Raw genomic sequence first — 72,089 nt, forward strand, 5'->3', positions numbered from 1 at the left:
GACCCAACCATGCATCCACTCCAGGTCACATAGTAGGTTTCCACATTCCAAACTGCAAAGAATGTAAGGGTTTTGTTGGTGATCAATTACAACACACAAACACACACACAATTACATTACATATTTACTTATCTTTATGTGAAAATAAGTAGCAGGGCAATTATGAATTTTTACAATGTAAAAAACTCTGATTTTAAGAGCTCAAATGTTTTAGAATATTCAGTCATGATGATCATCATGATCAATTCACCTGATAATACCTGTGGGGAAATAATGTCTCATGTAGGGCTAAATATTTACATTGAGAAAAATGTAGCATAAGAGAAGACACAGGAAGCCAATTTGTAGGAAAGTAAAAGAGAACTTATAGGTACCACTTCATGACCTATCTTGACCATGAAAATGATTGCATCAGTTTTTGACAAATTACATATGTCTCAAAATGTATCTCATTAATTCATAATTAAAATAAATATGTATTCAATATATAATTATTATGGGAAAATAAAGTCAGAGATACATCATAAGTCAAAATACATCACACTCTGGAGTATATGTATGATGGAGTTATGGTAAACTAATTGTTATAAGAAGTCAAAATGCAGAAAAATCATGTTATATTCTGTCATTTGAGAAGCAGTTTGACAACATCACTGAGCATGACCTCTCTGTCTTGTAAGTTTTCAGGACCAGTTTAGCACCATGGGAACTTAAGATGATCCATAAGATCCTCTTATCACATGTGAGCTCACATTTCATAGGTCTGTTGTGCTCCTTGCTCTGTACACAAATCTGCAAAACACAGAAAGTGAACAGAACCTCTAATCTCATACATATATAACTATGAGAAAAATAATGTTTTCACAACACAAATACATAATGAAGAATCATATCCTCATTAGTATTACAAATATTGCAAAATATCTCCCAGAACATTCTACTGTGCACTCTACCTTCCCTATCTGAGGCTTCCACAATACAAGAGTCTCTGTAGCAGGGGGTTTGGCCCAGCTTGGACCCTGCAGATCTACGAGGATCCCAGCCCTGGATGCAAGGTCTACCTCCTGGGGGGCAGGGCAGGACTGAACACAGATGGTGCCATGGAGTTTTCAATGAGCTGACTTTTCCTTATTGCTGTTTTAAAAGATAATTCATGAAAAAACAATTGATACTGAGTGTGTGAGTGAACACGAATGGGATAAACAGTGGATCTCTGTGCCAGTTTCCTGAACAAGATGTCACTGTGTTCGCAGGTGTCCAATTTGAGGAGCAGCTGGTGGAGTTAGGGAGAAGCGTGGTGCAGTTTTCAGGGTCCCTGAGACTCTCCAATGTGGCGTTTCGATTCGCTTTCTGTAATGACAGAGTTATCTTAGCTCCAGGGAGGGGCTACAGAGTGTAAAAGTGGTGGTAGCACATAGTACCCCAAATGTGTGAAGAACCGATTCACAATCTTCAGAGAGATCTCCAAGAACACACTGCATATGCAAATGAGCAGCCTGAGATTTGGGGACACAGCCGTATGTTACTATGGAAGAGTTACAGTGAGGGGACATCAGAGTGAGCCCAGACACAAAGCTGCTTGCAGGGCACCCAGGACCAGCAGGCAGCACTTGGGTAACAGAGAGAGTATATGATCTACCTCAAGAGAGGATTTACAAGAAATTGAAAGGTGGTTTGCTGTCAGGATCCAGAACTTCTCTGCATAATACTTATCCACAGAAACTCCAATTTTATGTGCCTGTCCTTACCTCAGAAGTCTCTCAGTCAGACATGGTCATCTACATAGAATTTATCCTTCTTTATAGCTAAATAGTAGTCCATTATATATAACTACCATATATTCTTTATATTTTCATATGTTTATGATATATAGGCTGATTCCAAGATTTAGCTCTTATGAAGCATGTTGTACAATGATTGATATGCATATAATGCTGAAGTGTAATACTGTTAACTATTTGGTAAAGATGTACAGTGGGAATAGCTTGACCATATGGAATTTCTACCTTCAGTTTTTGAAGAATATCCATACTGATTTAAAATGTCTGAACTAGTTTCCAATCCCAGGACCAGTGTAGCAGGATTCATAGGAAGGAAAGTTAACATGAAGCAGCATGAGGATTGTCAGGAGCTGTCTGGTGATGGGATGTGAGAGTGGACCAGGGAGGGAGGGATTGCAGAGAAGTCTCAGGACACATTGAGAGTGACATGTGTGCTCTCTGCTTCTGGTGTGTGTCATTGTGCCAATGTTCCTGTATGTTAACACTTCTAAGGTGCACACTTTCTATATGGGCAGTTTTTGCCTTATATTTGGTGTAGCTTTTACAGATAAACACCAGGTGAGAACAGAAGAAGAGGGAGAGAGGTAACAACATTTAACAATGAAAGAGACCCTAACCGGCATCAACATGATCACATTCAGTTTCTTCTTAGGAAGCAGCGGAATGCAGCAAAGTCACACAAGTTCTCACTACAGGGAAAAGGGACGTGAACCTCAGCAGCTGTGTCACTCTCTGTCTATGAGCCAGATCAGGAAACTCTTCACAATTTAAGAGAGAACAGGACCAGACAGTAGACATAACCATTAGACATGGGATCTAGGGTAGATAATACAACAGTTTATGGCATTTTCAGTTTTACACGATTACAGTAAGCAATATCAATAAAAAACTATGATTCATGGACATGGACAAAAGTGAATGGAGCTCAATTGACACTCACAGAACAAGACTCTGTCACATAACTATCATAATGTTTTTCATTACTACCATTCTTACCAATCTTTCTAATGACACTCACAGCTGCTGTGTCATGTGCGTTCTGAGATATCAAGCCCAGAGCTGTCTATATAGCAAGAACTCATGCAAATATGGCCTCCATGTGCTGATGAAAAGCAGCCCAGCCCTCACGCTGCAGCTCTGTAGAGGAGCCCAGCCCTGGTGCCCAGCTGTTCCCACACGAAATCAGGACTGAGCACAGATGCTCACAATGGAGCTCAAAGTGTGCTGGGTTTTTCTTCTTGCTGTTGTGAAAGGTAAAAAAAAAAAAACAAGAGATATTGAATATGTAAGTGGACACGAAGGGGATAAACAGTGGATCTCTGTGACAGTTTCCTGAGTAGGATGTCTCTGTGTTTTCAGGGGTCCTGTGTGAGGAGCAGCTGGTGGAGTCCGGAGGAGGCTTGGTGCAGCCTGGGAGCTCCCTGAGACTCTCTTGCGTGGCTTCAGGATTCACCTTCAGTAGCTACACCATGTACTGGATCCGCCAGGCTCCGGGGAAGGGGCTGGAGTGGATCTCATACATCAGTAGCAGTAGTAGTAACATAAAATATGCAGACTCCGTGAAGGGCCGATTCACCATCTCCAGGGACAACGGCAAGAACACGGTATATCTGCAGATGAGCAGCCTGAGACCCGACGATACAGCCATGTATTACTGTGCAAGAGACACAGTGTGGGGGCATCAGTGTGAGCCCAGACAAAATCCTCCCTGTACTGGCGCTCTGGACCAGCAGGCGGCGCGCGAGACACACAGCTCACAGTATACCGCAGAGCACATCTAAAAATTGTACAAAGGAAGAAAATAACAAAGGCTGAGGAGAAGAGGACAAGGAGATGGCTCCCGTGCAGTAGGGAAGTGGTCCAGGGTTACAACAGCGAGTACTGAAGTGGGAGAGAAAGGAAAATAAGTAGAACAAAGATTTCTTGTGTAGCAGAACCAAATAACGTCAATTACTTTAAACATTACATGGCATAACAGAAGCTCACGCAGAAAAGAGGAAACTTCAGGATCTCCCACAAAGGCAAGAATGGCAAGAGTGTAGAACAGGAGCTTGTACAGAGCAGCCCGTGAGCATGTTGCCTTGCATCTGTGTGGTCTCTTTTGCTGCAAGACCCTGGCCTGAAAGCCATCCACATAAAAAGCGGGTCTGGGACACTGTGGGCTTCAGCCCCCCTCACAATGGACCCCTTTCCCAGTTTCAGCCTCAATACCTGGGTATGGGGCTGCAGGGACCTGTAAAGTGGTGACATAATGTCACAGTGAGTGGATGCAAAGATTGTGATTCTGGGTCACTAAAGGGAAATGTGGGCCTTGCTCGGTTTGGTTGATGTTGATTTTGTTTTGCTTTCCATGCTTTTATTGGAAATGTCCACCCCATGCAAAGCCCACCACTATATTCAGGAAACACTTAAATTGTTTAATTTCAGAAATACAAACAGAAAAGTGCCATCCACAAAACGTCACCCATCATTTATGTAGAGGGTGTTTACATGTGACTTTTAATTTGATACTAGAGAGATTGAAAGCTTTAGGGACATTAGGAAAGAGAAAAATGACTTCAGTCAGAGGTAAAAGGAGTCTAGAGGAGAGGATGGAGAGCTGGGATCTGAGAACCTGGGCTCTCAGTGTTTCCACATGGGAGTTCATGCGCCCTCTGGAGGGCGTCATTACCAGGTAGAGTCTTTTTTGAGAGATTTGCCTGGAAGAGATCAGTTCCTAGAGGAAATCAGGGCTCTTGAGACCTGAGCTGATCTCTTGTCCTGCCTCCCTGCAATGGAGGGATGCAGTGTGCATCTTTTTCTACCTGAGGGTGCAGAAACTAGACAAGGGTTGGAGCACACAGCTGACTCCTGCCAGACACCAACTCTGTCACTGCCTGTTCTTGAAGGCCAGAAAGGCAAGGAAAACGTGCCTTTCATGTAAGATGCGCCTTTTGTGGTATTTTTACAGTTGCTGCCATAGACATACTCACTCCCTAAGTTTCTGTATCTGTCATGTTAACACTCTGAATACTTAAATGAGCATTAACAGATTTCCTGAGGAATTAATCTGAAGTATTTGAGCATTCATTTTCTAATTATTTTTGTCTTACTGGGGACGAGAAATCTTTAGAATCAATAGGCAAATAGCATAGCACTGAGCTGTATTCCAGGTCTATTTTTATGTATTTGTAAGTGAATTTGCATAAATGTTTGTGAATCACTTACATAGTCATATGTAGACATCTCAAAAAATATTCTATGCTAAACATGACCAATATTATAAATTGTGTGCTCAAAGTATAAATGTTGAAATAGGAAAGTTAACGTAAAGCAACCCGAGGATGATCACAAGCTGCCTGAGGATGGGATGCAGGAGAGAAGTAGGGAAGGGAGGGATTGCAGAGTAGCCTCAGGACACACTGAGGATGATGCATGAGTTCACTACTGTGATTGTGTATGTGTGGTTGTAAAAGTGTTCCTGTGTTTTAATATTTCTCAGATGCACACTTTTTCTATGGGAAGTTTATGTGTAATGTCTAATGAAGCTATCAAAGATACACAAAGTCTCAACACAGAGAAAGAGTGAGAGAGTCAATGATAGGTAAAGATAAGAGACTCAGTAGCAGGCATCCACATGGACTAAGATTCTGTTTTCTCTTAGCAGGCAGCAGAAAACAGCAAAGTCACATATGTTCTCCCTGTAGGAAGAGGAGAAGAGAGTCATCCCAGGTGTGTGTGCTCTGTTCAGGCCGTGGAACAGGAAGCAGTTTGTCCACAGCTTATGAGAACATAGGCCCAGACAGTGGAGAGGACATTTACAGCACATCAACTCTCCTGTAGTAAAGGAAAATGTTCCTGACAATTTGATAATTTTATGTATTTCCAAAGCATACAAAAACCAATGTGCATGTTAAGAGTACATGAAAAATAAAAATAAAGAGATCAAAATCAAGAATTTTAATCAATTAAGTTTCCCTGTTGTCTTCAGTGATATCTTTGCTACCAAATGTCATTAGCACACTAACATCAGATGTTACTCTGCCCTCTCTGAGTTTTTCATGCGCCGAGCTGTCTATATAGCAGAATTTCATGCAAATAGGGCCTCCATGTGCTCATGAAAACCAGCTTAACCCTCTCCCTGCAGCTCTGCAAAGGAGCTCAGCCCTGGTGCCTACTCGGTGATCAGCACTGAGCACAGAGGGCTCACCATGGAATTTGGGCTGAGTTGGGTTTTCCTGTTTACTCTTCTGAGAGGTAAATTATTGAGAATCAAGAAAATGGAGTGGCAAATTGGATGTGACTGCGGTAATCAGTGGACATGTGTGACAGTTTCCTGAACAAGATGTTCTTGTGTTTGCAGGTGTCCAGGCTGAGGAGCAGCTGGTGGAGTCCGGGGGAGGATTGGTGCAGCCTGGGGGCTCACTGAAACTCTCCTGCGTGGCCTCAGGATTCACCTTCAGTAGCTATGACATGAGCTGGATCCGCCAGGCTCCAGGGAAAGGGCTAGAGTGGATCTCACTCATCAGTAGCGGTGGTAGCATATACTACGCAGGCTCCGTGAAGGGCCGATTCACCATCTCCAGAGACAACGGCAAGAACACGCTGTATCTGCAGATGAACAGCCTGAGACCGGAGGACACGGCCGTGTATTACTGTGCAGGTGGCACTGTGAGGAAACATCAGTGTGAGCCCAGACAAAAACCTCCCTGTAGGGGCGCTCACGCCCAACTGAGGATGCTGTTGTCCCTGGAGAACCAGCTGGGCCCTGAGGAGCAGGTGCACAGAAAGAAGCAGAGGAGGGAGTGTTTCCTGGGGCATCTGGGTTTTCTCTTCTGTATTAACTTCTTAGGTCCTGAACCACCCCCAATGAAGTGCCCAAGTTCAAGGAAATATTCTCTGTTAAATGTAATTGCATGAGTATATACGAAGCACTGACTTTTTAAATTTTCTGTTTATGAATTTTACTTGTTGGTAAACAAAACTTGCATCCATCTCCACACAATTTGTGCATTTTGTGAAGTGAATTTTCTATTCCATGTCATATCCTTATCATCTAAATATGGATCTGCTGGTTTAGTTTGGGTGATGAGGAACTATCTCATGCAATAATAAATGCTTCAGGTTAGGAAATTAAATCTTTCCCACCCCTCTCCATGGAATCTCATTACAAAGCTTTTTCCTCCCCTTGGCCCCCTTAGAAGACCGAGTCCCCAGCCTCAGCCTCAACACCATGAGGAGCACTGAGCTCAGGGGAGGAGGAAGAAGGGCAGCCTGACTGAACTCAGGGCAGTGTCTATGGACTTAATGTGCTCTTTCCAGACAAGAGGGCAGAGCAGGACTTGGTCCTGTGCCTTCTTTTGCACCTTAAAAATTGAAAAATTTACAAAGAACAACAAAACCATTCTGTACCTTAATCTCCATTTCTGTCTCTTTCTTTCTGATTTTTCACCTCTTTCTTTTTTTGATTTTGTAATTTTTTTATTTTAAAGGAGGAAAATAGAACAGTAATGTGAACAATACAAAGCAGAGTAGGACAGCAGGAAACTTACCATCATTACTGTATTACACAATCTCATCCTCTAATTAGTTGCTCAAGCTCCCGGCCCCAGGTTTGCAAAGTCAATCAAACAGTTTAAACGTCACGTCTTCAAAAGACTAGGATTGGAGGTTCCATTCAATCCAGCCATTCCCCTGTAAAAATTTGGGTATTTCCCCAGAAAAATTGAAAAGGTCTTGTCATAGAGATATATGTTCACCCATATTCATAGCAGCACAATTTGTGAAAGCTAAATCCTGGAAACAACCCAAATGCCAAGTCAACCACAGAGTGCATGAAAAACTGGTATTTTTTTTTAATTATTTAAAGAGAAGGAAACAAAAAATACATGGAGATAAAAAAGGGTTAAAATAATAGAAAATTACAGAAAAATAAATGGTAAGAAATCACCAGCTGATACATATTGTGAAGTCTGGGGCCCTCTTTTTTCTCATGAGATTGGCTAACCCCATATGTTACCTACCTCCTTCTCCAGAATACCTATATACTTGGGGAAGAACATGAGTTAAGATGCAGAGTTCAGGGTTAGATCCAGTAATGACAACCAGACAATTGCAAGGGGTGAGGCCATTTTTACAGGAAAAGCAAGTTTCTTCCATAGAGACTAAATGTTGTTTGAAGAGGTAAGAGACATTTAGTAAATACACAGTTGAATTACAATTGATTTGAAATGGAGAGTACTTCAAAGGGAAATTTACAGATTGAATACAAAGTCCAGAGTCCTGAATATTTCCCTAAGTGAGGGATTCAGGTCCTTGTCCCCACCAGCATAAAAAAACAGAACCAAGGTTTGAGGTGTTTACCATTTGGATTTGATTGTTGGTCTCAACAGTTGCATTCGCATTAAGTCACACATAATAGGGCGTCTCGGGATTTAAGCATAGGCAACAATCTTCAGTAATGGTGGATGAGCTACTAAGTAATTTAAACATCAGTTCCAGAGATTGCAAGATAGGACTCTCAGGTTGTAACTGTGCTATGGTGTGAAGAGGTCATTCAGGGACAGATGGTGAGAGAGGGGACCTCATGGTGGAGGTAATCGCTCCAGTGAGAAACGCCTTTTGTGACAAGGTGAGCCCACTGAGGGGTCCTATATGTTTTGAACAGATTGGAGTACTTTTCTGGTTTTCCATGGATGGTAGAATGAATCAGGATCCCACTCAGTGACATAGAGGCAAATGCTCCAAATTTTTCCTCCATTTCAAAAAGAATCTCCCCATTTTGTTGGTCAAAATAAAATGAAGCCCTTATGGGAGTCATATCTTGCAGCAGATAAGACCACGGGGCTATGGTTTCACAACCCCAAGCAATTTGGTGAAAATAATAGTGGCACATGTTTGACCTAGAATTACTGAAGCATCCATCCATCTAACAGATCACTGGACGTATATAGAAAGGGTATTTGAGTCTGATGAGAAAAAACAGCCAGAATCCATGAGGCTGAGGCAAGTTCAATGCATTCAGGGTTTTTTGTGACAGCCCACCCCATGATTGAGGGGGTGACATTAAAGATGGCATTCCCAAAGCTTCTGGTAGAGGCTAAGGGTGACTCCATCTGAAGTTCTAGTCATAACCCTCATATAAGCTACAAGGCAGTGGTCTTTCATGGGAATGTGTGGAATAAGGAAAATTATACACATAAACAGACATAGGGTCCACATCTTTGGAGCTTGACCTGTAAAGGGTCAGAAGACTTTTTGATAGTCCACTTTGCTGGAGTCCCTTGTTTTGCAGGCTTGATGTGGGAATGATGAATCCAATGGCTCTTTCTGTGACCTTGACGGCCAGGGAGTACTGAAGGTTACCAGTACTATGACCTTGATGGCTGGGAGTCTTTCCTAGTGGGGGTTTAGTGATGTGGGCTGACTCCTGCTGATGACAAGTTGAATCTTGTATTATATAATCTGTTCCCATAAATAGTTTTAAAGAATCTTCTCATGTGTGAATTTCTACATGCATATCTATTCTCTCTGTATTATAGGGAAAAACAAATCATAACAAGACAACAAAACAAATTTTTAGAAAAACATGCAATGAAAAAGACACATAGGACCACAATATTATGTGATCTACCGTAGTTACTACGCTTTCTCTTGTTATTTTCAATAGACTTGTCCACATCACCAGGCTTAATATAGTTAAGCATAGTATTCATAGCTATTTTTATAAAAACACAGCTTTGAAAACATTGTAGGACTTGAGAGCTGTTAATAATCAAAATCGGTATGGTTATCTTTCACATCTTGTCAACTTCAGAGTAGTTGCCTCTACTTTTAGGGTTGATACTATCAAGCATACAAATTCAAATAAAATCAGCCAAGGCAAAAGCAAGCTCTAATGATTCAGATTCAAATAAGATCAATCATAGTAAGACAATGTAAGTAATACAGGGTTTCAGTTGAGGTTAATAGGAAATTAAGGATAGTTAGCATGGTATAACCTGCTATTTTTGGGTCAGATGTGTTTGCCCTCAAATCTGATATGAGTGGACAGAACGGAACAAGTTACATTCAACCTAAACAGGGCGATAAGACTACTGTGTGTTTTAAATCCTGATACACTATTAACAATGACCTTTTTTAAATAGTGTATCAAAGCTATCTATACTAAAGATTATACCTTAAGGTCTCTCCCTCATGTCTGCTACTCCACTTTCCTGCTGTAATTTGTCCACCTTACTCCCTCTTTCCACTGTCTGCCCCATTCATTGAGGCCTCTCTGCCACTGTTGCTGTAGTCACTGATCAGAGTGATATTAGTCTAGTCTCTTAAGTTTAATTTCAGCATATGGAAAGATAAGGGCACCTACTACGAAGAGAATGATACTATGGTAGTTATTATTGTCTTCCATAATGTCAGATCTTGAAGACCTAAAAAGCCTTCATCATTCTGTAATGATTTGCATAGTTCTACAATATGCAGTATGTACTTAATGTGCATGAAGATGGGTACAACTATTTGGAAGAAACTAGAGACAACTAGATAAACAGTGAAGATCTCCAGTGGACTTGCTTTGAAATCTGTATTTCTTTAAATTGTTTCTTTTTGAAATGTTTTTTTTTCTGTTTTGATATGTTTAATCTTACTCTCTTTAAGATAAAAAACAAGTGTGTAGGACTGATAACCGTATTACTAAGTTTTTGTTAGATCATTGAGCAGAATTGTTGGCAGTGTCACTATTTGAATGTCACTTTATGTACTTTAATGTTGTAACCTGAACAACTATTTCTAAGATGACAATATGTATCAGCTGGTGATTTCTTACCATTTATTTTTCTGTAATTTTCTATTATTTTAACCCCTTTTTTTATCTCCATGTATTTTTTGTTTCCTTCTCTTTAAATAATTAAAAAAATACCAGTTTTTCATGCACTCCGTGGTTGACTGGCATATGGGTTGTTTCCAGGATTTAGCTTTCACAAATTGTGCTGCTATGAATATGGGTGAACATATATCTCTGTGACAAGACCTTTTCAATTTTCCTGGGGAAATATCCAAATTTTTACAGGGGAATGGCTGGATTGAATGGAACCTCCAATCCTAGTCTTTTGAAGAATATCCATACTGATTTCTACAGTGGTTGCCCCAGTCCACACTCCTACCAACAGTGGAGAAGTGTTTCTTTTTGCCCACAGTCTCGCTAACATTTCTTTTCAGTTTATTTGTTGATGGCAGCTATTCTTTCCAGGCTGAGAGGAAATCTCAATGGTATTTTAATTTGCATTTCTCAAATGGTCAGTGATGGTGAACATTTCTTCATGTAGTTATTTGCCATTTGTATATCTTCATCTGAGAAATGTATGTTCATCTCTGATGTCCATTTTTGGAGAAGGTCTTTGAATTTGGGGTGCTTTCTGTAGACCTATGAGGTATGTTAATGGTATTTTGATTTGGGAGTATGGCCATTTTCACAATGTTGGTTCTTCTTAAACAAGAGCAAGGAATATCCTTCCATTTTCTAATATCCACCTCAATCTCCTTTTTAGAGTAGTGTAATTTTCAGCATATCATTCTTTTACATTCTTGGTTAGGTTGATTCCTAAGTATCTCATTTTTTAGATGCTATTTTGAAAGGTGATATTTACATAATTTCTTTCTCAGCGAGTTTTTTCTGCATTTATTGAGATGATCATGTGATTTTTATTTTTGGCTGTTGATGTGGTGTATTACATTTATTGATTTGTGTATGTTGAGCCATCCCTGCATTCCTGGAATAAATCCCAGTTGATTGTGGTGTATAATCTTCTGGATGATTTGCTGCATTGTATTTGCCAGTATTTTATTGAGAATCTTTGCATCAATGTTCATTAGTGAGATTGGCCTATAGTTCTCCTTTTTGGTTGGGTCTTTCTCTGGTTTTGGTATCAGAGTGATACTTGCTTCCAAGAATGATTTAGGGAGGACTGCTTCTCTTTCAATTTCATTGAAGAGTTTAAGGAGTACTGGCATTAAATCTCTAAATTCTTATAGAATTCAGCCATGAGTCCATCAGGACCTGGACTTTTCGTTGTTGGTAAATTTTTAATCACATTTTCAGTTTCAGTAGCTAATATTGGATTATTCAAAATTGCTATGTCTTCTTGATTGTGCTTTGGTAGTTCATAGGTTTCTAGAAATATGTCCATTTCTTCTGTGTTTTCCACTCTATGTGAGTACGGATTTTCAAGGTAAGTGTTCATGATATTTTGAATTTCCACTGGATCTGTAGTAATTTCCATCTTTTCAGTCCTTATTGCATGGATTTGCATTTTTTCTTTCTTTTTATTGATAAGAATTGCCAGAGGTTTATCAATTTTGTTTAATCTCTCAGAAAATCAGCTCTTTGATTCATTAATTCCTTGTATTGTTCTTTTGGTTTCAATTGCATTAATTTCTGCTCTAATCTTTACAATTTCCTTTCTTCTATGAGCTTTGGGTTTGACTTGCTTATCCTTTTCTAGAAGCTTGAGATGTAGCATTAGGTTATTTATTTGTGTTCATTCCATTTTTGATGTGATTACTTATTGCTATATATTTCCCTCTTAGGACTCCTTTCATTGTGTCCCATAGATTACAGTATGTTGTGTCTGCATTTTCATTGTATTGTAGGTATTGTTTCATTTCTTCGATTTCATCTGCAACTCACTGGTTATTCAGAAAGTTGTTATTTAATTTTCATGTAGTTATGATTTTTGCCATTGTTTTCCAATTTTAGTACACTATGGTCAGATATTATCCATGGGATAATTTAACTCCCTTTGCATTTACTTAAGAATGTTTTATTAGTTAATATATAGTCTATTTTGAAGAAGGTCCCATGTGCAGCTGAGAAGAAAGTATATTCTGATGTGGTTGGGTGGAATACTCTGTAAACATCCACTAAGTCCATTCGTTCACAGGTATGAGTCAATTTTGTTATTTCTTCGCAGACTTTTTGTCTGGTTGATTTACCTCTCTGAGACAGTGGCATGTTAATGACTCTTATTACAATTGTGCTCTTGTGTATTTGGCTTTTCATGTCCATTAGTGTTTGTCTTATATAGTAGGGTGCTCCTGTATTTGGTGCTTATGTATTTATAACTGTTATTTCTTTGTCTTGTAGTTTTCCACTTACAAGTATGTAGTGGACTTCTTTATCTCTTTTAGTCATTTTAGGTTTGAAGTTCACTTTGTCTGCAAACAGAATATCTATCCCTGCTTTTTTCTGGGTTCCTGTTGCATGGAATATTATTTTCCATCCTTTGAATTTTAGTCTATTAGTTTCTTTGTGAGTCAGATGTGTTTCTTGTATACAGCATATTGTGGGTCCTCTTTGCTGATGCAATCTGTCACCCTGTTTCTTTTGACAGATGAATTGAACCCATTTACATTTATGGATATCAATGGTATGTATTGGCTTGACTTTGCCAATTGTGTTTCTGTTGTTGGTTTCCCTCCTTCTTCTCTTGTTTAATTTCTTGTCCAGCCTGGTGGTTTCATTCTGTTCTTGTTCTAAAGATTGTGGTCATGTTTATCTGTTTCTAGAATGTCTTTAAATATGCTTTCTAGGGTTAGTGTGGTAGATATCAATTTCTTGAATTGTTCTTTGTCATGGAAGTATCATATTTCTCCATTACATTTGATCAATCTAGGTTGAAATCTGTTTTCTTTCAGGATATGAAATACTCACTCCAAGCTCGTCTTAACCTGAAGGTTTGTGCTGAGGAGTCTGCCTTTATTCTAATAGGCTTTCCTCAATAGGTGAGTTATGTCTTTTCTCTAACAGCTTTTAGTGTTCTGTTTTTATGCTATATGTCTGGGATCTTAATTATTATATGTTTGTATGCAGCTTTATATTGGTTATGACTGTTTGGCATTATGTATACCTCAGTTATTTGTTTATCAGTTTCTTCCCCATGTTTGGGAAATTTTATGCTATTACATTTGTGAACAGCTTAGTTATGACCTTTGCCTTGTCTCCTGCATCCTCACTGATGCCTATTAGTCTTACATTGTTTGTCTTGGCATCATCTTAAGGTTGCTGGATTGTCATTTCATGATGCTCTGTTGTGTTTATAAATTCTATCCTTTCATGTTTGCTATCTGTGATCCTGTCCTCAAGGTCTGAAATTCTATCCTTAGCTTCCTTTAAACAGTTTTGCCAGCTTTCAGTAGAATTTTTTGTTTCTTGGATATTTCTTTGAATTTTTTTCATGGATTCTGAGTGTTTTGTACATTGTTCTTTCAACATTTCAATCAATTTCCCTTGCTCCTGTTTTTTTTCTATTTCTTCCCTAGCTGTGTTGAGCAAATCCTTTACTAAGATTGTTATTTCTTGATTTTATGTAAGACATTATTTCTAATTTGGTTTCCTCTTTAGCCTTATGAATTTGCTATCTTTTCAGAGATTTCTGGTGTATAATTTTTAAATTCCTTTAATTTGCTGTCTCCTGTTCTTGCATCTGATGGAATGAATTTTTGAGATTGCATTTTGGTTTTTCTTTTTGTCATTTTAACATTCTCAGCCAATATATAGTTATTTAATCAAAATAGTCACGACTCTCAGCAGTATATCTTCCAGGTTCCTACTGTGTGGTTGATGTCTGCCCAATTGTTGGGTACATAGTGATGAGAACCTGTCGGGGTCCTCTGTATGGGCAAGGGGCCTCCAAGTCTCTCACCAAATCAGCACTGCCAGCCCACTGAAGTTCAAGGTTTCAGGAGGGAGAGTGGCAGCCAAATGTTCACAGCTGTGCTGGGCCTATAAGATCAGGAGGGTAGCCAAGATCAGTAGGCCAGGCCAGGAAGGGTCTGGAAGTCCTCTGGGTCAGCAAATGGGAGGAGCGTGCTGGGTTGAGGGTGCAGCTCAGTGGCCCCAGCTGGGATGAGTGCAGCAGTCATCCTCCAAGCCCATGCACATTGGGGGCACAAGGGTTGCAGGTGTGAATTTGTGTCGCCAGCAGGAGTGGAGCCTAGAAGTCATCCTCTGGGCTGGTGGAGGTGGACAAGAAAATTTAGTGCTTGATAAAATAAAACAAGTTATTATTATTATTATTTTGTCTTTTTCCTTTTTATTGGTACTGGGGATTGAACTCACGACTGCCTGCTTGCAAGGCAGATGCTTATGCCACTGAGCTAAATCTCCAGCCCCCAATTGTTTTTATTATAAGTATCTTCTAATTCATACAATAATATATTGTTACTATGTACAATTTCAAACAAAAGCTTCCACTTCCAAGAAAGGGTTGTTGAATATCCTAAGTATCCTTCAGCTGTAAGCAATTTTCTAGATGACCAGTGTTTTCCTTGACTTGAAAATAAATCACACAATTGAAAAATATAAATCAAATTTTCAGTGAGCTGAGAATCATGAAAATGCTGTCAGAACCTCAGTCATTGAGACCTTGGGAGTTGTTAGTAGCTTAACAAGCAGCATGAAATCTTGTGGCTGTTTACCCTTCAGTCTTCCTGGAAGCACAGGTAACTCTGCAGGAAGACAAATAGGAGCACAATTTCAACACAGTAAAGAGGTTCTGTGAGTCTCACTGCATGTGTTACCTCTGTCCTGGAGATTGCAAGGGATGACCTGGGTTCACTGGAATTCTGAAAACATTTATCAACTCTGGGTCACATTATAATCACTCACTCTCACATCTGTGAGAAATTCAACTTTTGTACAATGGAGTAAACACTTGCACCTGAATTGTATATTCTTTGAATCTGTAAAAATAAGTTAAGATTATTAATTGGAAGTGTATATCATCACAGAGTTACGTGAAATTCTTATTTTACATAACGATATGATTTTCACCAGACTTGATCTGCAGACTTACATGTAATTTGCTACTGAAATTTTTCTGCTTCCTTGCCACAGAGCTCACTATATAGCAGGAGGCCATGCAAACAGGGCTTTCCTGTGCTGATGAAAATCAGCCCAGCCCTCACCCTACAGCTCTAGAGAAGAACCTAGCCCTGGACCCCCAGGTGTTTCCTCTTGGGGATTGGGACTGAGCACAGATAGGTCACCATGGAGCTGGTGCTGATCTGGGTTTTCCTTGTTGCTGTTTTGAAAGGTAATTAATGAAAAACAAGGGATACTTGGTGGAAGAGAGTGGGATAAATTGTATTCATATGTAACAGTTTCCTGAGTAGGATGTCTCTTGTTTGCAGGTGTCCAGGCTGAGGTGCAGCTGGTGGAGTTGGGTCAAGGCTTGGTGCATCCTTGTGGATCTCTGAAACTCTCCTGCATGGCTTCTGGCTTACCTTTAGCGATTACTGGATGTACTGGATCCACCAGGCTTCAGAAAATGGCCTAGAATGAGTTGGCCTTATTAGAAACAAGGCTAATAGTCACAAAACAGAATACACTATATCCATGAAAAGCACATTCACCATCACCAAGGATGATTCCAAAAGTACCCTGTATCTGCAAATGACCAAACTGAAAAGTGAGGACACAGCCAGGTACTACTGTGCAAGACAAGCAATGAGGGGATATCAGTGTGAGCCCAGACACAAACCTCCCTGCTGTGGTGCTCAGGACCAGTACGGGGCACAAAGGACAGATGCAGGTCATCCCACCCCCCAGGACGGGAGCATAGGGTGGAGCAGAATTATTTCCTGTGGAGATGTGAAGCTTCTGGTCTGTGTGAAATATTCCATGGGAGATTCTGCATTCATGAATCTGTGCTTATTGTTCATTCTGAAGGAGAAATTGGACTCAATAGTAAGATATATTCTCACCTGAACACATCTTCAAGTTGATATTTTGAAGGCAAAAGTTACTGCTCTCTGATCACCAGGACTAAAACCTGAGGACACATAGATAATGTGTCAAAATTTTTTCCAGTGCAAAAGAAATCTTTGTGATATTCCCTTTTCACCACCAGTTTTGGTATTCAGAACACCAGCAGAAAAGAGATAGTCCAGCTTTGGTGATAAATAAAACTTTGAAAAACTTAAATCTTTCACTCCTTCCATAGCTAATGACATTAGTCAAACTCAGAACTCATCTCACTGTCTTTTAAAATAATTTATGTATTTTTCCTTATTTTTTATTCTCTTATCTGTTTTTAAAATCTGCTTTCTGGGGCTGGGGATTTAGCTCAGCTGCATAAGCGCCTGCCTTGCAAGCAGGCAGTCGTGAGTTCGATCCCTGGTACCGATAAAAAGGAAAAAGAAAAAAAAATCTGCTTTCTTAGAATGGAAGACCAGGTCTCTGGTTTAAATCCTATGATTTGGGTTCATTTCCTGGATCTCAGAAGAGGCTCAGAAATGATCCGCATACCCAGGTGTCTTAATTAGTTTTTATTCATTACTGAGACAAAATACATGTTTCCCAAAGTTGGGAAAGGAAAGGTTTATTTATTACATTTTTGGAGGTTTTGGTCCATATTCAGTTAGCTCCAAGGCAGGGTGGCATGGCAGGGCAAGCAATGCTTGGTAGCTGCAAACAGCAAGGCAGAAACCAGCAAAAGAGAGAGAGAGAGAGAGAGAGAGAGAGAGAGAGAGAGAGAGAGAGAGAGACATGCCTTCTTCCAGCCATTACATTGTATGCTGGTTCCACCTCTAGGCACATGTAGCTTTGACACCATCAATCTAAGCACTACACAGTGAACCAATCACAAATGTACAATGCAAACACATAAGGTTTGGGGGCCACCAATGTAAACAGTGACATTTCACTCCTCGCCCCCAAAGACTCATGCACATCCTTTATACAAAAGACATTTAGTCTATCTCTAAGGTTGTCAAACTTCTAACATTTTCAGCACTGCTGAGAAGCCCACTTCCCAAGTCTCCTCCAATATCTATGACAAATTCTTAACTGTAATCCCTTGTACAAATGAAATAAAGTTAAACATTTTTGAAATGCAAAGGCACAAGATAAACATTACCATTCCAAAAGTCACAAACAGGGGAATATAAAGCATTGGGAACAAAGCAAGTCCAACATCCTGCAGAGTGAATATTAAGTCCTAGAGTTCCATGCTCAGCATTTGAAGCAATCTGGTTGCAAGCTCCAAAAGGCTTGGGTGATTCCATCCCCTTGTCAATTTCAGGGATTTAAGCTTCCATAGCTTCTCTCTTAAACCCTCTCTGCTTTAAGTTTTTATAAAAATAGGTGATAGTATATTTAACTATAATAAGCCAGTGTTGTCGACAAATCTATTGAAAATAACAAGAGAAAACATAGTAGCTACGGAAGATCATTTATATTATAGTTTTGTAAGTCTTATCCATTGCATGTTTATCTAGGAAATTGTTTCGCTGTCTTGTTATGACTTGGTTTTCCCTATAATACAGAGAGGATAGGAACAAATACTCTGAGGAAGAGACCTGAAAAACCCGAGGCTTATTTTGTAGCATTATAATATAAATTCTAGCAATCTATTGCTTGCTGATTAAAATGACTCTGGACTGGTTTCTTCAGCTCAACTTCAGCATATGCAGAGATGGGGACGGCTATCACAAAGAGAATGAGAGATGCGATGGTAGTTGGAAATGTCTTCCCTAATTTGGAACTTGAGGACCTAAAAAGACTCCATCATCCTGTAATGATTTGATTAGTTCTATAATATGTAATAAGTATAGAAAGTGGGTGAAGTTAGGGACAACTATCTGTAAGAAGCTAGAGACAGTTAGATAAGGTAGATCTCCAGTGGACTTGCTTTGAAATCTGTATTTCTTTAAATTGTTTTTTATTTTTTTTTAAATGTTCTGTTCTGTTTTGATATGGTTAACCTTATCCTCTTAGAGATGTAAAACAAATAGGTGGGACTGATAATCATATTACGGAGCTTTTGTTCGGCCATAGAGCAGAATGGTTTGTAGGGTCACTTTTTTGAATGTCATTCTAAATACTTTAATTCTATAACCTAAACAGCCATTTCGAAGAAGACAATTTGTAACTTATCAACTGGCAATTTCTTACCTTTTGTTTGTCTGTAATTTAGTATTATTTTTCTACCCTTTTTTTCTTTAATCTCCATGTATTTTTTTTTTCGTTTCCTTTTCTTTAAATAAAAAAAAAAAAAGAAAAAAAAAATAAACCCTCTCTGCTTGCTTTTTGCAGCTTTCCTTGGATGATCTACGTTTGACTTTTCCAAACTTCTGGGGTCTCTACTGCACCTTTGGCCTCACCCTTACATCTTACAAATTGCCCTCTCAGGGGCACACTGTATGGCCTCAGAGGCCCTTTGCAATTGAGATGGAAGCTGTCTTATCCTTAGAATTTGTGCATTTTCCTTGTACCTAAAATCAGCACAATATGGCTGCCACCAAGGTTTGCCGCCAGCTGGAGCAGTAGCCAGGATTTTCTCTCTCTTGGATGTAAGGGTCAATTGTTGGATTGCTGGGTTCTGTGAACATGATTGTAAAAAAAAGCTTTTCTATGTTGCTGCCATACTGGAATCTCATGTGGCCTCTGCCATTTTGGAGCATGGAGCTCTGAAGCTTTATCTTCTGAGCAAACTTTCCAGCTTTTCAGTTTTGAGGCTTCAAAGGATGGAGATTCACTGTTTCCTGGGATGCCCCCTTAGCCATCTTTCTTATTTCTTTGTTCTTTCTCAGCAATTGAAAAAGCCTCAGCTCTATCTTTACAATCCAAAGCTTTACTGGAGTTTCCTTTCAGACAAACTAACAACATTTTGAATTTCCTTTTGGGCTCTTTGCTCTTGATTTGCAACGTATATCTGGCTAAAATCCCCCAACAATAGCTATGCCATAGCCTCAACATTTGACTGCCTTGAAATTTCCTTTGCAAGATTAATCAGTCCATTGCTTTTAATCTCAGCCTCAGGCAAAGTCTTTGGGCACAAGCAAAATGCAGACAAATTTTCTGCAAAACCATAACACACATCATGGGGATTCCAACAACCAATGCGGTCCTCTTCCCAGCAAAATCCTCCGAAGTGTGATATTTACCATTAAGCATTCTGTCAGCTTCTGGTCTCGTGAGCTCTGACCAGACTCTCCTCTACAGAACAGCCTAAGCTACTCCAGCTTTATGCATCCAGGTGACAGGTATGAACCTTTCCAAACTCTGTCCACAAGCCATTTCAAAAGCCTCTTGTAAAACATGATCAGGTATAGTCACAGCAACGACCCTACTACTGGTACCAAATTCTGTCTTATTTACATTTTACTTTTCGCTGAGACAAAACACCTGATGCCCAAAGTTGGGAAAGTAAAGGGTTATTTATTACAGTTTTTGGAGGTTTCAGTCCATACTCAGTTGGCTCCAAGGCAGGGTTGCGTGGCGGGGCTGCAGTTCATGACAGCTGCAAACAGCAATGTGGAAACCGGCAAGAGAGTGAGACATGCCTTCTTCCAGCTATTACATTGTATTTTGACTCCATCCTAAGCAGGTTTAGCACTGACACTATCAATCTGAGCACTAGACAATGAACCAATCACAAATGCACGATACAAACGCCTGAGGCCTGGGGGCCACTGACATAAATCACAACAGATAACATTTGAAGACTCTTTGTCACTCATTGTTTTGCACAACACTCTCTTTCCACTAAATTTACATGTATTTTAAATTATATATATTTAACTTTTATCTTCATATTATGGACAAATAAAAAGGCAAAGTAAATATGCTTTCTTCACATGGAATGTGATGTCAGAACTGATTATGCTCATCTGACTGGTGAAGAGTTCCCTCCTTCCTGAGTCTCCTAGGGAGTAACCAGTGTTTACCATTGTGCTGTGGTCTCTCAGGAAGGGAGATGGGAGGCTGTAGTATCCAAGACACACAGAGAAGACATCAGAAAGAGCAAGCAAGAAATATCTGACCACAGATAAATTGCATCCACCACAGGATTTTTCCATTTTAAATTTTGGTATTTATGTATCAAATATGTCCTCTTTGTCTGAGAAAATGATCCTGACAGCATAAACAGATGAAGATAAACTCTAACACCATGTACAAAATGCCTTCACTGTTTTACTGTAACTCAAAACATACCCATGCACACTTGTGCAAGTTATTTCTTACATTGTGAAAGACAATACTTGACAAAAGATGTTTATTTCAACAAATAATGCTGTGACATCTGTTATGACTGTTAACAACATGAATAATAGCAAGTGCTGCAAAGTATGTTGAAATAAAAGGCTAGTTTATTGTTGGAGGGAATGTAAATCATTGCAGACAAACTCTCTCTAAATTATCAGTAGGGAGTTTCTTCATGAAACTCCAGATGGAAATAGTATGGGATCCAGCAGTCTTAGCTTCTTTCCTGAAGCTATGGCTAAACATAAACCTACAAAAATGGATAAATTCCTGAACTAAATCTGCCATACATGAACCAAAAAACAAGGAAAATCTAAGCAGCGCTATGATTAGTAATAATAAAGAGTTCAAAATAAAGAGACATTCTCTCAAAACAAAACCATAATTTGGTGAAATATTGAATTTTATCAAATAAATAAATAAGAAATAATTTCAATTCTTACCCACTATTCCAAAATATTTTCTTCACTTTCGTTAATTTATTTTACTGATTCTTAAAACATTCATGTATGCAAATTGATTTGATATCATATGATGTATGTATGATTGTACATATTGTTTAGTAGGTAAATGTTTGCATTTACTTTCTTAAGTATATTTATAAGTGAACTTAAAAATATTTCTGCATTCATTTTATGAAGCTACAATCCAGCTAATAAAAGGAGAGAACAAAGGAATGCTAAGGGAAAATATCTCTGCTGAATGTAGATGCAAAATTCCTCAAAATTATTTTAGAACACAAAAATTAAAATATATTTAAATACAATTAAGCCTGATCCCCTGGTATCTCTGGGATTCTCTCACAGAATAAAAAGGATCACTTTCTTCAGCTTTCACTTTCACAAAGCTGTTATACTTTTGAGTCTTATTTAATTTTTTAGTTTCTCACACTAGAGAGAATATATCATGTGTATATATGTGACTCTGTAAAGTAAATGAAAATCAAAAAGGAGTTGTCTGTGGGTAAATATTTAAATATTTAAAAAACAGCAACATACATAACAAAAATCATAGAATCATATCAAATAATGCTGAAAAGAAACGTGGTTAAATCCAATATCTGTGAATAATAAAATCTCTCAAAGAGATTTCTGTACAAGAATATACCATTAATTATAAAGAATCAAACAACAGCTAACATGGCATTGAATGGACAAAAGGGAAACCTCTTTCTGTAAAATGAAGAACAGGAAAGGATGACCAATTCCATAACTTCTATTAAATGTTCTCCTGGAAGTTCTCATCTGAAAAGGAAAACATACAAACCATACACACTGGGAAAAATTAATTCAAGCTTTGTGTTTATGCACGACATAAATATATGTCTGGAAATTTTAAAAGATCCAACAAAAATGATAAACTCAAAGCAAATTCAGGAAAAATAAATAACACAATCAAACTACAAAAATCAACATTTCTCTATGCCGTTAGTGAAGTCTTTGAAATAAATTATAAGCGATAAACCAGGGGTGATGGTACATGCCAGTAATCCCAGCACTCAAGAGGCTGAGGCAGAAGGATTTTTGCATGTTGAAGACAGCTTATCCTACAAAGTGAGTTTTAGGCCACTCCAAACTGCAGAGTGAGCCCTTGCCTCAAAACACAGAGAAAAAATAAGAGAATTAAATTGCAACAGCTACATAAAACAAACTAGAAATCATTTTAACCAAAAACTTGAAACATTGGTGTAATGAAAAGTATAAAACATTGGTCAAATAAATGAAAAATTTCACAAAATTTAAAAGAGATGTTCTGTCAATGAATGGAAAACATAACATTGTTTTATGTGCACAACTATTACATCAGCGCGATTTGTCTTACTGAAAAAAACAGTGATAAATTCACTTTAAAAGGGGCAAGTTTCTTGTCCTAGAATTCTGTAGGTTTCATTCTATTTTCACATTGTGCTGTTTCCATGGACGTGTGTCAGCTCAGTGCATAACAGTGGCAGTAGTGGTGAAAAAGACACAGTAACCCCATGTTGTCTGTCTGTGAAGCAAATAATGAGAAATACAGTGCTGGGTCCCAAATCTCCTCATGAACACCCCTTCATAACCTAAAATCCTTCCTGTATTTAGTATATATGTCAGGTGGGGGAGCAACATGTGACCTGTGGTTGTGTCTGCTGAAGTGAAACAGAGGAACCCAAACAGAGAAGCCCACCCACGTGTGGGCAACGGTGATGGCAGTGCCAGTTGTACAGACCACGTGTGCTCATGTGTGCACGGGGCACTCGCTCTACACGTATACAAAGTCCAATAGCTATGGGCACTAACACCTCCATCTGGCTCTCAGAGCAAGATTCAGACCACCTCAAAAGCAGGCTGTGAGCCCTGAAGAAGGGAGAAAAACTGCAGAGCCTCCAGGCTACACCAGCAGGAGTGTGAGGTTGGAGCCAGTGTGGAGCAGCCTGCAAGGCTGGGTCCTCACACATCTCTGTAGTCTCCTTTGTTGCAAAACCCCAGCATGAGAGCCATCACCATAAAATGTGGGTCTGATATCCTGCAGGCTTCATTTCCCATCCATATGAACCCCTGTCACAGCTGCACTCTCAATACCTGTGGACTGGGCTGCCAAGACCCTGTCAAGTTGTTCAATAAAGTCATGATGAGCTGAAGCAAGGAGTGTGATTCTGTGTCACTAAGGGAAAATGCAGGTCTAGTTGGATTTGATTGATACTGATTTTGTTTTCCTTTGTGTGCTTTTATTGGGAATGTTGTCCCCATGCCAAGCCCACCACTGTATACAGACAACACTTATATTGCTCAGATTCAGAAGTACAAACAGAGAAGTGCCATACACAAAATGTCACCCATCATTTATTTAGAGGGTATTTACATCATACTTTTAATTTGGTACTAGAGATATTGAAAGGTTTTGGGCCATTAGGAAAGAAAAAAAATGACTTCAGCAGAGATAAAAGGAGGATGGAGAGGATGGAGAGCCTGGGCTCTCAGTGTTTCCATATGGGAGCTCATGCAATATGAATCCTGGAGGACCTCAGTACCACATGCAATATTTTTTGAGAAATTTGCTTGGAAGAGAGTGGAGTTTCTAGATGAAATCAGGACTCTTGAGACCTGAACTGATGTCTCCTTTTGCGTGCCTGAAATGGAAGGACCTAGTGTGCATCTCTTCCCTCACCTCAGGGTGTAGAAACTAGACAAGGGTTGGAGCACACAGCTGAATCCTGCCAGATACCAGCTCTATTACTGCCTGTTCTTGAACTTTAGGGGCCAGATATGCAAGGAAAACTTGTATTTCATGTATGTTAGTCCTTTTGTAGTATTTTTACAGTGGCTGTCATAGACATACTCACCCCCTAATTTTATGCTCTGTCATATTAACACTCTGATGCTGCAGCATATGCAGCCATTTGTAATTCAGGAATTGCTTCCTGGTGAATCACCTGAAAACATGGCCTAGGATGACCTCAGCCTGGCAGATAAGGTTTCATACTTTAGTATGCACAGATTCCATACTATTATAGCCTTGTAATTTCATTCCTTTTAGGTGCTTACAAATTATTAATTTACAGTTCATTCAGGTTTTCTTATGGTTGTACTGTTTATTACTTTAAGAAGCAAATTTTTTCATCTGTGTACATTTTCAAGATGATGACCAGATGTCTTTGTAATAACAAGAAGCTTGGAATACTGAAATGAGCACTAACGGATTACCTGAGGAATTAATCTGAAGTGTGTAGCCATTAATTTTATGATTATTTTTTGCCTTACTGGGGATGAAAAGTCCTCAGAATCAATAGGCAAATAGCATAGCACTGAGCTGTATCCCCAGCTTTATTTTTATAGACTTGTAAGTTAATCCACATAAATATCTTTGAATGCTGAGTTATATAACCATATATAGATAGCTCAAATAAGTATTCTGTGTTAAAGATGACCAGTATTATAGGGAGTGTACTTGTAGTATAAATGCTGAAATGGGAAAATTAATGTATAGCAATCCTAGGATGGTCAAGAGCTGCCTGGAGATGGGATGCAGGAGGGAAGCTGGCGGCGGGCAGGAATTGCAGAGGAGCCTCAGGACAAACTCAGGATGATGCATGAGTTCATTGTTGTGATTGTGTGTGTGATTGTGCAATGGTTTCTGTGTTTAAATACTTCTCAGGTGCCCACTTTTTCTATGGGAAGTTTATGTGTTACTTCTGATGAAGCTATCACAGACACACGAAGTCTCAACACAGAGAAAGAGTGAGAGAGTTCATGAGAGGGAAAGTAAGAGACGCAGTAGCAGGCATCCACATGAGAAAAGGTTCTGCTTTCTCTCAGTAGACAGCAGAATGCAGCAAAGTCACACATGTTCTCCCTGCAGAAAGAGGGGAAGAGAATCATCCCAGGTGTTTGTGCTCTGGTCAGGCCCTGGAACAGGCAGCTGTTTGTCCACAGCTTAGGAGAGCATAGGTCCAGACAGTGGGGAGGATATTTACAGCACATTAGCTCTCCTGTAGTAAAGGAAAATGTTCCTGACAATTTGATAATTTTATGTATTTCCAAAGCATACAAATACAAGTGTGCATGAATAAGAGTACAGGAAAAATAAAAATAGAGATCAACATCAAGAATTCTTCTCATAACGAGTTTTTCCTTTGTCTTCAGTGATATCTTTGCTACCAAATGTTATTAGCACAATAACATCAGATGTTACTCTACCTTCTGAGTTTTTCATGTGCAGAGCTGTCTATATAGCAGCAGGCCATGCAAATAGGGCCTCTGCGTGCTCATGAAAACCAGCTCAACCCTCACCCTGCAGCTCTGCAAAGGAGCTCAGCCCTGGTGCCTATTCAGTGATCAGCAGTGAGCACAGAAGGCTCACCATGGAGTTTGGGCTCGGTTGGGTTTTCCTGTTTACTCTTCTGAGAGGTAAATTATTGAGAATAAAGAAAATGGAATGGCGAGATGGATGTTACTGGGGTAATCAGTGGACATGTGTGACAGTTTCCTGAACAAGATGTTCTTGTGTTTGCAGGTGTCCAGGCTGAGGAGCAGCTGGTGGAGTCCGGGGGAGGCTTGGTGCAGCCTGGGGGTTCCCTGAAACTCTCCTGCATGGCCTCAGGATTCACCTTCAGTAGCTATGCGATGAGCTGGATCCGCCAGGCTCCAGGGAAGGGGCTGGAGTGGATCTCAGCTATTGGTAGCAGTGGTTCTAACACATACTACGCAGGCTCCGTGAAGGGCCGATTCACCATCTCCAGAGACAACGGCAAGAACACGCTGTATCTGCAGATGAGCAGCCTGAGACCGGAGGACACGGCTGTGTATTACTGTGCAAGAGGCACAGTGAGGAAACATCAGTGTGAGCCCAGACAAAAACCTCCCTGTAGGGGTGCTTATGTCCAAATGAGGACGCTATTGTCCCTGGAGAGCAAGCAGGGCCCTTAGGTGCAGGTGCACAGAAGGAAGCAGAGTAGGGAGGGCTTCCTGAGGCATCTGGGTTTTCTCTTCTGTATTAACTTCTTAGGTCCTGAACCACCCCCAATGAAATGCCCAAGTTCAAGGAAATATTCTCTGTTAAATGTAATTGCATGAGTATATACGAAGCACTGACTTTTTAAATTTTCTGTTTATGAATTTTACTTGTTGGTAAACAAAACTTGCACCTATCTCCACACAATTTGTACATTTTGTGAAGTGAATTTTCTATTCCATGTCATATCCTTATCATCTAAATATGAGTCTGCTGGTTTAGTTTGGGTGATGAGGAACTGTCTCATGCAATAATAAATGCTTCAGGTTAGCAAATTAAATCCTTACCATCCCTCTCCATGGAATCTCAGAATACATAGCTTAGCCACCTTAGAAGACCTTGTCCCAGCCTCAGCCTCAACACCATGAGGAGCACTGAGTTCAGGGGAGGAGGAAGAGGGGCAGCCTGACTGAACTCAGGGCAGTGTCTATGGACCTTAATGTTCTCTTTCCAGACTAGAGGGCTAAGCAGGACTTGGTCCTGTGCCTTCTTTTGCACCTTAAAAATTGAAAAATTTATAAAGAACAGCAAAACCATCCTGTATCTTAATCTCCATTTCGGTCTCCCACCTCTTTCATTTTTTGTTTTTGTAATTTTTTATTTTAAAGGAGGAAAATAGAACAGTAATGTGGACAATACAGAGTAGGACAGTAGGAAACTCACCATTGTTACTGTATTGCACAATCTCATCCTTTAATTAGTTGCTCAAGCTCCTGGCCCAGGTTTGCAAAGTCAATCAAACAGTTTAAATGTCACGTCATTACTTTACTTCAGTTAGTAACATCTTAGCCTGAGTTGTGTCCCAGTGCTTATGTGTGTCTCACTGGGGGCAAGAGGAGGAGGCTACATGTCTTCCTTGCTGCTTCTTTCAGGCAGACAGGGCCTCTGCCAGCCCATGTGGTAAAGGGACTGCACTGCTTCCTGCTGTTTTCCTCATTCCCACTAGGCCACTGTTCCCGGTTCTTTTATTCTTGCTGGGTACCAAAATTCTCTCTCTCCGTGGCTTTCAACCCACAGGTTTAACCCTGCCCATGTCCGTGGGCCCCACCCATGTCCTCCTGCTCTCATTTGTGTTGCTGTAATCCAGGGTCTGGATAGCAGATGAGGAGCGGTTCTTCCTCTGCTGCTCACTGCTCCTCTGTTATCCTGTAAGTGTTGTGTCTTTCTTACTCATCTCTCAATTTTCAGTCTATTAGGAAAACAGTGGAGAGTAGATGAGGCAAAACCCTCCATTCTCAAAGTGTGCATGGTTTTTCCTAAGTGGATTCCAGTGATTATGCCTTGATGCATTTTATTTTATCTCACTTAATTCTGTATTTAACAGTCACAGATATATTTGCAAATTTTTCTAAAACAATCAAAATATATCCCAGTGGTTGCTAATATTACACTTATTACACTTTCCTGTGTTCAAGTACGTAGTGAACAGCACAAAGGCACTGCATGCACATTCCTGGATCCTGAAGGCAGAGCAGAGCTGACATACTCACACATAGTTCCCATCTTTCAAATGTGACCAATGATCTCATGCTCACACTCATCACCAGAGGGTAACAAACCTCCTCCTCCTCATTCTACATACACTGCTTCTCACCTGGTCCAACATCCTCACTGATATGTCCTGTGGTTAAGGAGAGAAAATGCATGTTCTTGATATGATATCTCAGGGGCATCTTTTGTTTCCCACCAAGGACGCAGACATCTTTGAGAATATGCCCTTCCCTGAGATGGAGCTTGATCCTCTTTAGCACCTTCTGAATTACAGCTTCCTGCAGATCCCTGAAAATCTGAACTATTTCATGAGTTTTCTTCTGTTTCACTCTTCTCTGTTATTCTATGTTCAGTCATAATTGTTCATATATGAGTTTCAAATCGAGTCTTTAGAAACCTGGCTCAAGTAAGAGCTCAAATTTAGCATTAATTTTGTAACTTGTGTTTCAAAGAAAAATTATGAATGGAACCAGGAGGAACATGGAGCTCTTGGGTATTAGCTTCACCATGCACCTCAGCTGAGCTTTATTCACAACATGGGCACATCTCTGTGTCATTGTGTCTCCACATTCCTGATCTGACAGTTATGAAGAGCCTCATTTCTTCTCAGATGTATTTCACAAAGTTCGTCTTTCAGCCTTAGTTTATGCTCTCATCTCATCATGGTGGGGAAAATCTATCAGTGAACCATCCTCACTTCCTAAGTATGAAATCCACCACATCTTCTTCCCTGGTTATCAACTTCCTCCTCACTGATACCTTCCAGGTATTTTCCTCTTCCTCTTCATGTGTCAGTGTCTGATAATTGTTGGGTCTTCCAAACAGACCTGTAAAATGATGTAGAGTAAAGGCAATCACTCTCCATAACAAAACTCACAAAGGAAACATGCACTTTCCTAAACTTAGTGACCAAATCCTCACTGCCCTTCCAAGGATTTAGCAGAGCATGTGATCCTCTCCCCACCACAAGAGCTTATGCATAACTGAACCTTTATTCCTCTCTCTGTGGAGCACATGTCAGTCTTCCTACAAATCCATCAAAGTTGTACAATTCAGAACACAGATAAGAACTGTGCATGCATGAGTAACTCTAAGAGTGACCTCTGAGGAGGAAGGTAGAGGATTACAGTGTCAAAATCAGAACCAGTACCCACCCAGAGAGTCACCTATTTCTGGATGTCCAGGTCAGTGCTCTCCTGCTTGAAGTCAGAAGAGCTCCACCTGTTTGTCCAGATCATTCCCTGAGAGTGCATGTACATCCTGTTAATCTATTTCTCCTTACTACTGTGGATGCGACTGTTACCTGCATTCAGGCCACCTGATTATTAGTAGATTTGGGGAGGGGGAGAAAGAGGGTAGAAAAGCATATTGTGTTATCTAACTAACCATGATGAAAACAATCGTTATATGCTGCAAATATCAACTAATGAAAAAGTCTAAAAACAATTGTATACATAGTGCAATATGCTAGATTGAAGTCTCTGTCCAGGAAATGACATGGACAAATAATAATTTCAGATGACATGGATATAGATCAGTCAATACATTGAAAGGACAGTGCACTGAAGAGCAGGGTCCTATCCCAGTCATAGGAGTGACAGAGTAGCACAGTAGGCTGGGTATCTTGCGAATTACAGGTGAGGGTTCTATGGGTCTTTTCCTTTTTATAACTAAACAAACAGCACTAATGGAAGTGGAGATGAAATTGGACGGTTGTTTCTGCCTGCTGAAGAGATCACATACAGAGTGACCTCTGCATTCAGCATTCGTGCCTATTCACACTGGAGGTCAGAATGTGCAGTCCCCATGCTCAGGGTCTCCCAGTGAGGAGGGATGGAACTGGACTCTGCTCTCCATCATGATTCACTCAGGAATCCTCAGCCCCACTTTCCTGACTCGGAGATAAGTTGATAAGGATGTTAGCTCACACAGGAATTATTTAAGGAGATATAATTAATGGCATTGGTAGATTACATCTGTTGGTGGTGAACTTAGAAAATCTGTACTGTGTTTGCTATGGAACTGAGTAGCAAGAAATCATGAGAGTCCTTGCCTCATTTCACTGGAAAAAATTTCACTGAATCCCCAGTGCACCAATAGTTAACAAGAAACTGCACATTTCTGACTGAAAAAGATTGGAAAGTGAGAAGAAAGTTTTAATTTTAGGGACATTATCATCATGAGCATAGTGTTTGTAATACATAATTGATCTCAAAGGTACAACTGTAATTAGGTAAGCATTTGGAATTTAGGAATAACTTTAGGAAACAAGAGAATGGGAACCTAGAAAGAAAATGATACCCAGAACTTACACAAAGCAAGGTGTGAAGGGAAAACTTAGCACAGATAGCCTTGTTCCCTCCCTCAGGGAGGCTTCTCTGTAAGGGAGGCACAGTACAAACATCCTAATCTCCAGTCTCTGTGGGTTCTAGTCAGTAGGACCTGGATCACAGGATGTCTCAGAGCAGGAGGCAAGAGGACCTCTCCTCAATGTTAGTAGTGGTGGGCTCTCTAGCAGCATGCATGGCACCAGAGGGGAGAGATCAGAGAGAGGAGGAGGGAGCCGTGCTGTCTTCGTCCTGTGGAAGCAGCACCAGAGCCCATGTGGGAAGGCAGTGTCAGGCTGGGAACAAGGAGTTAGCAGGACTGGAGGAAGTTAGGGTGGAGTCAGGAAGGAGGGATCTGCTTTCTTCATTGCAGGGAAGGCAGCTTCCCAACTATCACAGAAGTGGGCACCACTCGAGTGCATGGGAGCAGATTCCTCTCTACAACGAGAGGACCAGATACATCTTGGTCTATGCTTCACCATCACAAAAGAAAGGAACTTCCCTCGTGTAAATTCGTTTCCCAAATCTAGACTCAACTTCCCCTTTTGGACTGACAGAGCTGACAGCTCCTTCCTCAGCCACTTCTAAGATCTCTTAAGAAGGCAAAGGTGTGACCTACAATATGAAATTGCTGGGTCTTTTCATATGCCTTGTGACAGGTGCACAGGGTGAGTGTCTTCAATGTCAGATACAGGTCCATGGGAAGATTAGGAAATCAATTAGGTGATAGAGATTTTACCTTTGTCCTGTCCCAGGTACAGCTGCAGGAGCCAGGACCTGGCCTGGTGAAGCCATTGCAGACCCTGTCCCTCACCTGATCAGTCTCTGGATTCTTCATCACAACTGGTAGTTATGAGTGGAGCTCGTCAGCATTCAGGAAAGAGCCTGTAGTGGATGGGGTACAGTGGTGGCACCAGTTACAGCCCTTCCCTCCAGAGCTGCATCTCCATCTCCAGAGACACAAGCAAGAACCAGTTCTCCCTGGAGCTAAACTCTGTCACCGAGGAAGACACAGCCACCTATTACTGTCAAGAGACACAGTCCAATTTATATGCTTTAATTTTGTAGCTTGAATAACTATTTCTAAGATAACAATATGTAATCTATTAACTAGTGATTTCCTACTGTTTATTCTTTCTGAAATTCTGTATAACTTGTGCCCTTTTTCTGTTTTTTTTTCATTTTCTCTTTAAATTAAAAAAAAAAAAAAAAAAGAAAGAAAAGAGACGCAGTGTTTTGAGGCAAGTGTGAGCCCAGACATAAACCTCCCTGCAGAGAAACTCAGGACCACTAGGGGGCGCGTAGCACACATTGATGTAAAGAACCACCTTCCCAGCAAACGAAGAGAAAAAGTTGAGTGGATTTCTATCCAGTTAATTAGCATGCCTATCAGTGGCCCCAGGTACAGACCTTCCAAGGATTTTTATATCTTTGAGCAGGAGGTGGTAGGCTTACATGGACTGAGATTTCTTTCTTGCACCTATGTCGTAATGGGTTGCAGAATAATTTTTTCAATAAAACTATTGATTATAACTTAATGGACTGTACATTCGTCTTAGTTTTTTAAGTTAAGTTTAATTTGATGACAATTATTTTCTTAAAACAGTTTAGTGCTTGATAAAGTAAAACAAACTTTTAGTACCATAGGAAATTTCTAGCAAGTACAATGACATACGATTACTATGTACAATTTCACAAAGAAAAGCTTCCACTTCCAAGGAGAGTGTTGCTGAGCATCCTCATTATCCTTAAGCTATGAGAAATTTTCTAGATGGCCAATGTTTTCCTTGACTTGGAAATAAATCAGACCCTTGAAAACTATAAATCAAACTTTCAGTGAGCTGAGAACCATGAAAATGCTGTCAGAAGTTCAGTCATCTGGACGTTGGGAGTAGCTGAAGAGTTCAGTAAGAAAATGTCTTTGTGGTGCTCCCTTTTCACCACAAGCTCTAGTATTAGAAACACAGTCATGAAAGAGATAGCCTAGCCTTGGTGACAAATAAAACTTTTAAAAACCTAACCTTGCACTCCTTCCATGGATAATAACATTAGTCAAACTCAGAACTCATCTCATTGTGTTTTCAAATAATTTATGTATTTTTCCTTACTTTTTATTCTCTTATCTGTGTTTTTACATCTGTTTTCTTAGAATGAAAGACAGGATCTCTGGTTTTAATCCTAGATTTGGGTCCATTACCTGGAGCTCAGAAGATGATCAGAAATGACTTTCATATACCCAGGTAACCATGGAAGTCTCCTTCTCACTCATTCTTGTGTACAACACTCTCTCTTTTCTCTAAATATACATGTATTTTAAATTATGCCCATTTAATTTTATTTTCAATTTTATGGATAATAAAAAGTGTATTACTAATGCAAGAATAAAATTGCTTTCTTGATATGGGATGTGATGTCAGAACTGATTATACTCACTGAACTGTCACAGAGTCGGGTCATCTCCGAGTCCCCTTGGGAGTCACCATTGTACACCACTGTGCTGAGATCTCTCAAGAAGGAAGATAGAAGACCCTGGCATCCAAGGCACATGGAGAAGGACATCAGAAAGAGCAGGCAAGAAATATCTGACAGGAGCTATAGTTACATCCACCATAGGATTTTGCCATTTTAAATTTTGGTATCCATATATCAAATATGTTCTCTTTGTCTAAGAAAATGATCCTGACAGGGAAAACAGAGGAAGATATACTGTAACACCATGCACACAATGCCTTCACTGCATTACTGTAAGTAGAAACAGATCCAAACACACATGTGAGATTTACTTTTTACGTTATGTGAGACAGTAGTTGACAAGAGATGTTTATTTCAACAAATAATGCTGTGATATCTGCTGCAATGACTGTTAATAAGATGAATAATAGCAAGTGTTGTGAATTATGTTGAAGAAATGGAACCGCAGTGCATTGATGGAGGGAATGTAAATTACTGCAGACAGAACTATATTTATATTATAGGAGTAATAAGTAAGGAGTTTTCCTCATGAAACTTCAGATAGAAATACTATGTGATCTAGTTGCCTTAGTTTCTTTCCTGCAGCTATGTGTACCCAAAGTGTACAAAAATGGATAAATTCCTGAACTTAATCTGCCATACATGAACCAAAAAACAAGGAAACTCTAAGCAGAGCTGTGATAAAATAATGATAAAGAGTCCAAAATAAAGGGACACTCTCTCAAAAAAACCCAGAATTTAATGATAAAAATGAATTTTATCAAATAAAGAAGAAATAATATTCTTACCCATGTATTCCAAAACATTTTGTTTACTTTTTAAAAATTTATTTTGCTGATTCTTAAAGTATTCATGTATGCATATTGATTTGATATCATATGAAATCTGTATCATTGTATGTACTGTTTAGTAGATAAACCTTTGCATTTATTTTCTTAAACATATTTAAAATTGAACTGAAAAATATTTCTCCCACACTCATTTTATGTAGCTATGATCCAGCTAATAAAAGGAGGAAAAATAAAGGCATGATAAAGGAAAATATCTCTGATGAAAATAGATGCAAAATTCCTGAAAAATTATTTTACAACTCAAATATTAACTATTTAGATAAAATTAAGCCTGATACTGTGCCACTGATGGGATCCTCTCTCAGAATAAAAAGGAGCAGTGCTTCACATTTCACTTTCACAAAGCTGTAATGCTTTTGGATTTTATTGAATCTTTTGTTTTCCAACGTTAGGGAGAATCTATGATGTTTATATATGTGATTCTGATTTATTTTGTTTATGAGTATGTTCTCAAGTTGCAAAATAAAGTAAATGAAAAACAAAAAAGAGTTCTCTGTGGGTAAATACATATTTTTTTTTAAAACAAAGGCAATACACAACAAAAATCATAGAACCATATCAAATAGTCCTGAATAGAAACATGGTCAAATGCAACATCTGTGAGTGATAAAATCTCTCAAAGAAGTTTCTATGCAAGAATATACCATTAAGTATAATGAAGCAAAAAACAGGCGACCTCATACTGAATGGACAAAAGAGAAAATTTTCTTTCCCTAAAATGAAGAACAAGAAAGGATGACCAATTCTATGACTTCTACCTGAAGTTCTCATCAGAAAAGTAAGGAAAAAAAAACATATACCACCATAAAACCATACAAATTGGGAAGAGAGGATTCAAGCTTTGTGTTTGCACATGACATAAATATATGTCTCACAATTTTAAACAATCCACTACCAATGATAAAAGTCAAAAAAGTTCAGGAAAAATAAATAACATATAATCAAACTATAAAAATCAACACTGCTGTATGCCATTAGTGAAGTTATTGAAATAAATTAGAGGAGAATTAATCCAGGCTTGGTGGTGCAAGCCAGTAATCCCAGCACTCAAGAGGGTGAGGCAGCTTTGTTGCAAGTTGGAAACCAGCTTTCCCTGCAAAGTGAGTTTTAGGCCAGTGCAAAATGCATAATTAGCCCCTGCCTCAATAAGACTAAAAAAGTAAGAGAATTTAATTGTGATAGCTACATAAAGTAAACTAGAAGTCAATTTAACCAAAAGGTTGACACGTTGATGTAATGAAAAATGTAAAACATTGATCAAACAAATGAAAAATTACACCAAATTTAAAAGAGGTGTTCTGTCAATGAATGAACATATAATATTGAAAATATAATATTGTTGTATGTGCTCAACTATTACATCAGTCAAGTTTCTCTTACTGAAAGAAATACAGTGAATAATCAACTTTAAAAGAGGGAAAGGATGTTGGCCTAGGATTCTGTAGACTTCATTCTATTTTCTCTTTGTGCTGTTTCCTTGGACTTGTGGCAGCTCAGGGCATCACGGTGGGAGTAGTGTTGGAGAAGACATAGCTACCCCATGATGTCTGTGAAGCAAAGAGTGAGAAATGCAGTGCTGGGTCCCAAAGCTCCTCATGGACATCCCCCTCATAACCCAAAACTCTTTGAGTATTTAGTGTATATGTCAGGTGGTAGAGCAGGATGTGACCCATCATCGTGTCTGCTGAAATGAAACAGAGTCATTTGCTCTGGCCTAACATCCTCTTCTATAATGTGAATAGCATTCTATTTGGGGTAGATCAATAAAATGGAGGCCTAGATGAATGAGCTAGAAAAACAGTACCACAGGATTTCAAGGGAAACCATTAAGGACAAAGGGCATGAAGTGAAGCTTAGGGAAGAGGCCAACATGGATGTCACACTTGCAGATTTCACACAGGGAGCTCCATCCTGACCACAGAGAACTTGTGCAGGTGAACAAGCTCCAGAGTTTACACTTGAGAAAAGGTCTTGACCTTTCACCCCACTCTCATATCCCATGCTCACACCCACAAACAAATGTATGCCTGAATGGGGCACAAACCTGCCAAGAGGTGGTGAGGCACCCTCATCCTTTGTGTAATTCCCCATGGGAAATCACTAGAAGTTTCCTATGGTTACACAGCACATATCCTAAGTGGGTCTGGCACAGAAGGACAGGGACGTATGTATCTCACTGACTATGTCTGCTGTGCTATGAACTGGATATGGCAATAACCCTGTAAATATTCTTCATGTTGTTTAGGAAGGATACATCAGAGACTTCAATGAAAACTTCTTGGAATAAAGCAAGGTCTAACCATGTCACTCTGGTTGCAAATTCTGTGAATCTTAATACTGAGTATCTTTTCCTGAAAATTCTAGAATATGATGAACATTGTTAGTCCTGAAGGCAAGGAATTCATTGAAAGGACCTCAGCTATCTCTTCATGGAGAAGAATGTCATTGTCAGGTTTATCATGGATCTTGAAGATGTTACTATTTTCATACAATTGTTGAAGTCATTGTAGTCTGGAACTTAACTTCTAAGCATAATTGGAAAAAGAATAATGAGGCCACAAACCAGGAGTGCTAGCACTATGCACACGGCCAGAAAATAAAAGCGAGTGGCTGTTGCATGAGTGAGTGGCAGGCAAGCCCAGAAGAGAACTAGTCAGCATCTCCAAAGATCTAGCCATGTTGGAAATGAGCAAGTTAGAACACGCCCTTTCTTCTGGTAAGCAGCCATGGTGGGAGTCTGGGGTGGGCAAGTCAAGAAAAGAGAACCAGTCAGTGACTCCTGTGAAGCTACCAGTGAGCAGGCTGAGACTCAAACATCTGATCCCCCCACCCATTAGCAACCGGGAGCCAGAAGTCTGAGCATCTCTTGGGAGGATGAGTGTTTGCAATATAGCAAATAAGGGCGATTTCCTTGTCTTCTCTTTGAAGGAATATACTGTTTTCACTGTTTTGCTTTGTTCAGATCAATTGTTTGGCTTTACTTAATATTCTGTTTTGATAGGTTTTATAATGTTCTGTTTTGGGTTTTATTTTGCTATACCTGATGGAATGGACAACTACTATGAAGATAATGGTATATACTATGTTAACTATTACTGTTTTCCTGGTATCCTGCTGTGATGTTCTCTTCCAATTTCACTGCTTTGCCTACATTGGCTTCATTCTGTTTGTTTTGTTGTATTTTACTAACTTGAAAATTAAAACAAAAGAAAGAAAATAAAATGAAACTGTAGAAATAGAATCACAAGATCTAAACTAAGGTGAACTTGGAATTGAAACCCATTTTCAAAAAAACAAAGAAGTATGTGTTTTGAGTCAGGCATAGTTTCAAAGTTCTGGAATTCTGGCCCTCAGGGCGTTAAAGCAGGCTGTTATGGATTAAGAACTGGTGGTCAACTTAATGCCAGCTGGATTATATCAGCATGGCACTAAGTGTAATGCTTCACCTGAAGAAAGTTGCCAGCATAAATAGAGAGGTGGAGAAGGAGAAAGGGGCTGTTAATGCATTGCTGCATTGAGGCATTGAGGCATTGTGGGTTCTCCTATGAGTTGTTATTTGAGCCATTGGTTCTGGAGAAGCTTTGTTCCTCACATCGAGCATTGCTTCCTGGCTCCAGAGAAGACATGTACCGCTTGGTCTCCAGGATGAACTCCTCACAATAGCTTCCTGATATACCTGACTGTGCTTCTTGTCAGAGGAACTTGGGGCCTCCATGTCGCTGAGGATGGCTGTGGTGTTTTTCAGGACAGGCCTGGTCTTTGTTGTGAGTGTCACTTCTCTGCTCCAGCATAGAACCCTCATCCCACCAGCACAGCTTCTTCACCCAGCTGGTATGGACCTTCTGGCTTCCACCGCTGACATCTGGGCCTTCCCAGCAGGAATCTGTAAAAGAGACAGGTCCTTCTTGTGGGTTCTGGACCTCAGGCTGAACTCACGGGAGGCATTGTCAGGAGCTCTGGGTCTTCATCTGGACTCATGTGGGACATTGCTATGGGATTTAGGCCCTTGACTAAATATTCTATGTCTTTAGCATTGCAGATAGATTTCCTGCATTTTCTTGTGTTAACTACTGGTGACCATTAAAAAATAATATTATAAACTCCATGCCCTGTTTCTAGTTGTTCTCTGTACAACCCCTGACTACAACACAGGCACATCAATACACATTTGCGGCCAATCTTTCCACCTAGTGAATTAAAGGGAAACCTCATGGCCTGCCCTGTAAAGTGACACTTGCCTTTAAAAGCCAGCCATCAAAAAGAATGTTGAATACAATATGATGAGCAAGAGTTCAGATTAAATATTAGAGACATTGCTATCATGGGCATGGTATTCATAATACATAATTATTCAAAAATGAGAAGTATAATGTGATAATTGCTTTCAGGTGAGGAATATCCACCAGAGAACAACAGCAGAAGGTGAACCTGGAAACAGAATGAACACCCAGTATATACACACATGGGTGTATGCAGGAAAACAAATGTATACAGCCTTCTTCTCTTCCCAGATGATTAAAAACCTCTCTCTGAGCTAATCACAGAATTAAAAGCCTTACTTCCAGTTCTTGCTGGCTCTGCTCAGGTGGGACTTGGATCACAGGATGTCTTAGAGCAGGAAGCAGGTAGACCTATCCTGACAACAGAAATGACAGTGAAGCAAGCTCCCAAGCAGCATGGATGGAACCATAGGAGGGAGACCAGGGAGACACAGACAGAGCTGTGCTCAGTTTGGTCCTGAGAGCCAGAACCAGAGTCTGGGTTGGAAGAGAATTGCATTGGGGTACAGGAAGGAAGAAGGAGCAGGAGGAATCCATTCCTGGGATCAAGAAGGTAGGGCCATCATTGCCCTGCTTCCACCACTCCTCTAAATTTATCTTCCCACTTTCACAGACTCAGACCCCACAAGTGTTCACAGCAATATATTCCTCTCAGTAGTACAAAATGAGCAGGCATAGCCTGACCTCATCATTCCCCTCAAATAGGAAGTGTGCAACCTATATGCAAATATATGCTCTAACTTTAGATTAAAAATACATCCCCAAACAGGGCTGAAGTCTCTCAGGAAGGCAGCAGTGTGGTCTATAAGGTGAGACTGTTAGGTTTTCTCCTGTGCCTGGTGGCAGATCCTCACAGTGTGTGTCCTTAATGGCAGACATTGGTTCATGGAAAGGTTACAAAGCAAGTGACTGATCAGATGAATTTTATTGTCCCCAGGTGTCCTGCCCCAGGTGCAGCAACAGGAGTCAGGGCCTGGCCTTGTGAAGCCCTTGCAGACCCTGTCCTCACCCGATCACTCTCTGGATTCTCCATCACAGCCAGTTGTTACTGTTGGATTTGGATCCCTCAGCCTTCAGGAAAGAGCCTGAAGTGGATGGGGCACATATGCTAAGATGGTAGCACTGCCTACAGTACTTCTCTCAAGAGTTGCATCTCCCACACCAGAGGCACAGGCAAAAACCAGTTTTTTCCACAGCTGAATTCTGTTATCACAGAATACAGCCACCAATTACTGTGCAAGAGACACAGTGCTTTGATACAAATGAGCCCAGACAGAAACCTCTCACCAGTGAAACTCAGAAACAGCAGGGTCGTGCTGCACATATTGCTGTAGAGAAACAATTTCTCAGCCCTGTGGTGACAGCCTGGAGGGTCCTATTTCCAGCTGATTAGCATCTCCCTGGGACCTTGTATATCCCTGATCCTACAGTGTTGTGTTTTGATGGAATCAGGCTTTATTTGTTTCACCCTCTATTTCATTACAAATTGCAGAACTTATTTTCAAAGAAGCCAGTTTTCATGGCTGAAGTGATTCCATACTCTCAGTAGTTTTTAGGCACAGAAATGATTAACCATGAAAGTTGTTACTCTGTTGACTGCAAGGCTACCCTCCACCTTCCAGTGCATCTGCATGGCATCTCCTTCTGAAGGACACTTTCCAATGCTGTTTATGCGGAGACTTTTACTTTGAATGGATCACTGTGTGTTGATCTGTGTGTACACCTGTTATTACAGCTGTTCATTTCCCTGTTCTTGGCAATGTAGGGCAATGCCTTGGAGAGCTGTGGTAGATTTCTCTGTGGAGGGGCCTCTCTTGGCATCTCATTGATAGAGACCATATCGCTGTCACACATGCTGCAGTCATAGGGCACTGCCTAGCAGTGTTAATTAAGACCTAGTAGTGAGTCTCAGAAACTCTTACAGAATGTCTTAAGTATCATGTCTGTTTGTAATGCTAAGTTAATTTTCTATATTTACATTACCTTCCATAAAATGGATGTCTATGGAAACTGTTTTCACCATGTTTAGATACACCATTGTCCACTTCTTTCTCATCTGTTTTTAGGAACCTGGACTCCAGCTCTCTCTCTCTGCTGTCCTGAATCCCTGGACTCTGGCACCTACCTGTTCTGAAATCATTAAGAGAGAGAGCTTTTGGATCATGAGGATTTGAGGAAAAAGACAAAACTGTTGAGATTATTCCCTAAGATGCAAATCACCGTGGCCATACCTCAATATGCTCAGATATATAAGCAGTCATTTATTCATAGATTCAAAATTATGGAAAAATAAAATAGTACATAGGAATCTGGGCAAGTATTTTATATAATCTATCTTTCATTTATTTATCTACGTGTCTCTGTATCTATCATCATTCTATGCATCTATTCTGTGTCATGTTTCTGTTTACTAATCAACCCTGTGTATTTGTCTTTCATTTATGGAAGCACTATAAGTTTATTGTTTCTCCACATATTGTTTTCTGCTTTCAGTTTTTTGCCCTGCAATTATCTGTCATTCATGCATGTATCACTGGAAATTTAACTGTTTTCTATCACTCTGTCAACCCAACATTTTTTTTTATTTAAAAAAAGATTAATATAAAAGAGGACATAACAAAAACAGGTCAGAACAGAACAGTTTAAGCAACATAGTGTTTCACCACAAGACAATCTGACATAACAGTAGCTACCATAGTGTCTCTGTCCTTGAGTAAACCTTCATATACTATAGTATCAAACATTCAAAGACCCAATCCAAAAATGGGCATCTGAGACGAATACACAATTCTCAGATGAAGAAATACAAATGGAAAATAAATACATGAAAAATATTCATCATAATTACTCATTAGAGAAATGCAAATTAAAACCACACTAACATTTTATCTCACTCCTGAAAGAATGGCTGAGACCAAGAAAACCACCAATAACAAATGCTGGAGAGGCTATAGGGGAAAAGGAACTCTCCTGCACTGTTAGTGGGAGTGTAGACTGGTGCAACCATTGTGGAGGTCAGTCTGGAGATTTCTCAGAAACCTGGGATTGGAAGTCCCATTTCTTCCAGCTATTCCACTTCTAGGCATATTCCCAGAACTGAAACCATCATACCACAGTGATATATGTGCACCCATGTTTATAGCAGCACAATTTGTAATAGCCAGATCTTGGAAACAACCTAAGTGTCCATCAACTGAGGAATGGATAGAAAAGTTGTGGTATTTTTATTCAATGGAGTTACTCAGCTATAAAGAATGATCACATTGAGATATTTATAAATAAATGGATACAGCTTGAGACCGTACTTAGAAATAAATCAAACTCATATGTATAAATATCGAATAGTTTCCCTAGTGTAAGAAATGATAAGAATACATAAAAGTATGTGGTAATCATGATTCCCAATCTTATTGGTTTGAAGCTTTATAATGTTTTCACTCATTAGTTGGAATGGTTTTAATCTGGGTTGTTTGGTTTTATTGTCTGTGATGGTATGAACAGCTATTTTGAAGAAAACAAGACAACATAATAGCTAGTGATGATTTAATATCATCTTGTTTTGAAATCTCATCAAGCTGTTGTTCATCTGTTTCCATTGGCTTTAACATGTTGTGTCTTATTATATTTTAATATATGTGATAGTATAAACAAAAAATTTATAGGCAAAGAGATAAAACAGAAACCATTGTTCGTTTCTGTTAGCTGGTTCTAAATAACGTCCAATACTTTCATGCTTTTGAATGGATTCACACTGTCTTGATATGTTTGATGCTATAGTATATGAAGTTATACTCAAATATTCAAGGAAAGAGACACTATGGTAACTACTATTATGTTAGGTTAACTGGTGATGAAACACAATGATGCTTAAATTGTTCGGTTCTGACCTGTGTTGCTCTGTTGCTATGTCCTCTTTTATCTCAATCTCCACCTTTTTTCCCTCTTTTTAAAAGTAATTTATTTTTTCTTATTATTTTTTAATTAAGGGAAAACTAAATTAAAAATTAGTGGGATAAATTATAGTAACTTTTTCATTTTCCTATTAACCTGATTTGAACCCCTGTATTGCTCTCCCCATCTTGTTCTGGATGATTTTACTATATTCTGTTTTGTTTGATAGTATCAAGTTTGAGGGTATAGGCAACCACTTTGAAGACAATAAGATTTACTATGATGCCCATTATGCTTTGACTATTATCTTCTTTTGAAGTCCTGTAAGGTCTCCAATGTAGGTTTTATTGGTCTTGTTTTGTACTGTTTTGTTCAATTCTATTATACCTGATGATATAGGCAACTCTTTTTAAGGTTGCAAGAGTCATAATGGTAACCATTGTTGATCACCTGGTATTCTGTTTTTACATCATGTACTATGTCCATCCTTCTGTTCTGACTCTGTTTTGCTTTGTCACATTTGTTTTTTTTTTTTTTTCTCTTGAAAAAAAGTAATAAGAACTGTGGGAGTAATAAAACCCAAAATGTGTAATTGTTATCATAAAAAAGAGAGGAAAAAAAGGATGCAAAGCATATAACTGCATGTATATTTAAGTGTGTAGGATAGAAAACCATATTACTGAGTTTTTGTTGGATCATTGAACAGAACTGTCTGCAATCTCATTGTATGAATGTCAACTTTGTATGCTCTAATTTTGTAATTTGGACAACTGTTTCTAAGATGACAATATGTAATCTATTAACTAGTGATTTCTTCCTGTGTATTTTTTTCTTGAAATTCTGTATTACTTGCACTCTTTTACTGTTTTGTTTTGTTTTTTTCTTTAAATAAAAAAAACATAAAAAGACAATGTAAAACCATTCTAGAGAATGAAAGCATTACAGGGTATTCAGAATCAACTAACAGAAAATGAACAAAGGTTACTTGGTATTTCCTTATCTATAAAATATTATATATATTCTATCACAGATAATAAAATCCAGTAAGATATAACATGATAAAGCCAGTGGCGACAGAAGAACAAAAGCTTTGTGAGACTTCAAAACAAGATGATGTTATGTCATCACTGGCTTTTATAATGTCTTTTTTTCTTCAAAATAGCTGTTCATACCATCACAGACAATAAAAATAAGCAACCCAGAATAAAACCATTCCAAGTAATGAATGAAAACATAAGGCTTCAAAGCAATATAATGAGGAATCATGATTACCACATACGTTTATGTATTCTTACCATTTCTTACAGTAGGGAAACTATTGGTATTTATACATATGAATTTGACTTATTTCTCTTATGAATATGGTCGCAAGCTGCATCAATTTATTTATAAATATCTCAATGTGATCATTCTTTATAGCTGAGTAGTACTCCATTGAATAAAAATACCACAACTTTTCTATCCATTCCTCAGTTGATGAACATTTAGGTTGTTTCCAAGATCTGGCTATTATCAATTTTGCTGTTTTAAACATGGGTACACATGTATCACTGTGGTATCATGTTTTCAGTTCTGGGAATATGCCTAGAAGTGGAATAGCTGGAACAAATGGGACCTCTAATCCCAGCTTTCTGAGAAATCTGCGTCTGACCTCCACAATGGTTGTACCAGTCTACACTCCCACCAACAGTGCAGGAGAGTTCCTTTTTCCCACAGTCTCTCCAGCATTTGCTGTTGGTAGTTTTCTTGATCCTGACCATTATTTCTGGAGTGAGATGGAGTCTCAGTGTGGTTTTAATTTGCATTTCTCTAATGAGTAATTATGATGAACATTTTTTCATATATTTATTTTCCTTTTGTATTTCTTCATTTGAGAATTGTGTATTCCTCCCAGATGCCCACTTTTGGATTGGATCCTTAAATTTTGGGGTCTGATTTTTAAAAATTCCTTATATGCTTTAGACAGAAGTCCTTTGTCTGAGGGATAGTTTTCTAAGATTGTTTTTCAGTTTGTAAGTTTTCTTTTCACAATATTAGAGATTTCTTTTAATGTGCAGAAACTTTTTAATAAGACATGATCCCAGTTGTTGATTCTGGGAAGTACTTCCCGTGCAGTTTGATTCCTGTTCATGAAATCTCACCTACCCCTATATCCCCAAGTATTTTACTCAACTTGTCTTCCAATAGATTTAGTGTTTCTTTTTTAATATTGAGATCCTTGATCCATTTAGATTGTAATTTAGTACATGGTGATAGGCATGGATCTAGTCTTAGTTTTCAGCATAAGGATATGGGGAGCTAGGTTTTCCAACATCATTTATTAAAGAGACTGTCATTCTTCCAGTTTACATGTTTGCCCCATAATCAAAGATAAGTTGACTGAGTGTGTTTGTAGTTGTGGTTGTATCTTCTAATCTATTCCATTGATCTTTGACTCTGTTTTTATTTTAGCACCATGTTGATTTTACTACAGTTGCTATGTAGTAAAACTTCAAGTCAGGAATTGTGATGCCTCCTGCCTTGCCTTTGCTGCTTAGAATCATCTTTTCAATTCTAGGTCTCTTCTGGTTCCAGAGGAATTTTAGGAGTGATTTCTCTAGATCTATGAGTTATGTTGATGGCATTTTAATTGGGATTGCATTGAATCTGTATAACAATTTTGGAAGGATGGCCATTTTCACAGTATTTTTTCTTCCTATCCATGAGCGAAGGATGTCTTCCATCTTCTGAGATCCTCTTCAATTTCTTTTTTCAGTGCATCATAATTTTCCCTATATAGATCATTCACTTATTTCATGAGGATAATTCCTAAATATGTCCTTTTTTTTTTTTTTTGGTTTCTCGTGTGATGGGTGTGTCTTTTCTTATTTTTCTTTCTGTGATCTTGTTGTTAGTGTATAGAAATGCTATTAATTTTTGAGTATTGATTTTGTATCCAGCTACATTGTTGAATTTATTTATCATATCTAAGAGTCTTTGGATTTATTTATCATATCTAAGAGTCATGGAATCTTGGGGGTTTTCTATATAGAGTATCATGTCATCCACAAATGATGATAATTTAACTTCTGCTTTTCCTATCTTTATGCCTTTTATTTCTCTCTCTTGTCTAATTGCTCTGGCTAATATTTCCAGTACTATATTAAATAGGAGTGGAGATAAGGGACATCTCTGTCTTGTGCCTGATTTCAAGGTAAAGGCCTTCAGTTTTGGCCATTTAGTGTGATACTGGCTGTTGGTTTGTCATAGATGGCCTTCATCATATTGAGGTAAAGACCATCTATTCCAATATTCTTATCATCAGCAAATGTTGGACTTTATCAAAAGCTTTTTCTGCATCTATAGAAATGATCAAGTGATTCTTACTGTTGGCTTTATTGACATGGTGGATTACATTTATTGATTTACATATATTGAACCATCCTTGCATGCCTGGGATGAATCTCACTTGGTCATGCTGCATAATATTCTTGATGATTTGCTGCATCCTATTTGCCAATATTTTATTGAGGACTTTTGCATCTGTGTTCGTTACGGAGATTGGTCTATAGTTTTCTTTTTTAATTGGGTCTTTCTCAGGTTTTGGTAATAGAGTAATATTTGCTTCCAGGAATGTCTTAGGAAGGATTGCTTGCCTATCTATTTCATTGAAGAGTTTGAGGAGTGTCAGCATTAAGTCTTCTTTGTATTTCTTGTAGAATTCTGCAGTGAATTCATCTTGGCCTGGGTTCTTCTTTGTAGGTAAAGACTTAACTACATTTTCAATTTTATTAATAGAAATTGGGTTATTCAGCAGTTTTACATCTTCTTGAACTAGCTTGGGTACTTCATATATTTCTAGGAATCTGTCAATCTCTTCTGTATTATCTAAATAGGTGTTGATGATCTGTGTTTCTACAGAGTCTGTAGTGATTTCGCCTTTTTCATTCCTTATTGCATTAATTTAAGCTTTTTCTTCCCTTTTTTAATAAGGTTGCCAAAGGGCTTATCAATTTTATTTATTGTTTCAAAGAACCAACTCTTTGAATCATTGATTCTTTGGATTGTTTTCTTAGTCTCTATTGCATTGATTTCAGCTTTAATTTTTATAATTTCCTCCCGTCTTTTGGCTTGGGCTTGACTTGCTCTTCTTTTTCTGCATGACTGAGGTGTAGCATCAGGTTATTTATTTGTATTCATTCTGTTTTCCTGATGTGGGATCTCAGTGCAATAAATTTTCCTCTGAGGACAGCTTTTATTGCATCCCACAGATTCTGGTAAGTTGTATTTGTATTTTTGTTTGCTTTTAGCTATTTTTTAAAATTTCTTCTTTAATTTCCCCTGTGACCCACTGATTATTCAAGATTGTGTTATTCAGTTTTCATGTGTTTGTGGGGATTTTGCATTATCTTTTATCATTAATTTCTAGTTTCATGGTGCTATGATCCAATAACAGGCATGGGATAACTTCAATTATTTTGCACTTATTTAAATATGTTCTGTTGTCTAGTATATGGTCTATTTTAGAGAATGTCCCATATACTGCTGAGAAGAATGTGTATTTTGATGTTGTTGAATGGAGCACTCTGTATATGTCTATCAAGTCCATTTGTTCACAGGTGTGATTTAGTTCTGGTATTTCTTTGCTGATTTTCTGTCTGGTTGATCTGTCCCTTGGTATCAATGGTGGGTTAAGGTCTCCTGTTATAATTGTGTTATTGCTAAATTGGTTTTTTCTATTAATACTTGCTTTTTATAACTGGGTGCTCTGGAATTTGGTGCATATATATTTAAGATGGTTATTTCTTCCTCTTGAAGGTTTCCCCTAACCAGTATGTAATGACCTTCTTTATCCCTTCTGATCATTTTTGGCTTGAAGTTCACATTGTCTGTAAACATAATAGCTACCTCCACTTTTTGGAGGTTCCTGTTGCGTGAAGTATTGTTTTCCATCATTTGACCGTCACTCTGTGAGTATACTTTAGGTCATTTTTTCTAAACAGCGTATAGTTGGATGTTGTTACTTGATCTATTCTGCCAGTCTGTTTCTTTTAATTAGTGCACTGAGACCATTTACATTAATGGTTATAACATTCATATATTGGTTTATTGTTGACATGTAATCTTTCTGCTCTTGCATCTTTATCTTTCAGTTCTGTTTAATTGTTTGCTTCGCTTAGTGATTTTTTCCTGAGTATATCTAAACTGTCTTTCAGTATTCTTTGTAGGGATGGCGTGGTGATCATGAAGTTCTTTAGCTGTTCTTTGTTATGGAAGTATCTTAGTTTCTCCATCCATTTTGAAGGACAGTTTTTCAGGGTACATCAGTCTAGGGTGAAAATAATTCTCCTGTGGGAATTGAAATACTTCACTCCATTTTCTTCTATACTTTGTTGCTTGTAGTGAGAAGTCTGCTGTGATTCTGACAATTTTCCTTTCTAGGTGATCTATCTCTTCCCTCTGACAGCTTTTAATATTCTATTCTTATGTTGTATTTCTGGGATGGTGTGTATTATATGTCTGGGGGTAGTTTTATTTTGGTTATGGCTATTTGGAGTTCTGTATGCTTCACTGATCCTGATGTCAGTTTCTGTTGTCATGTTTGGGAAATTTTCAGCTATTACTTCTCTAAATATACTCTTGACATCCTTTATGTTGGCCCCTTATTTTTCATTTATCCCTTTCAATCTTATGTTGTTTCTCTTTGCATCATCTTGCTGCTGTTGAATTATTATTTTCTGATTCCTTGTTGTTTTTAAAAGATCCTTCCTTTCCTGTTCACTAGCTGCAATCTTGTCTTCAAGGTCTGAAACTCTGTCTTCACTTTTATTGAGGTGGTTTTTACAACTTTCAATAGAATTTTTGATCTCCTGTATATCTGTTTGCATCTGCTTCATGTATTCTGTTTGTTTCTTATATTGTTCATCCAGAGATTCTATCTTTTCATTTAGTTCCTCCAGTTTTTTAACTGGGTCTTCTTTAGATATGTTCTTCTTTTATTTCTTTTATCATTTCTTCTTTTACCTGGGAGATTATTTTGTTTGAATTTTTAAAGCTTCCCATAGTTGCTTCTTTATTTCAGTTGCTATTATTTCAGGTATTTCAGGTGTATGGCATATGTTTTGTTCTATGTGCATAACTCGTATGGTTTCTTGGGATTTGCTGGAGGCTTCAGATTGTATTTTGGTCTTTTGTTTTGTCATTTTCCTATATTTCTGTGTTTCAAGTGTTATTCCTAGGCTTCCCATGGGCCTGTTGGAAATCCTCTTATATGCTCTCAGCTTCTTGGACTCTGGCCACCCAGTTCTCCGGTTGGAGAGTGTGTCACTGGGGGTGGGACAGGCAAGCCAAGCCCCGCTGTGCTGGTCCAGTGTGTCAGGAAGCTGCAAAGTTCCCTCTCTGGCAGAGCGCAGAGCGAGGATCTTAAACGCCCTTCCAGGGGCTCAGGTTGGTGCGGGGACACTCACCCCAGGCCTTTCACTTTCCAGAGTTGGGGCACATGGAGGCGGGCCCAGTTCCTTGGAGCTGGCTGAGCACCCCAGGAAACTAGAAGGTTGGTGCAGGCCAATCTAAGCCCTGCTGAGCGGTTCAATGCAGTAGGAAGTTGTAAAGTTCCCTTGTTGGCAAGCTAAGATCTTAAACTACCTCCCAGCAGCCTGGGATGATGCGGTGACACTCACCCCAGGCTGAGCATTCCAGAGTTCAGGGTGCAGGCAGGCAGGCCCAATTCCTCGGAACTGTCTGCGTACCCCAGGAAACCAGAAGTTGGTGCAGGCTGGTCCATGCCCTGCCGAGCTGGTTCAGTGTGGTAGGAAGCCATAAAGTTTCTTTGCTGACACTAGGTAAGATCTTAAACTCCCTCCCAGGGGCTCGGAATGGTGCAGGGACACTCATCCCAGGCCGCCCAGTCCAGAGTTCAGGGCTCAGGCAGGCAGACCAAATTCCCCAAAGCTGGTCGAGGATGGCAGAAAACCTGAAAGTTCTGGTTTAACGTTTTTTATTATTGTCTGAAGAGGTGATTTCAGAAGCAAATTCTCTGGTCCCCATCCATAGCAGCGACTCTGTGGGGCTCTGGCCACACAGGCCTGGCAGCAAGGGACCTCGGTGTGCCCCAGCAGTGGGTCCCGCTCAGTGCAAGCGTCCAGGGCTCCGGTCTTCATGCAAGCAGCGAGGGCAAAGGAGGAGATTTGTCCTAGCAGGTCTGGTCCCATGCCTGCGATGCCGCAAGGTGCCCTCCTCCTTGCACCTTCCAGGAGGTGGCACAGATCCAGAGAGGCAGTGACGGGGTGGGGCAGAGGCGGGAGTGAGGGTAGGGATGGGGGCAGCTGGTGGGTGCCAAGTCGCTCTGCTCCCCCAGCGTCCAGCGGGCCCACAGCAACAGAGTAGGAGGAAGTGGCTGGAGCGCACCCGCGCGGGGATGGCCTGTTATGGTGTACCGAGGGCTGTCTGGAGGCACTCAGGGCTGCATGGTGGTATGGCAGGCTGGGACTACATGTTTGATTGGTTCTTCTCACCTTAGTTTCTTCTTGGGATGAGAGAATTCCTCTCCTTCTGTTCTGGACTCCCCACGCTGTATTATGTTGAATTCTAAATTGACTATCTCAGGGAGCCTCTGTAGCCAGCTGTTATCTATCCACCATCTTTGCTCCACCCTGCTATCCACCCCATCTTAACTATGTCATCTGTCACCTACCTATCATTGATGGATGTGTTAACTGCCTTATTAGTGTTCATGAGATAAAAACTGTCAATGTCTAATTAGTAAAAGTTAATATACTTACGAAGATGGCCTAAAAGGCTGAGAATAAGATATAACTCATGAGACCGCTTTCCTATTATTTACTTTCTCTTGTAAATGAACTGACACACTGCACTGGAGGAGACTATATTTGCTTAACAATTAAGTTTACACTTAAAAGAAATCTAGCAGTTCCAGTCATGAGTATTTGCTATAGCAGAATAAAATCTAACATTCACTGCAATCAGCAATCCTGCAACACAGTTAATGCAATATGTGTATTGAAAACTAGAATCAGTAAAAATGACTTAAAGTTAGAGCAGGTGTGCAAACTAGAAATCGTTCATAGGCTGACTACAATTTTTCCATAAAAGCAATATGAATTCCTGTGCATGATTCAGGAGTGCAGGCCTAGCCTAGTGAAGCCCTCATAGAACCCGCTCCTCACTGGGCCCTGTCTGCTCACTACCTCACTGGTGATGTCTCTGGGGCTGGATCCATCAGCGCAGACAAAAGGAGAATGAACACATGCGGGGGAGGTTAGAGCTGAGGTCCAGCTGAAAACGCATCACTGATTCTCCAAGTTAACCTCACCTCAGACCAGTAGGGGGTGCTGGGTGCAAAAAAGCAAGCAGTAGAGGAGCAGAGGACCCTGGGGATCCAAAGAGAACCAGGAAGTGTGGAAGTAACAAGTGCAGAAAAAGAAGTGGGGAGATGGCTTCCTGTCAGACTCTGGGGTTTCCTTTCTGGCTTAACATTATGTGAACTGAGCAGACCCCACCATGCATCCACTCCAGGTAACACACGAGGTTTCCACACACCAAACTACAAAGAATGTAAGGGTTTTGTTGATGATCAAATAAGACACACACAAATAAATTACACATTTATTTTTTCCAAAATTATTCCTTTTTTACACTGCAAAGAACTCTGATATTAAGAACTGAAGTGCTTAAGAATATCCAGTCATCATAGTCATCACCATCAATTCATCTGCTTCTATCTGCATGGAAATATCATCTCATGAAGTGCTAAATATTCCATTTTAGAAAAACGTAGTATACAAGAAGTCATAGGAAAGACAATTTGTTTAGAAAAGTATAAGAGAATTTATGGGTACCACTTCATGGAACCATGAAAATGATTATATCAAAATTTGACAAAACATATATGTAAAATGTATTACATTAATTAATAATTACAACTAATATGTATTAATATATAATTATTGTGGGAAAATAAGGTCAGAGATACATCATAAGTCAAGATACATCACATCTGGAACATACATATGATGGAATCCTGGTAGTCTAATAATTATTAGAAGTTGGAAGACAGAAAAATAATGTCGTGTTTTCTTATTTGAGGAAGAGATTTGAGCATGACCTCTCTGTCTTGTAACTTTTCAGGACCAGTCCAGTACCGTGGTAAGATTTCTAGACCCAAATCCCTTAGATGCTCTTATCACACATGAGCTTACATTTTACAGGTCTTTTGTGCTCCTTGTTCTGTATGCACATCTGTAGAGCACAGAAAATGACCAGAACTCTTAATCTCATGTATATATATATAACTGTGAGAATGCTAAGTGTTTTCCCAACACAAACACATAATGAGGAATCACATCCTCATTAGCATTATGAATATTGGAAAATATCTCCAGGGCATTCTCATTTGCACTGCATTTTCCCTATTTGAGGCTTCCACAATACAAGAGTCTCTGTAGCAGGGAGTCTAGCCCCTTCTTGACCCTGAAGCTCTGCCCAGGGGCTGAGCTCTGGATGCCAGATCTACTTGCTGCAGGTTCAGGACTGAACATAGATGGTGCCATGGAGTTTTCCTTCTTGGTGTTTTAATAGATAATTCTTGGAGAACAAGCAATTCTCAGTTTATGAGTGGATATGATTAGGAGAAATATGTCACCTGTGTGACAGCTTGCTGAGCAGGATGTCTCTTGTTCACAGGTGTCCAGGCTGAGGAGCAGCTGGTGGAGTCAAGGGGAGTCTTGGTGCCGCTTGTGGGGACCTTGAGCTTCTCCTGCATAGCCTCTGGTTTCACCTTTGGTGATTGCTCAATTATGTTGGCCCAACAGGTCCAGGGAAGAGGCTACAGGGGGTGTCAAGTGGTGGTATCACATAGTACCCCAAATTGTGCAGGGCTGATTCAGCATCTCCAGATGGAACTCAAAGAACACACTATGTCTGAAAATGAGCGGCCTGAGATCCAGGGACACAGTATTATGCTACCATTCAAGAGACACAATGAGGAGACATCAGTGTGAGTCCAGACACAAAGCTTCCTGCAGGGCATCCAGGACCAACAGGAAGCAGTCAGGTTACAGAGAGATCACAGGGTCTACATCAAGAGATTTAGAAGAAGGTTAAAGACAGTTTCCTGTCAGGATCCAAAACTTCTCCATATAATAATTATCCCCAGATACTCTACTTTCATGTGCCTGTCTTTACCTCAGAAGTCTCTCAGTTAGACATGATTGTTTGTCTAGAGTTTATCCTTCTTTATATCTGAATAGTAGTCCATTCTGTATAACTACTATATTTTCTTTATACATTCATATGTTTATGGTATAGGGGCTGATTCCAAGATTTAGCTATTATGTTGTATACTGATTGATATGCATACAGTGGTGTAGTGTGATAGTTTTAGCTGCCTGGTGAAGATGTATAGAATGGCAATTGCTAGACTATGTGGAATTTCTATTTTCAGTTCCTTGAAGAATATCCATACTGATTTAAAATGTCTGAATTAGTTTCCATCCCCAGAAACAGTGTAACAGGATTCAAAGGAAGGAAAGTTAACAAGGAGCAGCCTGAGCATGGTCACAAGCTTCCTGGTGACAAGATGTGTGTGGGAAATAAGGAGGGAGAGAGCCACTAACAGAAACAAACACAATCACCATTCGGTTTCCTTTCAGCAAGCAGAGGAATGCAGCAAATTCACACATACTCTCACCTCAGGGAGAGGGGACATGAATGTCACCAGTTCTGTCTGTTTCTGTCCAGGATCTGCATCAGGAAACTGTTCACAGAATAGGAGAGTGTAGAGCCAGACAATAGGCATAAACTTATGACATGGGATCCAATGTAGATAATGTAACAGTTTGTGGCACTTTCATTGTTTTTCATGATTACAAAGTAAGTAATATCAACAAACTCCATTGTTTCTGTACACGGGCAAAATGTAATGGCACTAGTGTCTACATACAGAACAAGACATACCTGAGTGTCACAATTATTTTCACTGTTACCATTGCTACCAAATTTCCTAAGGACATTTTCAGCTTCTGTGTGTCATGCTTTCTTTGAAATGTCCAACCTCAGAGCTGTCAATATAGCAGGGGGCCATGCAAATAGGGCCTCCCTGTGCTCATGAAAAGCAGCCCAGCCCTCATCCTGCGTCTCTGCAGTGGAGCCCAGCCCTGCTTCCCAGCTGTTCCCACTCGGTGAGCAGCACTGAGCACAGAAGGCTCACCATGGAGTTCACAGCGAGTTGGGTTTTGTTTCTTGCTGTTTTAAAAGGTAATTCATAAAAGCAAGAGTTAGCAAGAACGTGTAAGTGGAAATGAATGGATAAACCGTGGACCCCTGTGACAGTTTCCTGAGCAGGATGTCTTTTTGTTTGCAGGTCTCCAGGCAGAGGAACAGCTTGTGGATTCCGGGGAAGGCTAGGTGCAGCCTCAGGGGGTCATCTTGTCTTATTCGTCATCTTGTCATTCCCTGAGACTCTCCTGTGTGGCCTCTGTATTCACCTTCAGTGATTACTACATACACTGGATCCTCAAGGATCCAGGGAAGGGGCTGGAGTGGATCGCAGCTATCAGTTACGATAGTAGTTACATATACTAAGTAGAATCCATGAAGGGCCGGTTCACTGTCTCCAAGGACAATGGGAAGAACACGCTGTGTCTGCAGATGAACAGCCTGAGACGCCAGGACACGGACGTGTGATACTGTGCAAGACACACAGTGAGGGAAACCTCACTGTGAGCCAAAAAATCTCCATGCACAGGCGTTTGGGACCAGCAGGGGGCGCGCAAGACACACAGCTCAGAATCTGCGCCAGAGCACATCTTAGGTACTGTGCAAAGAAAGAAAATAGCAAAGGCTGTGTAGAAGAAGACAAGAAGAAGGCTCTCATGCAGTAGGAAATTGGTCCAAGGCAACAAGGGTGAGTGATGAGAAGAAGGGGAAAGTGTAATAAGTAGAACAAAGTTTTCTTTTGTAGCAAAACCAAATGACCTCAATTACTATAAACATTACATGGCAGCACATGAGCTCAGGTGGGTTAACATCCACAGGAATGAAACATGAAATAGGGAAATTAAAGGAGGGGGTAGAAGGTGAGGGAACAGAATGGGATTTAAAAGAAGGATTCAAGCTGTACTGAGTGCACCTGACCACTCCCCAGGATGACTGTTGAGGTCATGTGCTGCAAACATGAATAAATAAAATTACAACATAAAGAAAGTGAGGTGAAATGTGGATTCCTTAGAGGATCTAGAGCCTCTCCATTTTTTATTCCTGAGTCTTCAAATTCACATGTCCATCCTCACCTCGAAGTCTCAACCTCGTTGTTACTGTTGTTTGGATAGAACATATTCTCAGTTGTGCAGAACTCACATTATAGTGGGTCAAAATTTCTCTGCTGGGTTCATCTGGCCCAGATCCTGGTGAAGTTTAGGGAATCTGGTAACATTCTGGATGGAATCTGTAGCCACAGTGAAGGGTGGTCAGTGTGACTCCAGCCACAACCCTCACCTCTGCAGGGATCAGGACCCATAGACCCTGCTCCTCACAGCGCAGATGTGTGAAATCACTCAGAGGGAGTCCAGTAGCACTCAGGGTAATCAGGTTGCTCAGAAGCCACCCGTTCATTCCCATCACAAGAGCAGCTCTATGGAGACATTGTATGGATTTTAGCTCCTATCATCTGGGTTCTCCTGACTCCTCATCCTCCTGTGCCCCACTTCCCCCTATAGAAGTGGAGTAGTAATGTCCCTGTGTGTCTATCATGACATGTTCTACATGGATGTTAGTCCAATAACATTTTGTATACATAAACCTGATAATCATTGAAAACTTATTGAAATAATTTATATATCAACGATGTAACCTATTAAAAGTTTAAAACGCCATTGTTTGTGCATGTATGCCATGAAACTTGCACCCATCCATACAAGGGCCTTTGAAATCATATTTATATATTCCAGAGTCACAGGAGACACTTTTTGCCATCATTTCCATTCTTGCACAGACCACTCCCTGATCCCACCATGTGAGATCAGTTCTATTTCTGCCATTATGAGTTTGTCATTTCTCAAAAGATTTCTTAAGGTTCCTGAAATAGAGAACATTTTATCCAAATTCAATGCTTAGTAAAATAATTTCCATTGTTTGAATTTTATGTCACTTTCTGTGGTTAGGATACAAATTACAGGAAATACACAAAGTACTGTGGATGTGGAAATATCAGAGTCCTCTAACATGGTAGTGTAAGTGTGAGATCTTGTATCTTATCTATAGTTTACGATATTTCAAATTAACTAAAGGAATTCCTCATATGACATTACAATTGTGTAATTAGCCAAGCATATTGAAACTGCACATTTATATAAAATTGTGCAACTAAGGTTTCTGTAAAACTTCTTCACAGTAACCAAAACATAGAATTTATCCAAAAGTTTATCAATTAAGAGAGGGTAATGAAATATTTTATGTTACATGTGAGATATTCCCCATCCATAGAGGAAATGAAATTTATATCTTCATGACTGCATGAACCTTCTTTAAAAAACATATTCATAGATGCAAAAACTCCCTCCCATGTGACTCTGGAGACATGTAATATCCACATTTTTCATATCACTATGTGCAGAAAATAATAGAGGAATATGGGAATATGAATTACATGAGGAAAAATTAGAAATATAAATTTTCTTACAGTGGTGAACATACAGGGTAAGTACACTTAGCACAGAGTCACAAATAATTTAATACTGAAATTTCCATTCAAGTATATATGTAAAATTTGATCTCAGTGTATGTGGGTAAAATTCCTACAAACTGTCATTGTAAAAGATAAACCAAAAGCTCTAACACATAACACATTTCCAAAGCAAGCAAACAGTCCAGAAACCACATCTGAAGTTTAAACTTACTCCAAAGTTTTAAGGGTACACTAATGCAGAAAACACGCATAGATATGTAAGCATAATACAGCAGGGAGGAAGTGTTATGCACAAATAGCACAGTGGAGCTCCTCCCTAATGACACAGAGATGGAAACTGGAACAGCAAGGGGCAAAATTAACTTACAGGAAAGGAAACTTAGTAATTTGGTGATTTCCTAGAGCTATAAATGACACAGGTTTACTAGAGGGAACACGGAGGTCACATGAAGGGGGTCTATGATAAGGAGAGAAGCTTACACGAAGAGAAACCACATGCTGCTCAATAGGAAAATAGAGAAATGATCTAAAGTGGATTTAGAAGCTGCCACTCCCACCACAAGAGGACAGCAGAGACTTGAGAACTTGACAGCGTCACACGTGGAACACATGACCTCGAGTCACATTTCTCAGGGTTTCCTCAAGTGTCAGTCAGCACCCATGAAACTCCCGTGTGTCCAATAACAGTGTGTGCAGAGGTTGCAGACCTTGTTAGGTGTGATAAGCCCCCCCCCCCCCCACACACACACCTCCTTGCAGGCATTCACAGGACCAGCAGGGGGCGCGCAGGACACACAGAGCATAAGGAATCCACAGGAGAGCCGCTGAGGATCACTGAAAGGTTTTCTTTCCACTACATTCCTTTCTCTGCCAGGACACTGGAGCCTGGAGGAGCTCTCCTGTCTAAGCCCACAGGCTTTGTGTTCACGGAAGAAACCTTTTTGTTTTTTAGCATCTAACTCTTGCTCTAACTTCGTGCTTTTCAGTGAAGCCTTATTAAAACCCAGGTGACTACGCAGCATAATTGTTTGCTCTAGAAATACCTGATGATTACTCATGCCCTGTTAAGTGCACATCTGCCATCCGCCATCAGGCACATCTCCACATTATCCAGCGTTGGTTCATGCAAAGCCCTTTGATCCTAATGTTTATGAAAGATTTTCTATGGGGATGTGTTTGTCCATACATTGCTGTAGGTCCTTTACCTTCCCCTGAAAACCTGATAGAGGACACAGAGCAGTGTTACTGAAATTGCTCACCTGTTGACTCAGGGCATCTTTCATGTCATCCTCAAACTCTCTCTGCTTCCTGCCTCCCTCCCCAAGTCCTCCTCCTCCTCAGCTTGCTCTTCACCAGGGAGACAGTCGGGCCGGGTCCATCTGCTCCTGGCCACACTGCCCTGTGGTCATGATCAACACTTGGTAGAAATCATGCAGACACTGGATCCAACAGCAGATGCATGGGGGGGGGGACTGGTGTCTTTTTTAAGCTTACTCAAAATGGAAGGAGATGTAAACCAGTCATGTATGTTCCAGTAAGTTTTCTTCAAAAAATAATAAGACAAAGAATTTCAAGAACTATGAAGAGTTCAGCTTCAATTTGTGCCCTTAGAACCATGTGCATCTGTAGATGCTGTTTTGAACTGGTGCAAGAATCAACCCCATGCAGAGAGGACCTGGGAGCCAGGGCTTTGCATCAAAGTGGGCAGTGGGTGAAAGGCTTCTCCTGATAGCACTGCAAGGTCCACACTGGCACTCTTATGTCTCGTCATCCTTGATGACCATGAGTACACTGTTGCTGGTGACAAAGGGCTGAGTGTGGTAAGTACAGCAGCTGAAGCAGCAGCAGCATCTTCTCTGTCCCATTAGGAAAACAAATGGTCCATGTGTGTTTCCTGGTGAGGATCCTACCTGGTGCCTGTCTGGGAAGAACATAAAGACTCATGCCCTGAGCAGGACATATGTGTATTAATACTTTCTCAATTTTCCACTTTCCCTTAGAGTCATTGTTAAGGTGTTGCCTCAGAGAACATATTACAACATGTGGATTTTAGATCCATAATTTCTTAAATTTATTACCTGTAATGAAAGGGCAGAGTATCATTGAATAAATTTATGTAGTACACATATTTCTCACATGGAGACCTGAATAATCCAGGGTGTGTGACTGCACAGACACAGCCTTGCCCGGGAGGGCCTGGATTAGCTTCCTGTCTATACCTTTTATTCTGCAGGGAGATGAACAATTAAAATACTTCCTGTCCTGTAGAGATCTGCCAGAAAGTCACACAAGGTCATCTGTAAGGTGGTAGAGCAGGATGTGACGTTTGGTTATGTTTGTTCTAGAGGAGACAGAGTAACCCTTTCCTATAGGGTCATTTTCTCTGGACAAACATCTTCCTCCTTACTACAATTATCTTTATATTTTGGATAGAACCATCAAATGGAGACATAGGTTAGTATGGTATCACAGCTTTGTAATTATGACCCTTAGTAGGATGACACAAGAAGATCATCATGCATTTGAGGCCACTCTTTGCCACTTAGCAAGTTAAAGGTCAACCTCATGTCCTGGGTGATAAAGTGACATGGTTTTTCAGAAAACCAACCAAAAACAAAGTGAACACAATGTAATTTGCAAGTGTTCAGGTTGAATTTTAGAGATACTGCTATTGTAAACATGGTGCCCATAATATATAATTGTTTAAAACAAAAAAAAAACTAACATAAACTAAATATTTGTAATGTAGAAATACAACTCAGAGAATAAGTGGAGAAGCTGATTCTAGACAGCCAATGGTCACCTAGTTATTTCACAAAGTATCTAGGGAGAGGAAACCTAACCCAGATGGCCTCCTTCTCTTCCCAGAGGATTAGAAACTTCTTTGAGGTGAGCACAGAACTCACATCCTGATTTCCAGTGTCTGCTGGCTCTGTTCAGGTGGGACTTGGGTCACAGGATGTCTTAGAGCAAGAGGCAGGTGGACCTCTCCTGACAACAGAAGTGACAGAGAAGGAAGCTCTCAAGCAGCACAGATAGAACCAAAGGAGAGAGACTAGGGAGACACAGAGGAAACTGTGCTCAATTTGGTCCTGAGAACGAGCACCAGAGCCTGGATGGGAAGAGAGTTGACTCAGTACAGGAATGGAGAAGGGTCAGGAGGAATCCACTCCTGGGATCAGGAAGATGGGGTCATCATATCTCTCCAGCAGTCATATGAATTTAACTTCCCACTTGTCACAGACTCAAACCCTGCTATAATTCAGAGCAATAGGTTTCTCTAAGTAGCACAAAAGGAGCAACATAGCTTGACCTCAATATTTCCCTCAAATAGGAAGTGTGCACCCTATATGCAAATATGCACTCCAACTTTGGACTGAAAATCCATTCATGGGATGTAAGAGATCACAGCTTCATCTCCAGACAGGGCTGAAGCCTCTCAGGAAGGCAGCGGTGTGGTCAGGTCTTCAAGGTAAGTGTCCTCAATGTCAGACACTGGTTCATGGAAAGGCCACCAAGTCATGTGACTGACAGGAAAGTTTTATTGTTTCCAGGTGTCCTGTCCCAGGTACAGCTGAAGGAGTAGGAGCCTGGCCTCATGAAGCCCTTGGAGACACTGTCCCTAACCTGCTCAGTCTCTGGATTCTCCATCACAACCAGTGGTTATGCTTGGAGCTGGATCTGCCAGCCCACAGGAAAGAGCCTGGAGTGGATGGGGAACATATATTCTGATGGTAGCACATGCTACAGTCCCTCACTGAAGAGCCACATCTCCATCTCCAGAGATACTGGCAGAAACCAGTTCTCCCTGCAGCTGAACTCTGTCACCACGGAGGACACAGCCACCTATTACTGTGCAAGAAACAGTGATTCAATATAAGTATGAGCCCAGACATAAACTTCCCTGCAGAGAAACACAGAACCAGCAGGGGTGCATGCACACACTGCAGTAGGGAAACATTTTCTCAGTCCTGTGGTGACAGCCTGAGGGTTGTCTCTCTTCAGGTGATTAGCATCTTCCTCAGTAGTCAAGAGACAGAGATTCTAGGGACTTTATATGTGCCTGACCCAGAAGTGTTATGTTTTGGTGGAATCAGGCTTTATTGTTTTACCCTCTATTTCACTACAGATTTCAAAACTTACTTTCAAAGAAGCCATTTTTCATGGCTCAAGTGATTGATTCCACAGTCTAAGTAGTTTTTAAGTGTGGAAAGATTTAACCACGAAAATTGTTTCTCTGTTGACTGCAAGTCTTCCTTCTACCCTCAGTACATCTGCATTGCATCTCATCCTGAAGGGCACTTTCCAATTCTGTTTATGCAGAGACTTTTACTGTGAATGGTTGGACATCAATGTGTGCTGATCTGATGTTCTCTTTGTTATTGTCTCTGTTCATTTCCCCATCCTTGGCAATGTAAGACAATGCTTTGAGAGCTGGGGTAGATTCCTTTGTGGATCAGGCTCTCTTGGCATCTCATTCGTAGAGACCATCATGCACACATACTGCAGCAATAGGACACTGCCCAAGCAGTATTTATTAAGACCTAGAGTCAGTATTACTGAGTTTCAGAAATTCTTACAGAATGTCTTCAATATCATTTGTTTTCATTGTAAACTGAATTTATTATATTTACTTTACCCTCAGTAAAACTTGGATATGTATGAAAGCTAGTGTCAGCATGTTTTTATACAGTGTTGTCCACTTCTTCCTCATGTTTCCATTGACCTGGGAACAGTAAGGAAACTGACCATGGATACAAGAAAGGACCAGGTACCCACAGCAGAGTTAATGCCAGAGAGAGAAAGCCAGATCCTTCCCACAGAGGAACCTGGACTCCAGCTCTGATTGTGCCCTCCTGAATCCCTGGAGTCTGACACCTACCTGTTCTGAAATCATTGAGAACTTTGGGATCATAAAGATTTGAGGACATGGGAGAAAACTGTGCAGAATATTCTCTAAGGTGCAAATCACAGTGGCTGTATTTCAATATGTTCAGATACATATGCAGTTATTTATTCCCAGTTTCAAAATTATGGAAAAATAAAATATTACATAGGGAATCAGTACAAGTATTTTATATAATTTATCCATCTATCTATCATCTATGTGTCTATGTATACATCTATCATCATTCTATTCATCTATGCTGTGTCACATTTCTATTTCCCCATCAAATCTCTAGGTATCTGCCTTTCATTTATGGAAGCACTATAAATTTGTTATTTACCCACATACTTGTTTTCTATTTTTCAGTATTGTGCCTTTTCATTATCTGTCATTCATGTGTGTATCATCCAAAATTTAACTATTTTGTATCACTCTGTCCACGCACATCTTAACTATTTCATCTGTCATCTACCTACCATTGTCTGTACTAACTGCCTCATTAATGTACATGAGATCAAAAACTGTCTATATGCAATTAGTAAGAGTTAATATACTTATGAAGATGGCCTAAGTGCCTGAGAACAACATTTAACCTACCAGATCATCTCATGATTTAACTCATAATGTAAATCTACTGACAGCACTACATTTGCTTAAAAATGAAGCTTACACTTAACACAACCTTGCACAATTTGTCCTGAGTATTTGATATAGCAGAGTAAAATTTGACGTTCACTCTGCAAACAGCCATCCTGCAACACAGTTAAGCCAATGTCTGTATAAAAAACTAGAATCATCACAAGTGACTTTTAAAGTTGGATCAGGTGTACAAACTAGAAATTGTCCACAGACTGACTACAATTTTTCCATAAAAGCAATATGAATTCCTGCACATGCTTCAGGAGACTGGACCTTGCCTAGTGAAGCCCTCATTTACCCTGCTCCTCACTGGGGCCCTGTCTGTTCACTCCCTCACTGGTGATGTCTCTGGGGGCTGGATTCATCAGCACAGAGAGAAAGAGACTGACCAGAGTGGGCGGGATGATGAGACCTGAGGTCCAGCTGATAACTCATTGCTGATTTGCCAAGTTAATTAACATCACTTCAGACCAGAAAAAGGGTGCTGGGGGCAAAGAAAGAAAGCAGTAGTGGAGCAGAGGGCCCTGGGGTTCCAAAGAGAACACTTCAAAGAGGAAGTGTCAAAGGAACAGGTGCAGAGAAGGCAGTTGGGAGCAGGCATCCTGCCAGACTCTGGGGTTTCCTTTCCAGCTGAGCATTGTGTAAACTGAGCAGACCCGACCATGCATCCACTCCGGGTCATGTAGGAGGTTTCCACCCTCCAAACTACAAAGAATGTGAGTGTTTTGTTGATGATCAATTAAGACACACAAATACACAATACACACACACATACACACATACAAATACATTACATATTTATTTATTTTTATCTGAAAAGAAGTAGCAGAGAAATTATGACTTTTTACAGTGCAAAGAATTCTGATTTTAAGAACATAAGTGCTTTGAATATCTAATCATGATCATCACCATCAATTAATCTGTTAATTTCTGTGGGGAAATACTGTGGAGCTAAATATTTCACATTGGAAAAATGTAGCATACAAAAAGACACAGGCAACACAATTTATAGGAAAGTATAAAATAATTTATGGGTACCATTTCATTATTTACATCAATCATGAAAATGATTATATCAATTTTTGACAAATTACATATGTGTCAAAATGTACCTCAGTAATTCATAATTACATTTAACATGTATTCAATATATACTTAGGGGAAAATAAAATCAGAGATAAACCATAAGTCAAGATACACCACCATCTGGAACATACGTATGATGGAATCATGGTAGTGTAATTATTATGAGAAGGTGAAGCCAGAGAAATCATACCATGTTTTCTCTTTTGAGGAAGTAGTTTGGCAACATCAATGTGCATGACCTCTGTGTCTTGTAACTTTTCAGGACCAGTTCAGGACCGTGGGAAGACTTCTAGTCTCAAATCTATAAGATACTCTTATCACACATGAGCTCACATCTAACAGGTCTGTTGTGCTCCTTGCTCTGTATGCACATCTGCAAAACTCAGTAAGTGACCAAAACCACTAATCTCATGCATATGCAACTGTGAGAATTCTAATAAGTGTTTTTCACAACACAAATACATCATGAGGAATCATATCCTCATTAGTATTATGAATACTGCAAAATATCTCCCAGAACATACTCGCATGCACTGTATCTTCCCTACCTGAGGCTTCCACAATACAGAAGTCTCTGTAGCAGGAGCCCAGCCCAGCCTGGACCTGTGACTCTTCAGAGGAGCCCAGCCCTGGGTGCCAGGTGTACCTGCTGTGGGATCAGGGCTGAACAGAATTGGTGCCATGGAGTTCACATGGTGAACTTTTGTTCTTGGTGTTTTAATAGGTTATTCATGGAGAACAAGCAACATGCATGAGTGGTCATGATTTAGAGAAACACCTCACCTGTGTGACAGCTTTCTGAGCAGCATGTTTCTGTGTTCACAGGTGTCCAGTGTGAGAAGCTAGTAGAGTTTTGTCGAAGGCAGGGTGCAGCTTGCGCGGACCCTAAGCTTTTGCTGGGTGGTGTCTGGATTCACCTTCATTGATGAATGGATTATCTTGGTCCAGCAGCTCCAGAGAAGGTGCTGCAGTGGGTGTCAAGTGGTCACTGATTCAGCATCTCCAGAGGGAACTCAAAGAACACACCGTATCTCAAAATGAGCAGCCTGAGATCTGGGGATGCAGTATTATGTTACCATGCAAGAGACAAAGTGAGGAGACATCAGTGCAAACCCAGACACAAAGCTTCCTGCAGGGCACCCAGCACCAGCAGGCAGTAGTCGGGTTACAGAGAGAGCATAGGGTCTATATCAAGAGAAGATTTAGAAGAAGGAGAATGGCAGTTTCCTTTCAGGATCCAGAATTTCTTCATGTAATACTTACCCCTGGATATTCCAATTTTGTGTGCCTGCCCTTACTTCAGAAGTCTCCCAGTTAGACATGGTCATTTTTCTCGAATTTACCCTTCTTTAGAGCTGAGTAGTAGTCCATTGTATATAACTACTACATTTTTTATACATTCATGTGTTTATATACAGGCTGACTCTAAGATTTAGCTCTTATGAATCATGTTGTATACAGATTGATATGCATATAATGATGTAGTGTGGTGCTGTTGATTTTAGCTCTTTGGTGAAGATGTGTAGAATGGGAATAGCTGATCATGTAGAATTTATAACTTCAGTTCCTTGAGAATATCCATACTGACTTAAAATGTCTGAACCATTTTCCACCCCCAGGAACAGTCTATCAGGCTTCATAGGAAGGAAAGTTAATGTGTACTAGCATGAGAATGGTCACAAGCTTCCTGGTGATGGGACGTGGGTGAGAAGCAGGAAGGAAGAGACTGCAGAGCATCTGCAGGACAACACTGAGGATGACACATGTGCTCCTTGCTTTGGTTGTGTGTGGATGTGCAACTGTCCGTATGTGTGAATACTTCTCAAGTGCACACTTTGTGTATGGGAAGTTTATGCCATATAACTGGTGAAGCTTTTATAGATAAATAGGTGAGAATAGAAGAAGAGTGAAAGAGGTAAGAACAGTTAATAATGAGAGAGCCGCTAACAGACACCAACATGATCACCATTCGGTTTCCCTTCAGCAGGCAGGAGAATGCAGCAAAGTCACACAAGCTCTTAACACACAGGGAGGGGACTTGAACTGTGGGAGGCTCATTTCTGTGTCCAGAAGCTGGATTAGGAAGCTCTTCACAGACTAGGAGACCATAGAGCCAGACAATGGACATAAACTTATGACATGGGATCCAATGTAGATAGTACAACAGTTTATGGTGCTTTCACTGTTTTACATGAATACAAAGTAAGCAATATCAACAAAAATCCATGATTTGGGTACAAACACAAGTGAATGGAGCTAAATCGATATACACAGAACAAGACTATCATGTAACTATCATAATTTTTCACTACTACCATGGTTACCAAATTTCTTTAGGACACACAGGTGCTGTGTTCGATGCCCTTTCTGAGATACCAAACTTAGGAGATATCAATATAGCAGGAGGCCATGCAAATAGGGCCTCCCTGTGCTGATGAAAACCAGTCCAGTCCTCACCATGCAGCTCTGCAGAGGAACCCAGCCCTGGTGCCCAGATGTTTCCACTGGGTGACCAGCATTGAGCACAGATGGCTCACCATGGAGTTGACTATGATCTGGGTTTTTATTCTTGCTATTTTAAAATGTATTTCATCAAAAAAAACCAAGAGATATAGAGTGTGTGAGTGAACATGAATGGGATAAACAGTGGAACCCAGCCATGGTGCCAGCTGTTCCCACTTGGTGATAAGGACTGAGCATAGACGATTTCTCTGGAGTTTGGGCTGAGGTGAGTTTTCCTTTTGCACTTCTGAAAGGTAAAGTATTGGGAACAAAGGATATGAAATGGGGAAGTGGACATGACTGGGATAAACAGTGGACATATGTGACAGTTTCCTGAGCTGGATGTCTCTGTGTTTTCAGGTGTTGAGGCAGAGGTGTGGCTAGTGGAGTCCAGGGCAGGTGTGGTGCAGCCTGGGGTGGGGTGTCCGTGAGACTCTCCTGTGTGGAATCAGGATTCATCTTCAGAGACTACTGGATGAATTGGATGTACCAGGCTCCAGGGAAAGGGTTGTAGTGGGTCACATGGATTAGCAATGATAGTGGTACACAAACTGTGCAGGCTCTGTTCAGGGCCAATTCACCATCTCCAGGGACAACAGCAAGAGCACACTGTATCTGAAGGTGATCAGCCTGAGACCCGAGGGCATGGTCATGTATTACTGTGCAAGAGACACATTGAGGGTACACCAGTGTGAGCCCAAACAGAAACCTCCCTGCACAGTGACGCTGGACCATCAGGGGCACACAAAACACAGCTCTATGTCTACCCCAGAGCACATCTAAAATACTGTGCAAAAATAAAATTACAAAGGCTGTGTAGAAGAGGACAAGGAGAAGGCTCTTGTGAAGTAGGGAAATAGTCCAAAGTAACAAGGGTGAGTGGTGAGAAGAAGAGGAAGAGGTAATAAGTAGAATAAAGTTTTCTTGTGTAGAAAAACCAAATTACCTAAATTACTGTAAAAATGACATGGCATCACATGAGCTCAGTGAAGTTAAAATCCACAGGAATGAAACATGGAATAGGGAAACTAGAGGAAGGGGTGGAAGGTTAGGGGGAAGAAAGGGATTTAAAAGGAGTCAAGCTGTATTGAGTGTACCTAATCCACTACCATGGATGACTGTTGAGGTCACGTGCTGCAAACAAAAAGCAATAAAATTAGAACATAAAGAAAGTGAGGTGAATTGTTGATTCCTGTCAGGATCTGGAGCCTCTCCATGCTTTCAAGTCCACATGTCCTTCTCACCTTGAAGTCCCAGCCTAATTGTTGCTGTTTGGATAGAATATAATCTCAGCTGTGCAGAATTCACATTATAGTGGGTCAAAATGACTCTGCTGTGTTTATCTGGCCCAGATCCCAGTGAAGCTCAGGGAACCTGCTAACAGTCTTCATGGAAGCTGGATCCACAGAGAGGGACGGGAAGTGATCCTAGTCACAACCTTCACCTCTGTAGGGATCAAGACCTATACACCCTGCTCCTCAACAGTCCACGGGTGTACAGTCCCTTAATGGGAGCCACGGATCACTCGGGGTGATCACGCTGCCCAGGAGCCAGACCTTCCAGGTCCCAGCACAGAAGCACCTTCTCAGAGACTCTGGGGGACTTTAGCTGCTGAGACCCCAAGTCCTTCTCACTCTTCATCCTCCTGTGACCCATTTCCCCTGTGGAAGCAGATTAATAATGGTCCTGCAAGTTTTTCATTACATGTTCTACATAGATGTTAGGCTAATAACATTTTGTAAGCATAAATCTGATAATCATTCACACACTTATTTAAATAATTTACGTATCAATAATGTAAACTATTAAAAGTCAATAAGTTCATTATTTGTGCATGTGTGCCAGGATAACTGCAACTATCCATCTAAGAGCCCTTTAAATCATATTTCTAAATTCCAAAGTCACAGGAGCCTTTTTTTTGCTGGCCTTTCCACTCTTTCACTTCCCATTCCCTGATCCCTTAATGTGAGAACAAATGTATTTCTGCCATTATGGAGTTGCCATTTCTGGAAAATTTTCTTAAGGTTCATACCATAGAAAAGGTTTTATCCAAATTCATTGCTTAGCAAATAATTTCAGTGGTGTGCATTTTATGCCACTTTGTGGTACGACACAAATTACAGTACACACATAGTACTGTGGATGTGAATATATCAGTGTCCTTGAAAAGGGTGTGAAAATGAGAGATTTCCTGGCTCATATACTAGATTAGTATCTTTTAAAATTAACAAAGGGAATTCCTCATATGACTTTGTAATTGGGTAATTAGCCAAGAGTTTTGTATCTCTGCCATTCCACCATGAACCACAGGAAAAAGGATGGCCATAGAGTGCACAGGGATGGGACCCCAATCCCATCCCTTCTGCCCTCCTGCCATGCATTGCAGGGCTCAAGACCTCCAGCAGCATGCAGGGCCAGGCCAAGTGGCCTCTTCCATGCCCCTGTCATCCTGACACAGCCCTCTGGGAGCCCCTACTCCTGGACCTACTATTGCTGTTGATATTTGGCTCCCACTCCTTCCCACAAGAGCCTTGGATTACAGTGGATTAACCATGCAATGTGGATGAGAGACTCAGTAACCCCGCACCTAAACAGAAGACCTCAGCAGGCTTACATCAGTGTGGTAAGTTTGCACCTAAAATAGGAATATAGTTTGCCACCATCAATTGGAAAACAGGAGCAATAGCCAAGCTCCTCCAGAAGTAGAACCTTGGCAATCTTTGTAAAAGTGTGGGTGAGTGATTCCTCCTCACAGAGAACATCAGGTAGGTTGAGGAAGGTTGCCTCAACCTGGAGAAAATTAAAAGGGCCTATGAGACACCTAGTGACACAGAAGCATCCCAACTAAGACAACCACTATAGACAGGGAAATCTGGTGACCAGGAACAAACTGAAGATATAGTAGCAACATGAATTGAGGGTTGATCTATATCAATACTCCTACATTTGTCAGCCTAGGAAGAATATAAGATTCATCCAAAAAGCCCTGGAGGAGGAATTCATGTCACTGGCCTACCTGTTCATTGTGGCACATAGCAGTTGGACAAACATCAATCGCACAGTAGGATCCTAAGATAAACACTACTGATAGGTGAGACTAGTGGGATTGAAAGACCAAATATTAGCCCAAAGAAAAATGACAAAATGAAAAAGCAAAATCCAATCTCAAACATCTTGTCCATCAGGAGCTAGTGGAAGAGACACTGAAATACAGGACTTTAAAACTCATGTACCAGAAATCTCTGAAAAGATAGCAAGTGAAGTAAAAAACAAATTCATGAGGTGATAGAGAAAATCAAATTAGAAGTAATCTCCCATGTAAAGACAGAAATAACAACCTTAGTAAAGGAGTTGTCAAGCACAGCTGGAGAAGAAACAGATAAGAAAGTAGAAGAGCATGGAAAACTGATTAAAACATTGAATGAACAATATAGGAAACAAGCAGAATCCATGAAACAAACTCAAGGAAATATCCGAGAAACAAAAAATTCTATTGAAAGCTGGCAACAACATTTACATTGAGCTCAAGACAGAACTTTGGATTTTGAGGACAGGATTGGAATCAGCAATCATGAAAAGCTAGAACTTTTAAAAAATAACAAAGCGCCATGAAATGACAATCCAGCAGCTTCAAGGTGATGCCAAGACAAACAGTATAATACTAATAGCATCAGTGAATATGCAGGAGTTATTGCAAATGACATAGGTAAACGATTCACAGAAACAATAATAGAAAATTTCTCAAACATGGGGAAAAATCTGATATTCAGATAAGTGAAGCATACATAATTCCAAACACTAACAACCAACATAAATCTACACTCAGACACATAATAATTAAGATCCAAGATACACAACATAAAAGTAGAATGATAAAAGATGTTAGAAAAAAGACAGAACTCGGGGCTGGTGGTTTAGCTCAGTGGCATAAGCACCTGTCTTGCAAGCAGGCAGTTGTGAGTTCGATCCCTGGTACCTATAAAAATGAAAAAGACAAAAAAAAAAAAAAAAAAGAAAAAGAAAGAAAAGACAGAACCCCAATATCAAGGAAAATCCATTAGAAACATGGCAGACTTTTCAGCAAAACACTCAAATCAAGATGAAGTTGGACTGAGGTGTTTCAAGCCTGAAACAAAACAACTTTCAATCTAGATTGATGTACCCAGGAAAACTTCCTTTCAGATTTAATGGAGAAACAAGATACTTCCATGACAAAGAACAACTGAAGGAATTTTTGTCCACCAAACCAATCCTTGAAAGAATATTGAAAGACACACCACATAGAGATAAAAATGATCATAATCTCCAGAACAACAACAGAAAGAAACCTCCAGGAAGGACAAGCAATTAAACAAGGAGGAAAAGCAGAAAACAAACAACTGGAACATAACATGACAAAGTTGAGGCACTACATATCAGTTATATTCATATATGTAAATGGCCTCAAATCGCCTATCAGAAGAAATAGGTTGGCAGGATGGATCAAGAAACAGGATCCCACAATATGATGTGTACAAGAAACACATCTGACTCAAAAGGAATCTCATTGATTAAAAGTTAAAAGATGAAAAGAGTATTCCACACAACGAGAACCCAGAAAAAAGCACGGGTAACTATTCTGTTTGCAGACAATGTGAACTTCAAACATAAAATGACTAAAAGAGTTAAAGAAGGTCATTACATACTTGTTTGTGGATAACTCAATAGGAAGAACTAACAATTATAACTCTATATGCACCAAATACAGGAGCACCCAACTCTGTAAGACAAATACTAATGGACGTGAAAAACCAAATACACAAGAACATAATTGTAACAGGGGACCTTAATACCACACTGTCACAAAAAGATAGATCAACTAGACAAAAAGCTAGCAAAAAAATTACAGAACTGAATCATATGTGAGATCAAATGGATTTAGTAGATGTTCAAAGAGTATTCCACTGAACCAAATCAGAATATACATTCTTCTCAGCTGTGCATGGGACATTCTGCAAAATAGACCATACAATAACCCACAAAACATTCTTAAGTAAATCTAAAGGGACTTAAATTTTTCTATGTGTATTATCAGATGGTAGTTCACTTAAATTGGAAATTAATGGCAAAAGAAATTGCAAAATCTGTATAAATACATGGAAATTAAATAACATCCTTCTGAACAACCAGTAGGTTACAGGTGAATTAAAGAAGAAATAAGACAATACTTAAAACGCAATAAAAATATGGAAACAACATATTGTAATCTGTCAGATGCAATGAAAGCCACCTTACGGGGGAAATGTATAGCAAAAAATTGTCATATCAAGAAAACAGAATGAGCTCAAAGAAACAAACTAATGCTACATCTCAAGTTTCTAGAAAAAGAAGAGCAAGTTAAACGCAAAGCTCATAAAAGAGAGGAAATAATAAAGATCAGAGCAGAAATTAATGCAATTGAAGCTAAAAAATAATAGAAACAATTAATGAATCAAAATGCTGGCTTTTTGTGAGAATGAACAAAAATGATAAACTGCTGGCTAACCTTATCAAGAAAAAGAAAGAAAAGAAACACAAATTCATGCAATAAGGACTGAAAAGAAGTAAATTACCACAGATCTTATGGAAATTCAAAAGACCATGAATATCTACTTTGAAAACCTCTACTCACATTGGATTTTGGAAAACACAGAGGAAATGGACAGATTTCTAGAAACATATGAATTACCCAAGCTTAATGAAGAAGATATACCAATCTTGAATAACTGTATATCAGCTATTGAAATTGAAAATGTAATAAAATCTCATGAACAAAGAAAAGTTCAGGTCCTGATGGATTCACGGCTGAATTCTACAAGAAATTTAGAGAAGATTTGATGCCAATACTCGTTAAACTCTTCAATGAAAATGAAAGGGAAACAATCCTCCCTAAATCATTCTTGGAAGCAAGTATTATACTGATACCAGAATCAGAGAAAGAGCCAACCAAAAAGGGATATTATAGGCCAGTCTCACTAATGAACATTGATGTAAATATTCTTAATAAAATATGGGCAAATAGAATGAAACAAATCATCAAGAAGATTATACATCATGACCAAGTGGGATTCATTCCAGGAACACAGTAATGGTTTAACATACATAAATCAATAAATGTAATACACCACATCAACAGAACCTAAAAAAACCCACAGTGCCATTTCAATAGATGCCGAAAATGCTTTTGATAAAGTCCACCACTTGTTCGTAATAAAAACCCTTCAGAAACTCAGAATACACAGTATCTACCCCAATCTTATAAAGGCCACCTATGACAAGCCATCAGTCAACATTATACTAACTGGCCAAAAAATGAAACTTTTCACTCTGAAATCAGGAACAAGACAAGGGTAACCACTATCACCACCCCTATTCAATATAGTTCAGGAAATGTTAACCAGAGCAATCAGAAAAGAGATAGGAATAAAAGGAATAAAGATAGGAAAGGAAGAAGTTATTTATCAGTAGATGACATGATACTCTATATAGAAGACCAAAAAGTTCCATTAAAAGACTGCTACAGGTCATAAAAAAATTTAGCAGTGTGGCTGGATACAAAGTCAACACTCAAAAATCAATAGCATTCCTGTACACAAACAAAAAACTCACTCATAGAGAAATTATGAAAATATTACCTTTTACAATAGCATCTTAAAAAATGAGATATTTAGGAATCAACCTAAGCTCGAATGTAAAAGACCTATATGCTGAAAATTATACTATGCTTAACAAAGGAGATTTAAGAGGATATTGGAAAATGAAAAGATAGTCCATGCTCCTGGCTAGGAAGAATCAACATTGTGAAAATGGCCATATTTCCAAAACTGTTATACAGATTTAATGCAATCCTAATTAAAATATTATTAACATACCTTACAGATCTACAGAAAACACTCTTAAACTTGCACAGGAAACACTTCAAAGAATAAACAACTGGGATCTCATATTACTGAAAAGTTTTTGCACTTCAAAAGAAATCACAAACAAAGTGAAAAGAAAACCCACAAAATGGGAAAGAAATTCAGCCAGCAATGCCTCAGACAAAGGACTTATAGCTAAAATGTACAAAAAACAACAGACCTCCCAAATTCAAAGACCTTCTCCAAAAATGGGCATCTGAGATGATCACACATTTGTTAGATAAAAACATATAAATGGCAAGTAAATACATGAATAAACGTTCACCATTGCTGGTCATTCAAGAAATGCAAACTAAGACAGCATTAAGATTTCATTTCACCCCAGAAAGTATGGCTGCCATCAAGACACCAACTGATAACAAATGTTGATGAGGGTACCAGGAAAAAGGAACACTTCTCCACTGTTGGTGGGTGTGTAGATAGGTGAAGTCACTGTGCAAATCAGTGTGGAGATTCCTCAATAAACTAGGATTAGAAGTTCCATTCAACTCAGCTATTCCCCTCATGGGTATTTTCCCAGAAAAACTGAAAATATCATGCCACATTGATTTATGTGTACTTATATAAATAGCAGCATGTTTTGTATGCTAAATCTTGGCATCAATCAAAATGCCCATCAACTGCAGAGTGGATAAAAAATGTGTTATTTTTATACAATAGAATATTAGTCATCTATCAAAAGATGATCTTGAGGACTTTATAGGTGAATGGAGGCACCTTGAGACTAACCTTATAAGTGAAATAAATAAGACTC

At 39.7% G+C, this 72,089-nt stretch overlaps 1 pseudogene and 3 gene segments (V, D, J or C); all 4 read left to right on the forward strand.

Moving 5' to 3' along the window:
• The first annotated feature begins 2,900 nt into the window (after positions 1–2,900).
• LOC100733308 (immunoglobulin heavy variable 3-48-like) lies at positions 2,901–3,577 on the forward strand. The segment is given in 2 exon segments: positions 2,901–3,034; positions 3,141–3,577. Coding segments are annotated over 2 exon segments (477 nt in total).
• A 2,325-nt stretch (positions 3,578–5,902) lies between these two features.
• On the forward strand, positions 5,903–6,765 carry LOC100733025 (immunoglobulin heavy variable 3-23-like). The segment is given in 2 exon segments: positions 5,903–6,017; positions 6,124–6,765. Coding segments are annotated over 2 exon segments (603 nt in total).
• A 9,039-nt stretch (positions 6,766–15,804) lies between these two features.
• LOC111755913 (immunoglobulin heavy variable 3-73-like) lies at positions 15,805–16,524 on the forward strand (annotated as a pseudogene).
• Positions 16,525–25,553: 9,029 nt separating this feature from the next.
• Positions 25,554–26,436, forward strand: LOC100732467 (immunoglobulin heavy variable 3-23-like). The segment is given in 2 exon segments: positions 25,554–25,685; positions 25,792–26,436. Coding segments are annotated over 2 exon segments (459 nt in total).
• The last annotated feature ends 45,653 nt before the right edge of the window (positions 26,437–72,089 follow it).

Source organism: Cavia porcellus, unplaced genomic scaffold, assembly GCF_034190915.1.
Source record: "Cavia porcellus strain 051 isolate PalLab524CR breed Dunkin Hartley unplaced genomic scaffold, mCavPor4.1 scaffold_8, whole genome shotgun sequence".
Lineage (NCBI taxonomy): Eukaryota > Metazoa > Chordata > Mammalia > Rodentia > Caviidae > Cavia > Cavia porcellus.